Here is a 72,089-nt window from a genome sequence, read left to right as displayed (position 1 = left end):
TATTTTCACTTGATCTTGAAATTAATAGAACCTATCAAAGAAGAAGAAATATGCAAAGACAACAAGAAGAACATGCATCATCTAAAATGGCAAACAAACCTCTTAAGGATTACGCAACTCCTTATGATCGTGAGTTTCGATTTAGCATCATCAGGTCATCCATTGAAGCAAATAATTTTGAGATAAAGCCTTCGGTGATTCACATGGTGCAACAGCATCAGTTTGGGGGTGAACCACATGAAGACCCAAACCAGCACTTAGAGGTATTTTATGAGATATGTGGGATAATAAAAATAAACAGAGTCCCGGCCGAAGCAGTGATATTATTATTTAATTTTCTTTGAGGGATAGAGCCAAGTTGTGGCTCACTTCTATGCTGACAAATACTATCACATCATGGGAGTAATGCGAACAATTATTCCTTGACAAATTCTTTCTTCCAAGCAAAACTATACACATGCAGAATTTAATTGTTAGTTTTAGACAAGTTGACACAGAGTCTCTATACGAAGCTAGGGATAGATTCAAGAATATGCTCGGACTTTGCCCTCACCATGGACTAGAAAAATGGTTAATCATCCACACATTTTATAATGACATCAACTACCGCACCAAAGTGTCCCTCGACTCTGCTACTGGATGGGCATTAATGAACAAAGGTCTAGATGAAGCTGAAGAAATTATTGAGAGTGTGGCTCTTAATCATCATTAATGGGTGTCTGAAAGAAGTGGAAGCTCCTTTTCTGGAAACCAACTAAAATATTAGGGAAATTTGATGTTGACATAGTAACACTTATATCAGCAAGGATTGATGCCTTAACGAAGAAGTTAGAATCAATGGGAATAAACACGGTGAACTCCATTGTAGGAGTGTATGATACATGTGGAAGTACGGAGCATGTGCAAGAAGCTTACCCACTTGGGGGCATATCTTCTCAACTTGAGAATACCAAGCAATGCGATGCCATAGCAAACTTCAATACCAAGCAAGAAAATTTGTACTACAACACTTACAATCTGGGATGGAGGAACCACCCGAATTTTCCTACAAGAACAACCAGGACCAAGGCCCACCCATTAGTCAAAGGCAAAGCTATCAATCGTAGCAATCACAATGCTATTTTCAACAATAACAACAATATCTGTCACAAGGCCATCAAAATTCAAGAATCGAAAAGTTACTTGAAGAGGTCCACGTAGCTCAAATAGAAATGAAGAATGATCTCAAGTAACTTAAACAAAGAATGAAAAATTCTAAAAAGCATTATAAAAATCTAGATAGCCAAATAGCCCAAATGACTTCTTCATCTACAAGAGCACCTAGGGGGTTTTCAGGCAAAATAGATGTGAATCCGGTTGAATATTATAATAGGATTGAGCTTCGGAGAGGACGAACCTTGGGAGATCCCCAAGTGACTACTCCTGAAGAGATTGATACTCTAGGAGAGCTCTCTCTTCCCTCACCCAACTTAGGAGAAATACAAATGAGGAGGAGAATATCAAGAAGGTTAAAGAGACTCCTCCACCATCCACCCAAAGTCAAATAGTCTCTTTCCCTCAAAGATTGGCCATGATAAAGAAGGATGAAGAATTCAACAAATTTTTGAAGAAAATTATAGAGCTTTACATCGAGGTTCCATTGATAGATGTAATTCATCAAATGTCAAAGTTTACTAATTTTTTGAAAGAGATCACAACAACCCAAGGAAAGAAAGAAGGACATGAGACTGTAACATTAACCGAGGAATGTAGCACATTGATTTTAAATATGGTACCACTCAAGCTATAAGATCCCGGAAGCTTCTCTATCCCTTGCAAGATAGGGACTACTACTTTTAATTAAGCTTTCTGTGATTTGGGAGCAAGTATTAGCCTCATTTCCTATTTTATTTGTAATAAGTTAGGTTTGAAAAACTTTAAACTCACAGCTATGATATTACCATTAGTTGATCATTCATGCAGGTATCATATGAGTATATGAAGACGTGCCAATAGAGGTGAGCGGTTGCATTATACCCATTGATTTAGCGGTGCTTGATATGGAGGAAGATCCAAAAATCTTAATCAGATCGGGACAATCATTCCTTGCCACTGCTGGAGCTTTAATTGATGTTAAAAATCACATACTGTCTTTAGTGATAAGCAAGGAAATGTTAGAATTTGAATTGTCTATATCTTCTGACCATATCGAAAATAAGATAGATGCACACCAACTTGAGGAATAAAATTTCCATTCTCATGGGTGACCGTTAGATGTCGTTCCTAGTCTGACAATGGAGGAATGGAGGCCCCCAAATAAAAATCAAAAATATGTCTGCCCGCCAAGGGTGAGGAAGAAGGAAGATTTTGAAGTACCAACCCTAGGAGGGGAAGTTGCCCCTCCATGAGTATATTCTGTAATGAACGGAAGCGGGGTCGAGCTAAAGATCTAAAACAAGTACTTCTTGGGAGGCAACCCGAGAGTTTTATTCTGCTTAGTTTGCAATCTTTTTTCTTTATTAGTTGTTTTATTCATTTTTTAATTTAATTTTTAGGTTTTACACAGCTTACATGAACTGGCCATGATCCTCTCATGGGTGTGGAGGTGCTAGTGAAGTTAAAGAGGAGAAAAGTCATAGAAGAACTCAGCCCTCACACACCTCAAGGAGCCGACCATGTGACCTCATGCGACTGTGTGACCTCATGCGGCCGTGTGAAGCAGCTGAGAAAAAGAGGACCAAGGTCGTGTGGAATCCACATGTCTGTGTAACTTTAGCCGAGAAGAAGAAGAGGTCGGTCGATCGTGTCAAATGACACAACCATGTGACTTAACCCAAGAGGAAGCCGAGTGAGACTGTGTCATTTGGTACCACCATGTGACTTCAGCCAAGGCAAAGAAGACTCAGGCCATGTCAAATGACATGGTCGTGTGACTTAACCTGAGAGGAAGTCGGGTGAGGTCGTGTCATTTGACACTGTCGTGTGACCCCAACCGAGGCAAAGAAGATCCAAGTCGTGTTAATTGACACGACTATGTGAAGATCCGCTCGACCCAACTGTGTCTTTAAGACATGGTCATGCCTTGCTCGTGTCTGCCACCACACCACCCCAAACACCCCTTTTTCTGCCTCTTTTTCTCCACAATTATTTTCCTCTACAATTCTATTCACCTCCTTCTTCATTCACCTCTCAAATTCTTCACCAAGGATTCTTAGATCTCATCTCTTTAAGATCTAGATCTAAATCTAGGTTTAGATCTAAACTTAAATCTAAGAATTCTTTTTCTTCTTCTTCAACCTCAAGCTTCCTCATCTCTCAAGATCTACCTCTTCTTACAAAATTCTCTCTTCTTTCTTCCTCAATAATGACCTTCTCCAACCAAACATTCAATCATGTTCGACCTTTTGAAGAGGATCAGTTGAAGAAGTGGAGGTTCAAGTGGAGGAAAGGATCCGGGGAGGGACAAAGACAAAAAGAAAGCAACTTTAAAGGGCAAAGGGAAGAGGAGTGCACGCGACGAATGTAACAATAATGAGTATCATATTATTTTTAGAAATGATGAGCAAAAATCTAGATATGATTTTCTTATTACTAGAAAAACTATTTGCACTAGACACTTACATCCTTCCACCATACATATTTTAGGAATCAAGGAAGATGTTGATTGGTTGATTAGTATTTTTGATTGAATAATATCATGTATACATTTCACCCAACATTTTCCCACCTTGTCCTTGAATTTTTAAACTCAATTAATCAAGGAAAAGGGATTTCAGCGCGGAGCAGAACGTGATCATCCAAGAGGAGATAGAGAAGCTACTGGAAGTCGGCCATATCATGGAAGTCCAATTCCTGAGCTGGCTAGCTAATGTTGTGCTAGTCTCCAAACCGTGCGACAAATGGCGAGTCTGTATTGACTTCCACGATCTTAATAAGGTCTGCCCAAAAGACTCCTATCCCCTGCCTAGGGCTGGAATTTTTTACAAAATTCCCGACCATTCTCGACTCCCAACCCATTCCCGTCCTGAATTTTTTCCGACCTGAATCTTTCCCGACCAGAGTGATCAGGATTTTTCCCGACCCGACCAAAATCGGGAAAAGGATTGGGGACACAAGTTCTACCCGACAGGATTTCTAACCCGACCCGAATATATTAATAATAATTTGTAATTCGACTTTTAAAAAAAACTAATATAGAAAACTAGGTTTAAAAATTAAAATATCTAAAAACTGAAGTATGATTTTAAAAAACACAAAAGAAACATAGAAAAGTAAGGTAACAGTAAACTAGGGTACTTACGTCGTTCACTTGATCACTTCACGCCCCACGCGAATCACACCGACGTCGTTCGCCTTTCGCCCTTCGTCATTCACCGTTCGTCGTTCACCGTTCACCCTTCGCCCTCGCGATCTCGCCCTCGCCCTTCACCCTTCATCATTCGCTGACTTATTCCACTGTAACCCTAGCCCACGCCCACACGGCCACACCTCCTTTTCGATCTGCTGCTTCCGCCTGTCCATTCGGGAGCTCTCTTATCTCTCTTCCATTTCTCTGCGTGTTCGGCTACAGCATCCCTAACAACAGTCGAAGTCGCGTTGCCTCCTCCGTTCCCGTATTGAGTCTTCACGGCCGACGTTTCCCTCCGGACCCTCCCTCCCTTAGTCCGTGCTCTACTGGCCAAGCAGCCAAGGCAGCAAAGAGCTACATTGATCTATAAAGGTATTTTCCAAAACTCATGATGGTTATGTATCTGAACCCCTTTTTGGTTATGTATCTGGAATTAGAAATGTTTAAGCTAAAGTCAAGGTAGGCATAAAAGTGGATGTTATTGTAGAAGATATTATGCATCAATAGAGTTATACCAAACTTTTGCAGCTACGGAGTCAACAACGACGCATAAGAAAAAAATATTTTGATACAAATTGGGCATTCAATTAACTGATCACAGTGCATCATAAGAGATGACTGATGCTCCTAGAGGAGTCATTTTTGATGGAACCCGTCTTCCCTATGTTAGGATCGTTCGTACTCGGCTAGAGAGGGGGGGGTGTGAATAGCCGACCCCAAACTTTCGCGTTTCTTCCTACGATTAGGTTAGTGCAGCGGAAATACAACGTAGAAAGAAAACAGGAGAAGAAAGACAAACCATATAACGAGGTTCGGAGATGATACTCCTACTCCTCGGCGGTCCGTAAGGTGGACGAGCCCTGTCAATCCGTCGGTGGATGAATCCCCGGAAACCCGGCTAAAATATACTCCTTCTGGGTGGAGAAACCTCGCCACAAAATCTTGCAACAGCAAGCAAAGAGTACACGAGATACAACAAGAAATACAAGACAATATGAATGCAACAACACTAGCTTGCCTTCTCGTTGTCGACTGAAGTCCCAGATGAAGCAACAACTTCACGGACGGATGCCAACAAGCAACTCAGCAGCAGCTGATCCAGTCGTGGAATGAAGCTCACGCGAAGCTTGCGAAGAAGAGCTCAACAAAGCTCAAGCACCAGAACAGCAGCTCTGTAGCAGAAAAGAAGAGGAAGAAGTTCTCGCGCAGCAGCAGCCCTCGACCCCTTTATACCTGCGAAGAAGACAGCGAAGAAACTAGCCGCTATGCGTCAGCAAGCTACTGATCGGCCTATGGACCGATCAGGGCCGATCGGTCCCCGCATCGATCGGTTAGTGCACGTAACCTTCAGCATTCGATGCGTGGACCGATCAGCACCGGATCGGTCCACAAACCGATCCCAGCTCTGGCTGTGCTTCCGCGACGGTCCCGATCGATCAGACATGGCCTGATCGGCGTGGACCGATCACCGCTTTCTTTCGCCTCTGTCGATCACCACCGATCGATCAAGAATCGAACAGAGTTTCGATCTCGATCGGTCACCGATCGAGCAAACAGATCACCGGATCGGTCTAGTGACCGATCCGAGCTTGGTTTTTGCCCAAACCAAGTCCCAAGACTTCAAACCAATATCCGGTCAACCTTGACCTATTGGTACTTCATCCCTAGCATCCGGTCACCCTCGACTGCTAGAACTCCTCGCCAAGTGTCCGGTCAATCCTTTGACCTACTTGACTTTCCAACACCGTAAGTCCGATCATCCCCGATCCATCTGGATTTTCCTTGCCCGGCTTTACTCACGGGATCACCCGGCTTCACTCACCAGATTTCCACACCTACCCAGCTTAGGACTTTCCCACTACAGCTTCACTCACCGTGATTTTCCAACCGCCTACATCACCAGGACTTTCCCACCGCCTCGCTTCACTCACCAGACTTTCCCTGCCAAGTCTCCATACTTGGACTTTTCCAAAGTCTCCATACTTGGACTTTTCCAGCCAAGTCTCCATACTTGGACTTTTCGCGTGCCAAGCTCCTCGCTTGGACTTTTCCGCCAAGTCTCCATACTTGGACTTTTCCAGTGCCAAGCTCCCTACTTGGACTTTTCCGTGCCAAGTCTCCATACTTGGACTTTTCCCGAATCAGGTCAACCAGGTCAACCCTGACCTACGGTTGCACCAATAATCTCCCAAACATCTATTCTTGTCCCACATCAAGAATAGAACTCTCTCACGAGTGTCAAACATCAACATGCAACACAACTAGGTCAACCTTGACCTAAGGTTGCACCGACAATCTTCCCAAGTCAAACATCAAAATACAACTCGAGTCACGTCAACTCGAGTCGGGTCAACCAGGTCAACCTTGACCTAAGGTTGCACCAACAATCTCCCCCTTTTGGATGTTTGACAAAACCATAATCAAGTTAGGTTAACCCGATAACCTAACTTAGGTTTTCAATCATCTTCCAATGTCCAATGTTCTTTCTTTGAACATTCTCTGGACATTCTCCCCTTATGTTAACCCAAAAACCTAACTTGGGCTCTCCAATAATTCTCCCCCTTTTTGACACACATCAAAAAGAATTCCAATGTTCTTCCTTGAACATTCCTTGACATTCTTTCCCTAGCTTAGGTTAACCCGATAACCTAACTTGGGTTCTCCAATAATTCTCCAATGAATACTCTCCCCTTTTTGACACACATCAAAAAGACAAAGGAGAGTATCAAGGTCAAGAGTTTCTTCCTAATGAAAGTCCCATACCTTTCATTGAAACTCTTAATTTCCCCCCTTGATACTAAACTCAACAATCAACTTAGTGATAATCCCATATCACTAATCGTCAAGAATCTTAAGGAGTACAAACTCCCCTAAAAGTCAACTCCTCTTGACAATTAGGTAAGACTCCCCCTAGAGGTCAACTCCCCCTTGACCATTGCACCAACAATGTCTTTGAGAGTTCCAAACCTTAGAAATCCACAAAACCCAACTTCCAGCTGAAATTTCAGACCAACAGCTGAGAAATCAGAAACTGACATGCACTGATCGGTCCCCAGACCGATCAGAATCCCCCTGGATCGGTCCCCAGACCGATCCACGCTTCACTGATCGCACTGGATCGGTCACTAGACCGATCAGAACTTCCCTGGATCGGTCCGGTGACCGATCCACACTCTGAAATCAGAGATTTTTGATTTCCCTTCCCGGAAATTCAGAAACTCCTAAAAAATTCCAGAAAATTCGAAAAAATGTGAAATTTTGAGGATACATTCCTCATAACATATACTATCATGGAAAAATAGTTTTCTATGAGAATAACTTCCATTTTCAAATCTTGATACAAAATTCAAAAACTTTGAAATAATTCAAAGTTAAGTCAACTTTGTATCACAATGTTCGATGATGAATGCTATCACTAGGAAAGCTTCATCAAGGTTTTTCAAAACAATTTTGAAATGATTTCAAACCCTTTAATTTGGGACCACAATCTTAGGGCTATATGTACATGACTTGTACACAAGCTTTCCCTATGATCCTCCTTTTCTTGAATTAGTCTCATCTAGGTACAAAAACTATGCACCTTGATCCTAACTCATGATCCTAATATCTCACACACATCTAAGGTGTATCAAACCACATTCAAGTCAATTTGATGTGAGATATGGGTTAAGGTCAACTTAGGCTAAGTTCTCATGCATTTTCTAAACTACACTTTTGATCTCAATACCAAAATGTGTTTTTATCCTTAAATCAATTTCATTGATTCTTAATGCAAGAGATGATGACATGACATAAATTAATAACATAAATGAAAACATGTGCCAATGTCATGATGTCATGGCATAAAGTTTGAAACGAAACTAACACATGACATATAGATAACCTAAGCATTATCATTACATTTCAAATGATAATAAAATAAGTATGATGTCATGGCATGGCATATGGCAACCAATCATGGGAAGTTAGCACAAATAAAATGCCTAAATTCCCTATCTAAGTATCCTTAGCCTTAGCTAACTTAGAATCTAACCCTAGATTGCCCATATATCCCTTAGAGAAAACCAAAATCCCAATTATGGTATTTCTCTAGGTTTTCTTAAATTGTGCCAAATAAGATTGAAATCGATATTTTTCAAATATGGCACAATTTACTCTTTAAGGAGTAAATAATAATTCTTTTTCATTTTCAAAGGTTATCAAAACCTTGAAAATGCTCCTTGAGTGTCAATTTCCTCAAAGTTGGGTTAACTACCCTTCTTATTGGAGTTGACACTCTCTAACCCATCTATGGGGTAGAGAAAATGCTCCTAGGAACCCAATACCTACTTGAGCTCATTGGGTTCACTAAATATTCACTAGGGATAACTTCCCTAGCAACCCTCCTAATGACCCTCTTAGGCTTTAAAGCCTTGGCCATTTGGGACTCATCAAGATCAACTCTAGGGGTGACTCCCCTTGTGACCTTGGTGTTGGTCTTCCTAGCCCTAGGTTTTGTTCCATAATCGAATGGAACATCATGATATGTGGGCTTGACCATTTGGGACTTAGGTTTGTGACTCAAACCTTTCTTGTCCTTGGACTTTTGACCCTTAGGCCCTAGAGTTGACTTCTCTAAACTTTTAAGGGCCTTTTCTAGGGTATCAAGCCTTGACCTCAAGACTTGATTCTCCTTTTCTAATACCTCAATTTTTGATTTATCACTCTTCCTTGAGGTATTCCTAGGCATATGTCTAGTTGATTTAGGGTTTCTACCTAGGTTTTTCTTAACCTTAGAAGTGTTAATCCTAGGGTTAGCATTTCTAGTGTTATCCTTACCTAGGCTAACATGTTTAGCTCCTAAGCACATGTATTGATTCCTAAGGTTATCATGCTTGTTATTATCGACAAGTGCAATAAAATTCCTAGCATGCATTTTATTAGAATTGCAAAAATGAACCTTAGAGGTTACCTTAGGGTTTGCCTTAGCTCCCCCTATCGATGTGCCCGGTCTCTTGCCCTTGTGAGGTTGCCTCCCCCTCGGACAATGGCTCCTATAGTGTCCCCTTTGCTTGCATTGGAAGCACACGATGTGCTCCTTGCCCTTGCGTTTCGGGACTCCGGCTTCCTTGACCTTTGGCGCCGGTGGAGTCTTTCTTACCCTCTTCGGACACTTACTCTTGTAATGTCCATGTTCCCTACACTCAAAGCACATGATGTGTAATTTAATTGAACTTAAATTGCTTGAGTTACCTAGGGTTGAGGGTGGATGCGAGCTCTCTTCTTCATCCCTTTCGGAGGTAGAAGCTACTTCTTTCTCCGATCTTGAACAAGAGGAACTCTCCTCCTCTTCTTCCTTGGATGTTGAGTAGCCCTCAACTCCCAATTCGCTCTCTCCATGATATGAGCTACTTGGCGCACTAGGCTCCTCTTCATGGCTTGAAGTGGAGTTCTCCTCATGGTACTTGGCCAAGTTATCCCATAATTCCTTGGCATTGTTGTAACCTATCTTACACAAGATGTTAGTATGCAATGAAAATTCAATTATTCTCATTACCTCTTCGTTGATTTCGGATTTGTGAATTTGTTCTCTTGTCCACTCCTTCTTCTCAAGTGGTTTTCCTTCTTCATCCACCGGAGGAGTAAAACCTTCTTGTACACAAAACCAATTCATTATGTTAGTCATAAGAAAATACTTCATCCTTACCTTCCAATACGTGAAGTCGCCGCATTCGTAGAAAGGTGGAATGGTGACATCTTCTCCATAGAGATCCATTCTCTAGCTTTGCTCCCACGGGTGTTGATCCGTCGAAGAGCGGCCTCGCTCTGATACCACTTGTTAGGATCGTTCGTACTCGGCTAGAGAGGGGGGGTGTGAATAGCCGACCCTAAACTTTCGCGTTTCTTCCTACGATTAGGTTAGTGCAGCGGAAATACAACGTAGAAAGAAAACAGGAGAAGAAAGACAAACCATATAACGAGGTTCGGAGATGATACTCCTACTCCTCGGCGTGTCCGTAAGGTGGACGAGCCCTGTCAATCCGTCGGTGGATGAATCCCCGGAAACCCGGCTAAAATATACTCCTTCTGGGTGGAGAAACCTCGCCACAAAATCTTGCAACAGCAAGCAAAGAGTACACGAGATACAACAAGAAATACAAGACAATATGAATGCAACAACACTAGCTTGCCTTCTCGTTGTCGACTGAAGTCCCAGATGAAGCAACAACTTCACGGACGGATGCCAACAAGCAACTCAGCAGCAGCTGATCCAGTCGTGGAATGAAGCTCACGCGAAGCTTGCGGAGAAGAGCTCAACAAAGCTCAAGCACCAGAACAGCAGCTCTGTAGCAGAAAAGAAGAGCAAGAAGTTGTCGCGCAGCCCTCGACCCCTTTATACCGGCGAAGAAGACAGTTGCGTCGCAACGCTAGAACCCTGATCGGTCTATGGACCGATCAGGGCCGATCGGTCCCGCATCGATCGGTTAGTGCACGTAACCTTCGTGCGTACTCGATCGATGCTGGACCGATCAGGATCGGTCCACGATCGATCCCTCTGGCTGTGCTTCCGCGACATCGTCTCTCGATCGGTCCCTCGCATCGATCAGATGGCCCGTGGACCGATCACCGCTTCTTTCGCCGATCGGTCACCGATCGATCAAGAATCGAACAGAGTTTCGATATCGATCGGTCACCGCACCGATCGAGCAAACATATCACTGGATCGGTCTAGTGACCGATCCGAGCTTGGTTTTGCCCAAACCAAGTCCCAAGACTTCAAACCAATATCCGGTCAACCTTGACCTATTGGTACTTCATCCCTAGCATCCGGTCACTCCCTTGACTGCTAGAACTCCTCGCCAAGTGTCCGGTCAATCCTTTGACCTACTTGGACTTTCCAACACCGGAAGTCCGATCATCCCCGATCCATCCGGATTTTCCTTGCCCGCTTTACTCACGGGACTTTCCACCGGCTTCACTCACCAGATTTCCACACCGCCTAACATCCCAGCTAGGACTTTCCCACCACCGGCTTCACTCACCAGGATTTTCCAACCGCCTAACATCCCAGTTAGGACTTTCCCACTGCCTTCCTCACTCAGGACTTTCCCGTGCCAAGTCTCCATACTTGGACTTTTCCAAGTCTCCATACTTGGACTTTTCCAGTGCCAAGTCTCCATACTTGGACTTTTCGCGTGCCAAGCTCCCTGCTTGGACTTTTCCGTGCCAAGTCTCCATACTTGGACTTTTCCAGTGCCAAGCTCCCTACTTGGACTTTTCCGTGCCAAGTCTCCATACTTGGACTTTTCCCGAATCAGGTCAACCAGGTCAACCCTGACCTACGGTTGCACCAATAATCTCCCAAACATCTATTCTTGTCCCACATCAAGAATAGAACTCTCTCACGAGTGTCAAACATCAACATGCAACACAACTAGGTCAACCTTGACCTAAGGTTGCACCGACAATCTTCCCAAGTCAAACATCAAAATACAACTCGAGTCACGTCAACTCGAGTCGGGTCAATCAGGTCAACCTTGACCTAAGGTTGCACCAACACCCTAGACCATGGACATCTTTGGAATAATTTTACTAGCTATCACAGTTCCTTGTTGTCTGAAAAATGTTCAAATACTACCTGCCATTTTAGTTCCTTTTCATCTGTTTTTTTTTGTCCATTTTGTTTCCCATATGAAGATCATAAATGGACAAATTTTGGATTATCTAGTTTCTTCTTATATTGGAGTCTAATCATTTTAATGTTTTTAGTTAGATGTGGTTAAAATGTATTCTTGGTAACCTTTCTTCCTTTAAAATGAATCCAAGATATAGTGAATAGGGATGTAATTTCTAATTGTTCATTGTGATATGTCCAATAAGTATAAATGGATCCTGGGGCAATTTTTTCTTATAGTTATCAGATTGCATGTGGATTTTGGTCCTAGATCATATTGAATTTTGTATGATTATGGTAGTTTATGGAAATATCCAGGTCAATTTTTTTTTTTTTTATTGTATGACTAGTGTTCAAGTTACTAGCATGAGTATTACATGGTTACAATCATAGCTTATGTTTGATGTTGTTGCTTTCATATGGATTTCAATCAATTTGTTCACCATGATGGTATGTGTATTATGTTTTTGGTGAACTGAATTTCTTATAATGTTCTCTACGTGTTATATAGGTTTTATATTTTTCTTAAATCTTGCTCCCTAATTACTTGAGTATCGTGAACATGGATTTGTATGCTATTTTGTCTGGTACAACTATCTAAATATTGTGTTCTACCTTGTGATAAGTTCCTTGGGGGCTCAGTAAAGTGTTTATTCAAAAGTGTTCTGTCTTATGATATATGTCTATATACATTTTTAACATGATGTCAAATTGTCAATCTCTATTTTTCTTAAATCTTGCTCACCTAGCATTCTCTTTTTAGTAATATTTGAATGTTTCTAATTGTGCAACTATCTGATTCTTAACGATATTCATATTATTGTAGTCGTTCATAAGTTCATTCATGGATGCATCTAGCAGAAGTGGTAGCTGTCCTTCCGTCACTCAACCTCACACAGTATCTCCATCTGAAACATCAATCATTCATGAGGAAGTAGTAGATATTGGAGGCAAAAGGAAAAAAGTTGCTGATGTATGGTCACACACCAAGAAAATTATAAGGAGAAATGACAAAAATGAGGTCACTGCTGTTGTTGCTATTTGCAATTATTGCAAAACTGAAGTTCCTGCCCATAGCAAAACACATGGGAATAATGGCATTGATGGACATGTGAAGAAATGCAAAAACAATCCTCATAATGCGGTGAAGTCAGGTTCTTCTCAACCAATCTTAACACAGTCATCCATGAATAATGCTTTGACACCCCACATCTTTTGCTAAAAAAAGCTTGAAGATAAGGTTGTTGCATTTGTTGTTAAAGATGAGATGTCATTTAGGGTAGTGGAAGCAGCAGGGTTTGTAGAGATGATGAAGGAAGCTCAACCTCGATTCAAGATTCTCAATAGAAAGAAAATTGCATCTCTTGTATGAGATTTATATGCACTGGAGATGGTTAAGATAAAGAGTGTCATTGGTGATCAAAGGGCAAGTATCACGACCGATACTTGGATCTCAATTCAGAATATCAATTACATGGTAATCACAACTCATTTCTTGGAAAATGATTGGAAGTTGCATAAGTGAATAATAAATTTCACTAAGATCATTACCTCTCACAAAGGAGATGACATTGGCAAAGTTTTAGAAACGTGCTTGAGCAATTGGGGGATAGATAAAGTTTTCACTATCACAGTTGATAATGCTAGCACGAATGATAAATCGGTGGAGTACATGGGAAAGAGGCTAAAGGAAATGGACACTCTCTTATTTGATGGTAAATACTTGCATTTGAGATGTTGTTGTCATATTATAAATTTAATTGTCAAGAGTGGGTTGAAGTTTCTTAATGAGTCAGTTGAATCCATTAGAAATTGTGTGAAATATATTCACTCTTCTGGGGAACGGTTGGACCAATTTAGGCAGTGTGCTATCCTATTGAAGATGGATAAAATGTCAACCGTTCCAATGGATGTGCCTACGAGAAGGAATTCCACCTATACAATGTTTTTTGTTGCATACAAGTTTAAAAAAGTGTTTGGTAGGATGGCAGAGAATGTTCAATTTGTTGAATACTTTGAAGATGTAGATGGTTCGGAGAAGAAAAAGCGAGTGGGGCCTCCTATGAAAAAAGATTGAGAGAAAGCACAAGTCTTTGTGAATTTTCTCAAGAGGTTTCATGATACTACATTGCAACTTAGTGCTACCAAGAAAACTACATCACCCTTGATTTAGGAGGAAATAGTTGCAATGAGGATGATCATTGATGAGATAATACTTGACACTACTAATCCTTCATTACAAGAAGTTGCTAAGAGAATGGAGAGTAAGTTCAATAAGTATTGGGGTAATCTTGAGAAGGTGAACAAGCTTGTTTTCCTAGGTCACATTCTAGATCCTTGTTATAAACTTCAAATGATTGGGATCCATTTGGGAGATATGAAATTGGATGCTAGTAAAATACAATCCTTTGTTGACGGTTTAAAGAATTGTCTAATGGAGTTGTATCATGCATATAAAGGGAATTCACCTTTGGATCATATTAATGGGATTGATGATGGCGATGTAGATAAAGATTTGATGGAAATGTATAAGAATGATCCCATTAAACTAAACTATCATCTGAAAATGGCTCAACTAAGAAAAGCTCAAAAGTAAGCAGAAATAACCAATGATGTGGACAAGTACTTCTCGGATCTTTTTGTGAAATGGAGCTCAAACTTTGATATTTTGGAATGGTGGAAAAGAAATACAATGACATTTCCAGTTTTGCCTAAGATTGCCAAGGATATTTTTTCAATCCCTTCATCTACTGTTGCTAGTGAGAATGCTTTTAGCCTTGGGAGGAGGGTTGTAGATCCATTTAGGGCATCATTGCATCCTAAAATGGTGGAGGCACTAGTGTGCACTAGTGACTGGCTTAGAGGTGAATAAATTAACTTATACAAAGAGCTGACAGAAGATGAATTCAACTTTTATAAGGATTGTGAAGAAGTGGTCACAAGTAAGTCAATATTTAACTTATTTATCTTGGTATAGACTATAGAATATAGATTATGCTTATATGATATTTGTTGTTTGTAGATACCCTCATTGCTTAATTGTGGATGCTCCTGCTTACCAGATAAAGGCAGATATTGAAGAATATGAATATCATCAACACTAGTGTTTTGTGAATGATGATCTTTAAGACATCTACTTAGTTATCCGCTGACATTTTCATATTCAAGTTACTAGTCATTTATGAACATTTGTATCTTTTTATTTCTGACTATTGCAGTGTTGCTATCTCCATCAATGTGTATCTTTTCATTTACCTGAAAATCCTAAGTTTTATATTAGTTTCTGCATGAAAATGTCTAGTATTATGTCTTGGGACACAAGTTATTTGTTCGTGGTTTGTCTTGGGACACTACATCAGAAACTCTGTGCGCTGTGAGTCTGTGAGTGCTTTTTTGCTTGCTTGTTAAAAATACATGATGCATTTCCATTATGTGATTCTAAATATTTCATTGTTCTTGTAGCTCATCTTGCCTAAATGTGTAAAAATCTTCTTCTTTGTTTTTTTTTACAATCTTTACATGATATGCTTAAAGATAGCTTTTATTCAGGTTTTTAGTGTGCATGGAGAAATTGAGGAAGGGGTTGTTATTGTAGACAAGGCAACTGGGAAATCCAAAGAATATGACTCCATTACTTACAAGCATATGGCATCCACTATAAGGGTATTGCAGGAACCAAGTAAGTTGATTGATGTAAGAAGTTTTCTCCAAACATGTAAATGTAGTATCACCGTTGTTGTGTCTCTTATTCACTATTATAGAATTTAAATGTCTCTTGTGTTGAATAACCATAGTTGGTTATCACTAACAGACTAATTTTACAGTCCACAAATTCTTTATCTTTATCTCCATCTACAATCATATTGATATTGAATAATGTATGCTAATTCAAAAACATCCATTTCTAAACATCCTACATATTCTTTAGTTTGAATTTTCTTTTGCATACTTGATTTTTTTTTTCACTCCATTGATCCCTTATGTTGAACATATGCTTATGGCTTAAATGGTTGAATAATGAATTAATGGTACCTAAGCTTGAAATGCTACAAACCCTTCTAGATGTCCTATATTTCTTTAGTTTGAACTTTCTTCTACATAATTTGTTTATTTTTAGTTCGTCTCTGAGATAATTTATGTTATGCAACTTGACACCTAAGAAATACTTTATCGATCCCTTATTTTCAACATATGCTCATGACTTAAATGGATGAACTAATGGTGCTTGAGCTTGGACTTATGTTGACATTAGTTTCACGATTTCGTCTTGTAATCTTTGGAGACTCCACTTATGACAGAATTTGCCATGTGTAGGAATTATAAGCCAAATTGAAAAGTTCAGTTGTGATAACTGAGATCTATTCTGGAATTGGAACAACAAATTGGGAAATCAATGACAATGACATCAATATTTAAGTTTCTATGCTCTCCTAGGGGCTTCAGTTGTAAATAATTAGAGATTTCTTGTAAATCTATCAAACCAAAGGGTGTAAATTTAATGAATGATCCTAATAATTTTCCTCTTAATATGGTAACTGAACTAGAATTCCTTTCCATCTTTTCTGTTCTTCCTCATTTTTGCGTGAGAATCTGATTACATTATGCTATTTAGAATCCTTGCTCATAATTCATTTGTTTCTTCATCTGTACAAAGCCTCAACTATGTCATCCTCCATAGTGCTACTTTTCGTGGAACCACAAGATTTGCAATCTTACCGAAAGCCTCCAAAATGATGCAAAGCCTCACTGCTTGCATCGCTCAGGTGAATTTTCATCCCATTCCAGCAGCTTATCCTCTTTGCTTGTTTTATTTTTATTATCTCTTCATTTCCAAAAGCCATTGACGATTCTAGTTTCTTCTACTCTTTGTCCTGCCTGCTCCAGATTGCTATTTATGTTTTCTTTCAGTTCTAGATTTGATTTAAACATATTTCTTCTTCATCATGGATTTCCTCTGCTTCCTGCAGTATAAGAGCAGGATCCTCTTCTCCCAAAATAGTTCCCACTCCCCTCTCTCACTTCTTCCTATTCCACTTCTCATTGGATTCCAGCAGTAATATATTTTGTAATTGCATATTTATCTATTTTTTTTATCATCGGAACTGTTTTTTCTTTTTTTGGAAGTTGATTTGGTTCATCACAACTGTTTCTGTTTCTACATACGTTTTTCTATTTCTCAGAACTTTTTCTGTCTCATTAGATTGATCTGGATATGGTGTAATGTCAACAAAATTCCAATGTTGGTCTTCTTGGTTGTAAGCCTCTTGTGTTAGGAACATCATTGATATATCAGACAATTCCTGCTGGTCTGCTTACACTTCTTTTGGTTTATTTCTGGTATATTTATAGTATTTCTGGTAGTTTGATAATATCTCAATAGTAGTACTAATATAGACTCAAAATGTTGCTGTATAATGAAAATATTTGAACATTCGAGATATCATCTCCTTACCCGACGGGATCCCGAATATTCGGGATCCCGAACATTCGAGTCCTGACACTTGTCGGGTACGAGATCGGGAGAGAAATTGATTCACAATTTTTATCAGGACGGGAATTGGGTAAGATGGTTACAGGACGGGTCCCTACCCGATTCCACCCCTAGATCAGATGGTTGATTCAACGGTGGGCTGCGAGCTCATCTGCATGCTCGACGCATACCAAGGCTACCACCAAGTGTCACTCGCCCGCGAGGACCAGGAGAAGATCAGCTTCATTACGATCGATGGGACATACTGCTATAATATCATATCGTTCGGACTGAAGAACGCTAGAGCTACTTACCAGAGGTTGATGAACAAAGTATTCTGATGGTAGATCGGTCGTAATATGGACGTATACGTCGACGACATACTAATTAAATCTCTCTAAGTTGCTGACCTATGCGCAGATATCAACGAGACTTGTTGGACGCTAAGAACTTATGGGATAAAGCTGAATCTCGACAAGTGTCTATTCGGTGCGAGGAGTGGCCGCTTCCTGGGCTACATCGTCACCGAGCGGGGCATTGAAGCCAACCCAAGCAAGGTCAAAGCTTTGCAAGATATGTCGCCGTTTCGGAACTTGAGGGAAGCCCAAAGGCTGACCGGTCGGATCACGGCACTATCCAGGTTCATATCTAAGTCGTCTGATCGGAGCGTGCCATTCTTCAAGATACTGCACCAAGCTTTAAAATTATAATAGGGCGTCAAGTGCGACCGAACGCTAAAGGAGCTAAAGGAGTATCTGAACTCACTACATGTGTTAGCCATGCCGGTTGTGGGTGAGCCACTCTGGATCTACTTGTCATCCAATGAGCATGCGGTCGAGTCAGCTCTAGTTAGGTAGAATGACCAAGAGCAGCAGCCTGTGTATTTTTTGAGCCGTGTATTAAAAGATGTTGAGTCCCGCTACACTGGTCTCGTAAAAAGTTGGCTTATGCGTTAGTACTCACTGCACGAAGACTCCGCCCGTACTTCCTGGCGTCCTCGATAATTGTGATGACTAACAGTGCTTTGGGAAGAGTCCTCAATCCAGAGGCGTCCGGACGGCTGATTAAGTGGACGACAGAACTTAGCAAGTTCGACATTCAGTATCAACCCCGAGCGGTGATCAAAGCTCAAGCCTTCAGATTTCGTCACAGAAGTCTAGAGTGACGAGCTGGCAGCAACATGGAAGATATACGTAGATGGCTCGTCCACTCAACAAGGTAGCGAGATTGACATATTGCTTATCTCACCACGAAAGGACCGAATATAGCTGTCCGTTTGGCTGGACTACCGAGCCACTAACAACGAAGCAGAGTATGAGGTGCTAATAGTCGGCCTATAGGCAACTCGACATATTGGAGCGGTTAAAGTCCTCATCCACTCGGACTCCCAGCTCGCCGCCCAACAACTATCTGGGACCTTCGAAATAAGCAACACATTGTTGAGGCTCTATGCAGAGGCTTTCGAGAAGTTAAAGACCAACTTCCAGGAGGTTTCCATACAAAAGATCCCCCGATCAGAGAACCAGACGACAAATGAGTTAGCGAAACTAGCTAGTTTGTTGACGTCGATTGTCATAGGTCAGTTGATCGAGCAAGTCTCACTTGTGGTGCACATCGATTGAATGGAGAGAATAACATTCTTGAACTACTGGAGGATGACCTTGACGGAGTTTTTATAGTCGGGGGCAGCACCTGCTGATTTGGAAGAAGCTCGCCTGCTGAAGAAGAGGGTCAGACGATCCACCTTGATCAGGGACCAGCTTTATAAGAAAGCTTTCTCCAGGCCCCTCCTCAAGTGCGTCGGATCGGAAGATGTCGAGTACATCCTGAAAGAAGTGTACCAATGCTCTTGCGGAGGTTATCCGGGCGGCCGAGCATTAGCCTGAAAGATACTCCTAGATGGATATTTTTGGTCGACCCTCCAGGAGGATGCTGCTCAGACGGTGGCCACCTATTTGTCTTGCCAAAAATATCACAACATGTCATACCGACCGACCAAGGAAATGAAAGCATCTATGGTATCATGCTCGTTCGACTAGTGGGGCATGGGCATCGTCGGGCCTTCCTCCATGGCGACCGATCAGTGGAAGTTTATGCTCGTTGCGGTGGACTACTTCTCAAAGTGGGTAGAGGTCGAGCCGCTTGCAAGAATCACTGAGCAGATGATCACCAAATTTATCTGGCAAAATATTATTTTCCGGTTCAGAATCTCATGCCAACTCGTGTCCGATAATGGAAGACAATTTGTCGGTCGGGAGCTTAGAGAATGGTGTGAAGGTTATTGGTGTCAGCCTTTTTACATGTCACGTGGCACTCCAAATTAATAAAGATTGGAACTCATTTATGCTAAAGAAAATACGTGTAGTAAGGAGTCCCAAGTCGTATTTTTCCAAGGATTAACTAGTAAATGTATGCTAATTCTAGAATTGCTTCAAAATGAATTTTCGTCAAATGAATTTCAACTGAACTTGATTCCTTATGCAACATTAAATCAATTCAGTCAACTACTATCTCTTTAATTCTCAAATACAGTAACCATCAAATTCAATACCTCATCACAATTGCAAGAACCAGAAATAACCTTACATTCACCATCATAATCTGATTCAACAATTCAGCTTTAATACTCAAACAACATAGTGTTGAATAGAAATAACAATCAACAACTGAAGGTAAACAATTAACACTTAACCAATTTCACAATCACAACACATTTAATGTATAGATCAAGGAATTGCCAACTAAGAATCGGAACTAACAATATAGCTTAAACAGAATTGCAAGTTCAAAATAAACATATATTGCAAACACTTTAAATGAAATTCATATTGTAGAACTTTAACAAAAACTGAATTGCAAAAGAATTTCAGTAACAGAATTTCAGAAATAGCTCACACAGAAATCGAAATGAAAAGAAAATAATCAGATCATCAGATCTGAGCAGGAACATCAACAATTCAATAACAAAGATAAAGAAATCTAAACCCTAAACATTCCACAATCCAGATCTCGAACTCAAACTCCTCTAATCTGCTGTAAAACAGTGTGTCATTGGAAACCTCCCCTCAAACACCCAACTACAAACAACCAAGCTTCCAACTATCACCAGAGAATGTTCACAGCTCTTGGAAACCTCCCCTCGAGCTCACACCCGTTGATAATCTCACCAGCCGAAAAACAGAGCTTAGGTTCTGTGAATTGCATACCAAATCGAACGGCCAATTCGACACAGCCTTGCTGCAGAATGGAGAGCAGAAAAGGTTTAGAAGCTCCAAGAAACCTCCCTCGAAGCTCTGGTGGATGCGGAGATCGCTGATTGGAAACCTCCCCGATCAGGAATGTGGCGGTGGAACAGAATCCAAGTCGCGTACAAGAAACCTCCCTTGATCGCTCTCTGATCATCGGAAGATGAACGTCGGAGGCTTGAGATTGTCGTCGTTGAAGAAGAAGAAGAACTGGATCTGGAATCGGGAATGGGACCTTGGTGTCGCGGAGAAGAAGAGAAGAAGACACTGTAGTCGCGAAAATGCCGAGCCCAGCTTCACTGTAGCTTCTCGCGGCTATTTAAATCCTCCCAAATCTGATCGGACGGGTGTGATTTCTCGGATCTTGATCAACGGTGGAAAATAGCCTAAAATCCTATCTAACAGTACTGATCTTCATCTATAGTCCAGATCTACTCCCCATTAGGTCGGATGGACCAAATGCTTGACGGATGGCTCGGATCTCTCCAATCTTCAATAGGTGGTCCAAATCGATCCAAAGCTTGATCGCCTCGTTTAGCTCTAGATTTGAGCCCAAATGTGGCCTGATTGATCGGGTCCATGACCCTTTTGATGCCTACAAAATAATAAACAAATATTAGATTCAAATACCATGAAAATAGACTAATTTGTAATTCAGTCCAAGATCACATGCAATTATGAAATACAATGTAAAATGTGAGATTAGGCTATGAAAAGACTATTAAAGTTATGCATTATGAATCAAAATAATGTAGCAAAATCATGGTTATCAGTTATGGCATCTAATAGGCCTTCACCTCGGTGGCCTACCCTCAAGGCAACGAGCAAGCCGAAGTTGCCAACCGGAAGATCCTCAAAATCTTAAGCGCTCGGCTCAACCACATGAGAGGCACCTGGGTTGACGAGCTCTCCAGTGTGATGTGGACTCTCCGCACGACTCTGAAGGAGGTGACCGGTGTAACCCCATTCCAGTTGGTCTACCACGCAAAACAGTGGTCCTCGTAGAGGTCGGAGTGGAGTCCAATCGGGTGCGACTCTACGATGAAGGGAACGTCGAACGGAGGCATATGGAGCTCGACTTGGTGGACTAAGCGCGGGCAAAAGTCGCAGTTTGACTAACGGCGTACTGGCAACGAATGAAACAGAACTACAACCAGAGAGTGATCCCAAGGTCCTTTCAGGTCAGCGATTTCGTTTGGAAGAAAGTAAAGCCAGTCGGCGACGTCGCCAAGCTCGAGGCACCGTGGTTGGACCGTTCAAGGTTGTGTAAAAGCTTCGTTCGGGCGCCTACTATCTGGAGGACGAAGAGGGAAGACAGTGTTTGGATATATACTAAAAGCCTAGCTTTTTGTATGAACATTTATTTTGTAATAAGAATCACATTGGTCAAATGTCTGCATTTAGTAAAATGCAGTTGTCCATTTAATTTATATTGTAGATAACATGGTGTCTGATGTCACACAGAAGATCATGTTATCAGTTCCTTATAAATTATAAATAGTAGCTCACAACCAAGATGGATTGAGACAAACCATTAGAATGGTTGTAGTGTAATTTGGTACTAGTTTATCTTGACTATAAAATTACACTAATACACTATGTGTGTATTGAGCATGACCATTTGAGGTTGTTCTTTTTATACTGACTGCATAAAAGAACATAACATCTATTATTATGGATGTGCGTACTCTTAATCCCGATATAATAACAAGCACATATACTTAGTATTTATTTCTTTAATTTATCAATGGATAAGATTTATTCGTTAAATTAATTGGGCCGATAAGTTGGGAAATAATATTATTTATATGGTGTGTTGTTGATTATAGAAGTAAACTATGTCCCAGTTATCTAGGTTGATGATGTCCCCTTAAGGAGCTCATAAGGATTGTCATGTAAACCCTGCAGGTGGACTTAGTTCCGGCATGACAATGAAGTTGAGTGATATTACTCTTGGAGCTAGATATTAATTAAGTAAGTTGTCAATAACTCATTTAATTAATGGACATTCGATATCTTAAACATAAGGAGACTAATGCACTCATGATAAGAAGGAGCTCATAATGTAATATGACATTGGTGCGGTAGTTCAATAATGACTCTTTAGTGGTATGAGTTATTATTGATGAACTTGAGTTGGGTGTTCGGGTCGAACACAGGAAGCTCAAGTCCATCAGGAGGCCAAAATCAATTCCTCCTCTAGGTCCCTGTTGTAGCCTCTTATTAAAAGCTTTTTTATCCACCCAAAGCCCAGCTTCTTACCCAAACTAGGGGTCGACCACATCCTTGCTTGGTGCCCAAGTAAGGGGCCGACCACTAAAGTAATAAAAAGGGAGGTTTTAATTTTTGTACAAATCTTTCCTTTTATAGCAATTTACAAAGGATTAAAAGAGAGATTTTAATTTTAAAATCTTTCCTTTTTTGAAGCCATCCTCATGATTTCAAAAGAGAGTTTTAAATTTTAAAATCTTTCCTTTTTGTTACCATCTATATTGATTTAAAAAGAGAGATTTTAATTTTGATAAAACTTTCCTTTTTGTAACCATGAATTAAAAGAGAAGTTTAATTTTTAAACTTTCCTTTTGTAGCCATCACAATAGGAAATTTAAAAGAGAGAGATTTTAATTATTATTAAAATTTCCTTTTTTGCCATGATTGGAATTAAAAGGAAGTTTTAATTATGTTTAAAACTTTCCCTTTTTGCATTCACCAAGGATTATAAAGAGAGGTAGATGGTGCCTTATGGAACAATAACACAACCCAAAGTTTCCTCTTATTTTTTCCTTGGTGGCCGGCCCTTCTCTTTCTCTTCTCCCTTTGTTTTCTTCTCTTGAGGCCGGCGGCACATCAAGCTCCATCTTCTTGTGGTTGGTTTGCTTGGATGGGAAGAAGAAGAGAAGGAAGTTTCCTATTTTGACATTCCTTGGGTGGCCGAAACTTGTAGGCAAAGAAGAAAGGCTCGGGTGGATTTCATCTTGGTAGATCGTCACCCACACGACGTCCAAGAGGAGGAGAGGAATACAGTAGAAGATCAAGAGATTTTTAAGATACAAAGAAAGGTATAACTAATTATTTATTTTCGCTACATAATTAGTTTGTGTTCTTTGTATGGATCCTAAAATACCAACACAAGAGGCTATCGATTTTATGTTTCGATTATGGTCTCTATAGTTAAACCTAAGGTTACTGTAAGAAGTTTAAATATTCAATTTCTTTGAAAGACTTTGTCTAGGAAGTGGTGGATGATCCCATACCCAAGAAAGTCGAGTGTCTCGCCATGTTTAACCTAGAAGTTAATCTTTGAAATAGATATTTAATCAACTTCTGTAATATGGTTTAACTTCTGAAGAACACATGGGTTGAACTTGGAGTAAAAATGTTAAGTTTCGTTTCCAATCCAAGTTTAACTTCTGAAGAACAGCTTGGATTAATAATGTTAAGTTTCGTTTGCAATCCAAGTTTAACTTCTGTAGAGCACATGAGCTGCTAGGAAAAGTTTTGTTCTTGTACAAATTTTTGAACAAGGGAAACAGAATGGAATTTCAAGTAGCACCCAACAATTGGTATCAGAGCCAGTTTTCTGCCTCTGTGTTTGGTTTTCAGTTAAATTATACACTTTTCGTATATAAATTTAGAAAGGATAATAGTAGGATGTGCAAATAGATTAACTCTATGGTTGCAGACATCCTAGTTCCAACTATTATGGCCCTATTGTGTTTGTGTGTGATTGGACCCGTGGGCATGTCGAGGGCAGTTTATGTGTGTGAATGATTGTAATTATTAAATACAGCGGGAGCTGTATTAGTTTTAGGATTTCACATTTTGTTCGATCTAGATTACATGTACATTCCCTTGTGGAATATAGGCTCGATAAATGTAAAATTTTATTTTTATCACGGATCGTATCCTTGCGAGGCGTGGTGCTATTGGAGGACCAGAGGCGCAGCGGAAAAGGAAGTAAGATAGACGCGACAACATGACCCGTTGGCGGAGGCTAGGGTTGGTGGCACACGGAGGACAGCTATGGATGAGGTCATAATAGTTGGAAAATTATTTTTCATATTTATTGCCTTTTATGCTGTCTATATGTGTTGCGTGTGTGTGCATGTTAAAATTCCTTGTTTTAAATAACTAAGTAGGAGATGAATTATTTAAATTCCATGATCTCCATTACTGGTTTGTAAGTAATGCATTCAAATTTGTACATTGGCTCTGAGTGCCTTCCTCCATATCGGATGAGTTTGTTTGCGGATCACTAGATCAAACTTCCTTTATGGATGATTATAGGAAATTATTTAGGTTTGTGTGATCTTCTTCATCTGAAGGGGCACAATCCTATTTAATGGACTAAGTATCAAGTAATGGTATACACTTAGGCGCATTTAATAGTATACTCCCCATCGGAGTCACTGCTATTATTTGTGTGACTGAAGAAAAACCAACTATTAATTTTATTTGTCATAAAGTTAAGTTGACAAGATAATAAAATTAATGGGCAAAACCTCCTCTTACAAATGTTTGAATTTGTATACGTCCACACTATCGTGGCATACAAAATTCACGGTGTTTTGAGGTATTGGTGAATTTAAATGATATTGTTTGAGGAATCAATATTATTTTAAATTCTTAAGTTTTGACCAAATATTTTGTGATTCTTAGGATTTCAAATAACCATCAATCCTCTTGTTGTTATATTGAAAGAGAACAAATTTACTGGACCCAATTATATTGATTGGAAGAGAAACTTGGACATTGTCTTAACTGCTGAAGGCTACAAGTTCGTACTTTTTGAGATCTGTCCAAGCTTGTCTAATAGTGATTCTAGATTGAGTGTCATAAGAAATGGATCAGGGCAGATGAGATGGCGCGGTGTTACATTTTGGCTTCTATGTCAAATGTACTGCAACATCAACATCAGGTCATGCCTACTACTTATGACATGATGCGCAATCTCAAGGAACTCTTCGGACATCAGAATCAAGCTGCTAGGCAAGAGGCTATGAGAAACTTGATGACGACCACCATGACTGAGGGGACACCCGTAAGGGATCATATCCTCAAAATGATGGCTCATTTAAATGAGATAGAAATCCTTGGGCCGAAATCGATGGGGAAACTCAGGTCGATATCATTCTCCAAACACTGCCTAAAAGTTTTGAGCAGTTTCACTTGAACTACAACATGAACAAAAGGGTTTATTCATTCACGGAACTTCTAATAGAACTTCAAGCAGCAGAAGAGTTATTTCGTCAAAGCTCTTAAATTCACATTGCTGAAAATGTTTTTGCTTCTAAACCGAAAGGTAGAAAGAAGAAAAAGAAACAAGTTAGTTCAGCAAAGAAAGTGAATCGATCTCTAAGGACTGGACTGAAAGCAGGTGTGAAGAAGTCGAAGGGCAAGCGCTTCACATGCAAGTAGTCTGTACATTGGAAAGTGGGTTGTCCTCGTAGAAAGGAGAACAATAAAGGAATATCTTATTCTCTAGTAGTTGAAACATGTTTAGTGGTGTTATCTACCGGTACCTGGTGTGTAGATACGAGAGCCACTGATCATATCTGCAATTCATTGCAGGGGTTCCAGGAAACTCAACGACTACATGAAGGGGAGAATATCGTCTACATGGGCAATGCTATAAAAGTGACGGTTGTTGCAGTGGGAGTTGTTTATTTGTCTTTTGATAAGAATAAAACATCGATTTTGAGAAATTATTTTTATGTATCAAGTTTTAGAAAGAACTTGATTTCAATTTCTAAACTTTTTATGGATGGATATTCTGTTTCTTTTGATGACAAAGTAGTTGTCAAGAAAAATAGGGAAATTATCTGTTCTGGTACATTGGTTGGAAATTTGTATACTCTAAATCCAATAACTCTCATGATGCAACAAATGGAAATTAATAACACATCTTCTAATTCTAATAAGAGAAAGCAACTTTCGGAAATGAACCAAACATATCTTTGGCATCTAAGACTAGGTTATATTAACTTAAGTAGGATTCAAAGGTTAATAGCTGATGGACCTTTGGGTTCATTGGTGGTGGAAAATTTTTCAACCTGCGAATCTTGCTTGAAAGGGAAAATAACCAAGAGATCTTTTAAGGCCAAGGGGTATAGAGCCAAAGATGTGTTGTAATTGATTCATTCTGATTTGTGTGGACCCTACAGGGTTGGATAAGAGGTGTGCAAATAATACTATGTACTGTGTTGGGGTTCAATCAAAGTCCCACATTGGAAAGGTTTGGTAAAGATCATGAGTTTAAAAGGATGTCCACATATCTCCACAATGACATGATATTGTCCACTTTGAGCCTAGGCCCTCATGGCTTTGCTCTTGGGCTCTTCCCAAAAGGTCTCATACCAATGAAGATATCATGCATCCTTTTAACCCCATGATCTTTACCAAATCTTTTCAATGTGGGACTTTGATTGAACCCCAACAATCCTTCCTTCAAACAAAGACCACAATTACTCTCATGGTCCAGGCCTCCCCGCGAGCATCTAGTCACACTGACCTGCTCTGGGCTTCCCCGCAAGCATCCACACCCGGTCACCTTGACCTATTTCGGACCTCCTTGCAAGTATTCGGTCACCTTGACCTGCTTCGGGGCTCCCTGTGAGCATCTGGTCACCTTGACCTACTCGCCTCCCTGCGAGCATCTGATCACCCTGATCTGCTCCAGACCTCCCCACAAGTATCCAGTCATCCTGACCTGCTCCGGGCCTCCCCGCGAGTATTCGGTCACCTGACTTACTTCGGGACCTTTCTCACAAGCATACGGTCATCCTGACCTGTTCCGGGACTCCCCATAAGTAGCTTAATCCGGTCAATCTTGACCTACTTCGGGGCTATCCGTGAACATCCGGTCACCTTGACCTGCTCCAGGCCTCCCCGCAAGCATCCAGTCATCCTGACTTGCTCCGAACCCACCCTCAACTTCGTTCAAGGCCACCCCATATAGCATCTGGTCTGGACCATGGCTCTGATACCATTTGTTACGACCGAAACGATGTCCACATATCTCCAGAATAGTATGATATTGTCCACTTTGAGCCTAGGCTCTCATGGCTTTGCTCTTGCGCTCTCCCCAAAAGGTCTCATACCAATAGAAATATCATGCATCCTTTTAACCCCATGATTTTTACCAAATTTTTCCAATGTGAGACTTTGATTGAGCCCCAACAATTGGTATCATAGTCATGGTCTAGACCAGATGCCATGTGGGGTGGCCTTGAACGAAGTTGAGGGTGAACCTGGAGTAGGTCAAGGTGATCGGATACTTGCGAGGAGGCCCAGAGCAGGTTAGGATGACCGGATGTTCGCGAGGAGCTCAGAGTAGATCAAGGTGACCAGATGCTTGCGGGGAGGCCTGGAGCAGATCAAGGTGATCAGATACTTGCAGGAAGGCAAATAAGTTAGGGTGACCGGATGTAACGTCACGGCCCCTCGGCCCCTTAGGCGGCCACACTAGCAGCCCAACTGGCGGCCCCTGATGGTCCCTTGGGCGACCACAATAGCGGCCCAACTGGCGACCCCTTATATCATCATCCAACAACCCTCGGTCGTGCCGTTACTCACAATGACTTCTCACCCCTGGCCAGTGGATTTTTGCCTTCCCCAGGATTCAAACTCTAGACCTCCAGGTTAAATACTAGAGTTTATGAATCCTGGTAGCCAAGTGAGTGGCTAAATAAATTGTCACGCCCCGGGGGAGTCTCTGTCCAAAGAAATTTCGACAGCATCTCCCATGTATGGCTGACAATCTGAACCATTTCTACAGATATAATATACCTCAGCCATAGAGGGCTGGAATATACACATAACCACGCAGTTTATATGCCGCCTTCTCGACTGATACAATAAAATACACAACCACACAATTATATGTAAATCTAACAGCCCGCTCGGCTGTACCAAAACCAAACACAACGGAAATACAATGGACAATATATACAAACTAAAAACGAAGACTACTAGCCGGCTAGGCTTACACCACACAACAAAATAACACTCCAGAAACAAACCGGAACACAAAGCTAAATACACAAATTTCATATACCAAAATAAAAATAAACAAAATGCGGAGATAGGTCTTCTGATGTGACATGGGGACCAACAGATAGGATACTCCAAGCGACTCCATAAACAACCTGGTACCTGAAAAAGATAGTGTCCACGGGGGTGAGTTCAGCAACTCAGCAGATACCTAGTTAACATGTATAGTAAACTATAACAAATAGTAATAACTATGGAGTACAGTCTCCTGGACAAAAGCTGAAAATGCACAATAGAAAAGGCTGAAGAGAACTGTACTCACCAGGGCCTCCTATCAGAATAGTCAGGTCGTCAGACCGAGAGTATCATAAATCCTGTATACATGTTAAACATATACATCCATCCAAATGCAACATATAAGTGCAACAAACACAATCAGTAAATGCATCAATGCATATGATGCCAATGTCATGGTCACCCCTGACTCCAGTCAGCCATCTCATATACGATGGTGAGGCTGAGTGGGTAGGGCTGTGACAACCGTGCACTCTGCCGTCACTGCAACTGATGAGTGACCGAGTGGACAGGATGCTGTCGGAGTACACCTATCCTCCTACCCCAAATCATAAGTGAGGGAGTGCAATGCTCTCATCTTCCGGTACACGATGACGGGGAGGGATCCCGGCGTGCTACCACGCTGCAGTCACACTACCCATGGGCGTCCCAGCGGAGCACCACCGAGCAAAACTGACGTGCTACCACGCTGCGTCACGCTACCCATGAGCGGACCAGCGGAGCACCGACAGAGATGAAACTGACGATGTGCTCAACAATAATGGAGCAGACTATCGTGCAGCATACAATCATGTGAATAGTGCATGACACTAAGCATAGCAAAATCCTAAACAGCATAGCAATATCTATATATATATAAAATGTGTACCATAGGACAATGAACCAAATCAAAGGTACACAAATCAGATAAGGTATAAAAACCTAGATCCTGAACATAATAAACACATGGTTGTGTTACTACCCTTATAAGCATGTATAATCAGGTAGGTACTAACATGAAGTGCATAATAAGTAAACAAAACAAGCATGTAACAGGTATCGGGTAGTGACCAACTGAAGCAAAGACGAACATAATCATTACTAAAGGTTATAACCTACTAAACATATCAACATGACATTATCAAAGATAAGTCAAGGTACCCGCCTCAAATAGTAGGTCCAATCCAATCAAATCCAACATCGAGATGCTCGTCTCGAATCAGAGTTCTGTAATACATGGTATTCAGATTTAGCTAATTACATATAAATAAATTAGCTAAATCAAATTCTCGAGAAGTTAACATAAATCCAGATCCAATTATAAACCCTAATTGGATCATCTAACTCCTCAATCGATTCTAACTAATCCAGTCGAATTAGGACTTGCAATAAGCAAAATCAATCATAGCTTCTTACCCAATTTAGCTAATTCAATACATATATCAAATCCTTATGTCTTACCTCAAATCACAGCCTTGTTCTAGTTGCTGGAACAATAGAAGCTATTGGTTGGAGTTGCTGCCGGAATAAGGGGTTGCCGGCTGCTGCAACGAGTGGCTGTCGGAATAGGGTAGCCGCTAGAACCCAAGAAGTACCTTGCGTTTCACTGTCCAGATCAAAGAGATCAAGAAACCAACCAAGAAATCTTTCCACCACTACAATCCAACAACAAAAATATAATTTCCCTTACCTCTTCGATCACAGCTAGGGCACAGTAACAACAAAAACGGAACCACAGTGAAGAAAAGTGTGCAGGCAGTAGCGCGAGGGGAGAAAAATCTCGCCACTGAACGGCTAGTGAATCGATGCTAGGGCTGAGGAGGAACGACGTCAGTGTGTTCCCGATCTCAACAGCGAAGACAAACAGAGAAGGCGTCTGTGGGTTGCGGCGCCGTCGGGGAAGAGAAAATAGTGGCCGGAGAGGGCAGTGGCGTCGGTGCTGCTCCGTGCGGTGACGACGACGGAGCGACGCGATGGAAAAAGGTGATGGCTCGGGTGGAAGAAGAGGAAATCGGGAAGGGCGAAGGAAGAGGTGAAGCCCTTGGCCGAGGGATTTTGTATGCCCGGGGAGGAGAAACCGTCGCGGCGGCGACGGTTGAGGAAGGAGCGGTTAGGGCAGATGTGTTCGGCGGGGGAAGAAGAGGGGCGCGGGCGAGGCTCGGGTGAAGGCACAGGGGAGAAGAAAAATAAGAAAAAAGAAATAGGAAAAGAAATAAAGCTTTTCCTCGCTCAGTGGGGTAGCCTAAACAGGCTTTCCCGGGGCCCAGATTTTATCCCCGTAACCTACATCATACGGTCTCCGAAAAATTTTCAGAAAATTTTCAAAAATTTTGAAAAATTCCCTTATGGTGATTTACCCATTTTCGGTTTTTTACACCGGATGCTCGCAGGGAGGTCCGAAGCAGGTCAAGATTGATCTGATCCAGCTGCTTACGGGGGGCCCAAAACAGGTCAGGATGACTGGATGCTTGTGGGAAAGACCCTTAAGTAAGTCAGGGTGATCGAATACTCGCGGGGAGGCCTGGAGCAGGTCAGGATGACTGGATACTTGCGAGGAGGTTTGGAGCAGGTCAGGGTGACCAAATGCTCACGGGGAGGCGAGTAGGTTAGGGTGTCCGGATGCTCGCAGGGAGCCCCGAAGCAGGTCAAGGTGACTGAATGCTCGCGGGGAGGCCCGGAATAGGTCAAGGTGACCGGTGTTGATGTTTGCGGGGAGGCCCAGAGCAGGTCAGTGTGACCAGATGCTCGCAGGGAGGCCCAGACCATGAGAGTGATTGTGATCATTCGTTTAAGGTGAGGATTATTGGGGTTCATTCAAAGTCCCACATTGGAAAGATTTGGTAAAGATCGTGGGTTTAAAAGGATGTAGAATATCTCCATTAGTATGAGACCTTTTGGGGAGAACCCAAGAGCAAAGTCATGAGGCCCTAGACTCAAAGTGGGTAATATCATGCCATTGTGGAGATATGTGGACATCCTTTTGGGCACAACATACTGCATTTTTTGTATATCTCTTGAGCGTAGGCAAAATTTATATAAAAAAAATAGAAGCCTCTTGAAGTACATCTTTTTCAACGGTCGAGCAACGACCTTAAAACCGGGTGCGTCAAGTTCATATCAGCGATCGAGCGACGACCTTAAACCCGAGATCACATCAAACCGTCGAGCGGCGATGTTAAACTCTTGTCTCCACCAGCGGTCAAGCGGCGACCTTAAACGCGTGTCTCCATCAGCGGTCGAGCAGCAACCTTAAAACCGAGTCTAAATCAAATCGTCGAGCGACGACGTTAAACGTGGGTCCACATCAAATCGTCGAGCGCACGACGTTAAACGCGGGTCTACATCAAATCATCGAGCGACGACGTTAAACGCGGGTCAACATCAAATTGTTGAGAGACAACGTTAAATGCGGGTCCACATCAAATCATCGAGCGACAACATTAAATGCGGGTCTACATCAAATTGTCAAGCGGTGACGTTAAACGCGAGTCTACATAAAATCGTCGAGTGATGACGTTAAACGCGGGTCTATATCAAACCGTCGAGCGGCGACATTAAACGCGGGTCTACATCAACAGTCGAACAGTGACCTTAAACCCAACTCTTACGAATTTTTTAACATCGGTTGAGTGACGACCTTAAACCCAGGTCTTTATCAACAGTCGAGCAATGACTATAAACACTTGTGTCAGAAACTCTCGCGTCGATCGACAGGGTTTGAGTTACAATTGAGCAACGGGCTCAGCGTTAGAAACTCTCGAGCTTACTAGTTGAGATCAAGTGGTACAGGTACGATCGTCATGGCTACTCAAAAGTTGAAGTCTGCATAATATAGCTTCAGCACTATTCTTTAAAACGCGCCCAGGGTCAAGTGGGAGATCGCGAAATCATGGACTCTGAATACCAGAGGGTCGATCAGCCGATAGAATAATCATGAACGAGGCCGGGAGCTTTTGCAAAAAAAAAAAAAAAAGGAAAGAAGAAGCAGCATGCAAGGAAACAGAGCTCGTCCGAACGGACGAGCATTCATTAGAACTTTGGGATTACAATCTACAGGGCTCTACCTCACTTAAGATAATCTAAGGCGTCATCGAGCAGTACAGTTGTAAGCTTGTCCCAGCTGATGACGTTGCCGGTCAGAGCAACGGGTAAATGACCTCCTTCTTCGAGCTAGCTGATTGTCCCGTCGATCGCCAGGTCGAACAGCCGAAGTGCTCGGTTGGCGACTTTGTCACAGAAGACATCCGAGCGGATGTAGGCTTGCTTCCTGACCTCAAACCTACTCGACTTGGCCTCCTAATAGGTCTTCAAAGCCGTTTGGGAGGCCTCTAGCTCATCCTTGGCGGTGGTAATTTGGCTGCGAAGGGTCGTCTCTTCGGCCGAGCGGCTGTGCCGCTCGGCAAACAAGAAGTCTTCAGCTTCTGGGTAAGGGCCTGAGCCTCTTTATTCTTCTTGTCGAGGTCAGCGATGGCCCAGTTCTTCTGCACGTTCACTGACTCGATCTTATTGTCGAAAGTGGTAACTTGTTTATTGAACCGCTCCAGCATGGTAGCCTATCCGGCGCTCTTGGCCCGTTCGGCCTCAAGCAATTTATCGCTCTTTTCCAGAGCGGCTTGAAATCTGGCCACCTCGGTGGCCATTTGTTCTTGAGCGGCGCAAGGTTGGCCGCTCGACACCTGCAGCTGCTTCATCTCCTCTTTCTAGAAGGCAAGCCTCTGGCACATAACCAGGCTCTCCACCCAGTACTGTGGACAACAGACAAACATCAGCACCGATCGAGAGCGAATTATGCAAATGTAAGGTGAAGCTTACCCAGTGGACATCTAGGTGTGGCTGTCCGCGAGCGCCACTGGGGGCATCATCGTCGCGCGAGCTCGAGCATCTTCTCAGATCTTCGCGAGCGGCCCTTGGATATGAATTTGGTGCTCAAGGGCCCGAGACTCAACGCTCGACTCGTGATACTCTTCGATCGGCAGATAGAGGATCGCCATGATATGTCGCTGCCCGCTCGGGGTCGATTGCACCGATGTCGCTCAGCCGGACGGGCGAGATGCGGAAGTCGGTCGGATGCCTTTACTTCTTAACCTTTAAGGGCTTCGAGGGTGGCGACATGAAAGCCACCGGAGGTGCGACAAGGGTTCCCTGCGGCAACTCAGCTAATGATGGAGTCCAGACGGATGATGTAGTGGCCGTAGTCTTTGGAATATATGTCGATGTCTCGACCCACTCGACAGTCCTCACCCCCGATGAAGCAAAATGTGACGAGGGCTCCGAGCGGCACCTTTTTCAACGAATCAGTGACTCCCCTGAGGAAGCCGAGCTGGACGCTCCCGCAACTTGGACGGATTTTAACCGCTCAGGAGGTTGTTGCGAGCCCTCAGTCGCCCCCACACTGGGAGTCCGGCTGGTCGTCACTTCGCCCACCACAATAGGTGTCCCGTCGCTCTCGCCGAGCGGATCTTCATGAGAGACGACCGGCTGTAGGCTGCGACTCGCTAGTTCTTCAACGGCCACCGCATCGCGGCATCCTTGAGCTTCACCCTGCCGGCCATACGTGCTCGCATCATGATTTCGGTTACAAAGGAGAAAAAGAAATTAATTAGCATCAAAGGAAAAGTTAAAAAGAAGTTTCATACCTAGGCTGGTCGGCAGCCAGGTGCGGATCGGACTTAGGCCGAAGACATACAAGACGCCCTCCAGCAGCAGCTTATGAATGTCGTATTTCTGACCGGCTAGCATGGAGGCTGCGTTCAGGTAGTCTGATCGACTCTTATAGCTTTTCAGAGGAGACTGAGGCGCCACTTCAAGCTGCCAGCTGGTCGGAAAGTCCGACCGCTCGAAAAGACACATAAAGAAAAAAATACTCTTTCCAGTACTTGTTGGAGGTTAGCATCTTGTCAAAGAATACCAACCCGACTTGCGACTAGAAGAGGAAGGCCCCCAGATCAGACAGCTTAGGGTAATAAAAATAATGAAAGATCCGGGGGATGAGAGGAATGTCGTGTAGATGAAATAAGATGATGACTCCGCATAGCAGCCGAAAGGAGTTCAGCACAAGTTGAGGAAGGGAAATGAGAAAATATTTACAAATTGCTGGAATAAAAGGATGTAGGGGAAACCATAGACCGGCGATAAATTGATCTCAGAAGAAACAAAGGCAGTCGGTCGGTGGGGAGTTGGGTTGATCGGACGAAAAAGGTAAAATGATCTGATGATCAGAAGGAATTTCAAAAGCATCGTGCAAGCTCTCAGCGTCGCCCCCATCAAACCTAGACTCCATGAATGTGTACCAGAGTCTAAGGATAGGAGCAAGTGACTGAGAAGAGCTGGCCATCACAAAACACAGACGAAACAGAGAAGAAGTACGATCGAAGGAAGAAAAAGGTCGCTAGAGTATCGTCGGAGTACAAGAAGGACGAAAAGCCTCAAGATGAAGTATGATAGAGAGAAAGCTTACGGGAGAAGGGTTGCCGGAGAAGAGGCGCGGAAGATCGCCAGAGAATGGATCGCACAAGAACGCAGACGGTGGCCATAACTCGAAGCGCAGAGTGTGCAAATGAAGTAGCGCAGCGGGCTTATAAAAATCGGGCTCGGCCGACCGGAACTGTCAGATCTAGGTTGCGATAACCCAAGCCAAGATCTCATCGTTGAATTCAAACCGTCAAATGTCACATCACGCATGTCATGTCAAGCGTGCGACGGCAGCAGGCATGCCACGTGGTGCATCACCACGGGTCGACAATTAATGAAAGTGTGGGAACATGTTCAACCTTAATGAGTGGGGATTTGCATGATTTCCAAGAAATCTGGGTGATGTCAGTCTAACCCGCGCTCGCCCGAGATAGCTCGAGATGAATTTTCATAAGCGTAAACCTTCGTCGGGCTGATCGGATCGCGGTATCACACTTATGCCCAAGCAACAAGCTCCGATAGGGCGATCGGCGAGGATCAGTCTTATCCCGCTCGGAGACCACACAAGGTCGGAAGTTGATCGGGAGGAAATCTGCTCACACAATTGTCCAGTCAGTCAGACTTATAGCCTCCTTCGACTAGACTTGAGGGAGAGGCTTGTGATGCGGTAATGATGAGGGGTCCCACCCCGCTGCCACGATGGGAGTCAAAGGAAGTCAAAGTTAAGACGGTCAACGAGTGGATGACATCAGCCGATCGAGAGAAACACTCCCCGGTCGGAGAAAGCCTCGATCCGTCATCAACTTTGACACAGCATTCAAACACCCAACGCTCAAGGGAGAACGATGTACAGAGGCCGAGACGAGCGGCTACCCCGCTTGGCCAAGCTGCATACTCAACATCAGCCGAGCATGCAGATAGTGAGCTTGCAGCCGAGCGAGGTAGCTGCTCGGCCCAACGACAATACACGGGCAGTGGAATTCCGCCGAGCGGCCAGTCCGCTCGGCTCGACAACAGACATCATGTGGATAGCCGAATTTCGATCGAGCAGTTGTTCCGCTCGACCAAACAATAAACACAGCGGGATATCTTTGGACATCCTTTTGAGAGCTAGTGTCATTGATAGACAACATGGTCTGATAGAGGATGTACGACAGAATCTTCCACTGTCACTTTAGATATATGCTCGATCCGTTAAGGTGTTGTGTCAAGGATAATTTATTGACATGTCTTTTCAGGAAAAGTTTTGGGATGTGTGCCCATCTTGGGAAGTGTGCACACGCGCTGTTGAAACTCTATATAAAGGGGGTCCAAGCATCGACGGAGGTATGCTTAGATACGATATTTGCTGTTGCGCTATAGTTCTTGCTTCTTCTTTCTTCTTACTTCGCCAGAGACTGACTTAAGCGTCGGAGAGCCATCGCCGAGGACCCGATTAACACTAACACTACTTGTGTTGCAAGACCGAAGCAAAGTTTGTAGAAGGTCAACAAAAGCACCACATTCTCAGTATTCATCCCATCGACTTTTGGACGGGATCATTATGTTATTTCAAGAAAAATGCAAGTATAAATCAAATTGTAGAAAATTTGAAGATATACTGCATCATATAAAACTACATCATATGCAATAATTGGCAAAGGTACATCACAGTTCACATTAAGAACATCAAAAAATTAATTATTTTCCCAGTGGTGGTTCTTATAAGGTTGTAATACTAATTATGGTTTGAACAACTATATTCCTATAAGCTTTATATCTCTTACTAGCAAAAGTTAACTAATGATTTTTTTTTTTTGTTGAATGCTATTGCTTTCTAGTTATAACTAGTGATTTTTTTAGTTGAATTTTTTTATCTTGTGTATACGTATTGGCGAATTTTAAACTCATAGAACTTCTAACGTTAATATTTGTGGCAACAAATTATGACATAAAATTTTGATCCGTTCATTGCTTAATTGCATTCATTGAATCCTTATTTTAAATCTATGTCTGGGTCATTTGTACTAATGGCTAGTAGTCACCTGTGATTTACCTCCTCCATGTTAGCCTAGGGACGGATTGACGGGGGCGCTGAGGACGGGCGAATCGCCTTTTTTTTACCACATAGAAGGATGCATGTGAAATATGCAGCTTGAAAACGAAGAATACAAAGTATTAGCGATATAAAATTGAGTTATGATATTATTGGTGGTAAAAGGTGAATACACTCGCCCCTAGCGCCCCCGTCAACCCGTCCCACGGCCAACACGGAGAAGGTAAATCACGGGCGGCTATTAGTCTTTGGAATAGTGACTAGCACATAAGGGAGGTATTTATCTCGGTTTTACCGAGATTCGAATCTCAGATCTCATTGATGACAATACCTTATGTGCTAGTCACTAGACATCATGGTTAAAGAAGTATTTGACATTTAGCTCCTTATTCCTAAAGAATTATAGGATGGCAAAGATGAATTGATAAAATCGTATTAATAATGGTTTCATATGCTTAAAAGGAAATTTTGATGCTGAAACAAATGACAACCATGTCTTTAAGCTTTATTAAAGGAAAAACTGACAAATGTTTTTCTAATTATCATTCAGTTATAGAATAATTAGCTGCTACCTTGTTGCATGAATTCATTAATGAAAAGCTTCCAAGGTTCTTCTGGTTCCAAGAGACGGTACATAGGCCTTTTCTGCACAAGTATACTTGGGAGAGAGATGAAAGTCAATATGAGAATCTTTTGGACAAATTCTGAAACCAAATTTCTTTCATGGGAGTTTGCCTTCCCCGAATAACAAAACGTAAAACCATTACATGCCCTCTTTCTTCTCTTTCTATGTACTTAGAGCATTCGTAACGCTAATGTGTTATAATATTCATCATCTCATCAAAAGATATAAGGCTCACTGTCATATATTCATTATAACAACATATCTCTTTTACTCACATCCTCTTTAACATTAATATGGACCCCACCATCCACTTATTCATCCCTTTTATTAATTTTTTAAATAATATTAAAAATTTTATAATTTAAAAAAGAAAAAGAAAATATTAAAAAATTAATAGAGAGAGTGTTCAAACCTTTGAACACCCTCTCGCCTCTCTCTTGTGAGTGATGGAGAGGGGGTGTTAAATGAGTGTTATAACACCCATTTAACACCCCATTGTGGGTGCTCTTACATTGACTATCTCGACCATCTTCCCATAAAAATCAGGTGAAGTTTAGAAGATTTTGAGTTTCAATTCATACTCATTCCTTCTGCAAAATTAACATTATCTTCTTCTATCTACTACGTACTTTTGAAGCAAATCAAAGACTAAAGGAAGAAGAAGTAGAATAGTGAATGTGGTTTGAATGAAAAAGAGAAATTAAAGCTTTAACACAGAGAGGTATGAGTATAATAAATACTACATTACAAACCTGTTTCATGGAAGAAAGAACTGATGTGAAGCTCGTTCAAGAGGAAGAACACAAATTTACAGCAATAACAAACAGGGCAACAATCGCTAGAGCAGGGAAGAGGGAAGAGTCATCTCGCCGGAAGAAGGGAAGAGTCGGGACGTTCGGTGCAACATCGGGGGATCTCGCCGGAGGAGGGAGGGTGCCGAAATGAGGGAAGAGTCACTGGAAAGGAAGAGTCACGAAGGAGAGTGCATTGGGAGAAGAAAGGCACAGCATCAGGAGGGGCCAGGTTAGGGTTAATAAAGGGTATTAGCGACAAAGTATATATTTTTCATCGCCAATCTGAGTTTCGCGACAAAATCTGGGTATTTTGTCATTAATTATTTGCGATGTATTATAATTTTTTTTTCTCTAAACAAAGGTTTAGCGACGAAATAAATACTTTTTGTCGCAAAAATGTTAATGACGAATTAATTCCCCGCTAGATTCGTTGTTAATATACATACACACACATATATAAAATTGCGACCATACAATATTTAGCTATGAAATTTTATTTCATCGCTATTTTCCTCATTTTTTTTTTTGTAGTGTTAGTTGTACAAGTTTCATGTATATTTCATGTGTACAATTAAGGATGAATGACATCTTTTGGCATCGCAGGTTAGAACCTTGATTATATCTTACAAGAATCATAAGGTTAATTTGTTTATGTACACATAGCTATAAGTGATATGTTAAGATGTTGACTTAAGTTTTGTTTGTTATAAATATTAGACACATATACAATTAATATGTTACGATGATGGATTAAGTTTTGTTTATTGACACATATATGCAATTGATAAGTTAGATATAAATGTCATTTTTAATTTGTTTGTTTTCTGACGTAGGAGACGAAGAATAATGAAAGAAGGAGAAGAAAGTGTCTGCTAAGGTAGAAGAGGGCGATGATTTCTGTTTGTATCTTTCCATCCTTTTGATATCATTTGGTATGAGACTTGTTGAACTATGATATCTGTATATTTATGAATATGATGGGTTGTTGTATGCATATGACTTGTATGAATATATTTGTTTTGATTTATTTTTATATGATTTTATTTTGGAAATTTGAACTTGTATGAATATGATTTATTTGGATGAATTGTGTACATGAGATATGTTGTATTATTTAATTGTTGTATAGGATGTGTTAGAATGTTTATTGTTGTGTTTATAAAATGCATGTTTGAATATGATTTGTATACGATAAATAAAATGCACAAATGGGCAGGTTATGTGAAAAAAATTTACGTTTTGCCACAAATTTTGCAAAGAAACTTTTCTTCGCAAACTTATCATAATGTTATACTATGTATCGCAAATTTGTTATGAAATCCCTTTTTTGTCACAGATTTATAACAAAAATAAGTTTTTAGCACAAATTTGTAACAAAAAGGTTATTCGTTGCAAATTTGTAATGAAAATCTATTTTCGTCGTAAATCTGCGATGAAAAATGGATTCGTCGCAGATTTGCAACGAATAACCATTATTTCATATATTTGATACTTTTTCACGCAAATTTGCAACGACTATGACAATAAAAAATAATAATTTCGTCACATATTTTCTGAATCTACGACAAACCCTAAATCATGGTAGATATGCAACGAATCTTTATTCTTCGCAACTTTGCGACAACGAGTTTTCTTGTCACATATTCATGACGAATATCTCTTTTAGTTGCATATTTGAGATCATAAAATTCTACGACGAATTCTTTTTTATCGCAAATTTGCAACGATTTTTGCGTTGAAAAGAAATTTTGTCACATATTTTGAAACAAATATACATTATTTCGTCGTAAAATTTGGCGACGACTTATTTGTGACGAAAAGTTTTTGGTCGCAAATTCATTTTGCGATGATTTTTTTTAAAAAAAAAATCATCGCAAAATTCATTGCAAAATGTCCATTTTTTTTAGTGCTTGGAGTTTAGAGACTTTGTCAACATAAAAGACAGTCCGTCGATGATCCATCCGTCCAAGGGCGGAGCCAGGTTCAAGGCCACCCGGACTGTAGCCCATGTGGCAATAGCTGATTTACTGTAGCTTTAATGTGGTTTAATGTAGGAGAAATGAAAAAAAAGGGAGAGAAAAACATAAGCAACCCGGGGGACGGCATCGACATCGTCGCTCGTAGCCCACCATCCATGATCAGCCCGGATAGATCACCTTAGCTGGCTCTGTCATTGCATCCGTCGATGATCTTAAATAGGAACCTTGTTCATTCTTGGTGTATTCATTTTTGTTGACGCGCTAAACATGCAGGGAAAACAAGGTCTCTGGTTGAGTCAACTCCGAATTTCTTTGGTGAGACATTATAAGTGATTTTCAGGGTGTCATCTTAATTTATTCTCATTGTCCACTAAAGCACAACTTCAATAAGACAGATCAGTTGCATGTTTGGCTCCAGGACACTTGGCCACTTATTGCTTGCTTTAGCCTTTAGGTTACAAAACTCCAATGGCCCTTCTTTTTCTAAAGCCTACGTGGGAGCTGTTGTTCCACCTAGCGTTAGCATCTCAGTGACTAAGCACTCATTAGTACTGATGATGTGGTGGGAATGACAAACGCCATGTGGCAGGCTAGGACTTGAGCCAAGACTTAGTCAACGCATATCTAAGTCAACCCATATCCCGATCAGCCCAAGCGAGCTCAGGTCAAGACGTCCAACTCATAGTAAAACTCATGTCAAACAAGCCAGCACCGGTTGAGGTCAAAGGGAGGCGCAGACATCTTCTCAAGAAACACAAACAGCTGTTGTTAACAAAACAACAGCCTACAAAACTCCAATATATAGCCCTTCTTTTTTTAAAGCCTACGTGTGGGAGCTGTTGTTAACATCTGATCAGCTGATTAATCACTCATTAGTGAATATATAACCCCCTCGTTTAGCTCCTAACTTGGCTACTTCTACTGTTCCTGGTGGATGATCATGTCACGATGAAAACTTTAAGTGGACGATAATATATGGTGTTGAATTCCATGACACATTGATGCATGCTATATTCAGTGATCATTGGACTCATCGATCAAAACATCTTTGTCGAACGAGAATAAGAGGTTCCAAGGGGGTGCAAAACTTATCTTTTGTAGTTGATTCTAATTAATTACATTGAGGCAGCGACATTGCATGTACATAAAGTATGAAATCGTCCGATCGGTCTCCTAAAGATAACCGAACCAATTGGCTTCTAATTCCGACCATCCATGGTGACATGAGAAGCATGAAAATGGAGAAAAGTGGAGTTGGTCGGCATTATAGTGCATGTGTGGGTTTAATTCTAAGGTGGATGGAGATGATGCTGCCCCCCTCAAATCCTTTGAAACTAGGGCGTGCATGGCATCATCTAAAAGTCAAATAGGGGTTGATGGATGCATACAAAATCATGACTACTAATTAGAGGCCAATGCCAATGTAAATAAATGTGGTTACACTAGAAATAAAGTATTATTTTAATCAAGATTCGCCAACATAATAACCTTCAATATAATAATTTAGGGTCTAAAATATGGAATCAATTTCTTTGTCTTTAATTCTTTAATTCTATATTGGAGAAGGATTGCCAAAATACTAGGAAACACTTGAAACAAATAGAAATCTTAGTAGGAGATTGCTTGTGGAACTCATCGACATTCAGAAGAAAAAAAAAACGCATTTTACTTGATTGTGTGAGAAAGTTTCAATATTATTCATTTCATATACTTATTTTTCATAATTCTAAAAATATGTATTACATTTTTATTATATCTTTTTTTTCATATTTAAATTTTTGTTCTACCCATCTACAAATTTATTATTCTCACTTTATGGTTATGGAATTTATATATGTGGACATGAATATAATTAGAAGGCTTATGAGAATATATTAATTTTAGAATTTAGTGTTTATAGAGGGATATAATGGAAATGTGATATATAGTTACCAAATTATAAAAATTGAGTATATGAAAGGGGTAATACTCAAACTTTCTCACAAAAAAATTATGTTAAATTCTACTGTGGATTTTACACAATCCGACGGCGTCCATTGTGATCTCGATACTGAAGTCAAACGATCTGAGTCGTCCATGTTTCTCCCTTATCCACACTGGAATTTCGATGCACACGGATGGGACCCGTGAAATCTAGTAATTGACCAAAAATCTTGTGCGGAGTGGGCTGCCGCCTCTGGTTGACTTTTTGCCCGCATTTTGACGGCGGGGCCCGACTATTTTGCATGGCTAATCCATTTCCGTCGGCAGCACGTGCCTTGGAGAAGGCTCTTCCATCCACATTATTTTAGATCCATTTTTTTTTGTTGAAAAGATAATTTGTCACTTAAAAATATATTTTTGGTCATTATATGACATATGCTGAATTATATAGCAGTAAAAATAATAATCCTCGTTCCGGAGGCTCTTTCAAAACGACTCTATGTGATTTAGAACGGAGATAAATTATGAAAGATTTCTAATCTCGTCTCAAGATTTAGAACGAAGATAAATTATGACAGTCCATGACACACAGTTGTATATATTGTACGCATGTACATATCAAGATTTTGTCTGGAAAAAAAAAGTGTTTTTTGTCTGAAAGAATTAACAACTTTTTGCCCCCCGAAAACTTACACCACACGATGTTTAATTCCGTAGAACTAAATGACCAAGTAAGTCATTTCCAAGCAATTCCATGGCAGACCAGTTTTTGATGCTCTCCCCACTCTGCTCGCCCTAAAAGCTCAGCACAAGGACAAATCCAATTCCAACATTCAACCCCACTCACCAGTGTGTTTCCAATAGTCCATAACTCCCACGAACCACCACACTTCACCAACCATTAACTCTTCTTCTCCATAATCAATCAATCCACTTCCCATGCGCTATAAATAACTCACCAAATCGCCTTAAAATTCATCACCAACGATTGGCCCTGTTTGTGAGCTCTGAAAGAGATTTCATGGACATTGAAAGAAGGCAAAGTTTCACCGTGCTGAATGATGTCTCCCTTGATTGGAGAGGCAGACCCTGCAAGCCCAACAAGCACGGAGGCATGAGAGCTGCTGTCTTTGTTTTAGGTATCTAATTTCTTTCTATATTTATAGATCATTTTTCTGATTCAACAATCACTGCGATATCTGCTTGTGGTTATTGCTTATGCAGGGATTCAAGCGTTTGAGATCATGGCGATTGCAGCCGTCGGCAACAACCTCATAACTTATGTGTTCAACGACATGCATTATCCTCTCTCAAAGTCAGCAAACATAGTCACCAACTTCGTTGGGACTATCTTTATCCTGTCTCTGCTCGGAGGATTCCTCTCGGACTCTTATCTAGGGAGCTTCTTCACCATGCTGATATTCGGATTTATCGAACTCTCCGTGAGTTCTACTTTCTCCAAATTAAAGAGTGAAACTAATCTTTGAAACACAAACAGGTTTAAGTAATAAGTAAGCTCGCTCTGTACGTGTACGGTGATGTTTCAGGGATTCATACTGCTGTCGCTTCAAGCACATCTGCCGCAGCTGAGGCCGCCGCCGTGCGACATGCTGCAAAGAGAGCATTGCGCGGAGGCAGAAGGCTTGAAGGCCACCATCTTCTTTGTGGCTCTCTATTTAGTGGCGCTGGGGAGTGGATGCATGAAGCCTAACATGATAGCTCATGGAGCTGACCAGTTCAGCAGAGACGATCCGAACCAGTCCAAGAAGCTCTCCACATACTTCAACACTGCCTACTTCAGCTTCTGTGTGGGAGAACTGGTTGCGCTCACGGTTCTTGTTTGGGTCCAGACTCGGTCGGGCATGGACGTCGGGTTCGGTGTCTCAGCAGCTGCCATGGCCATGGCCCTCATGAGCTTGATCTCCGGTGTGTTGTTCTTCAGGAACAGGCCTTCACAGGGCAGCATCTTTACCCCTATAGCAAGAGTAAGATTCGCATTAATTTATTGTTTGGTACTAGATGGACCTCACTTCATAAATGAGAAATAAATGCATGTTTAATTTCTACAGGTCTTTGTGGCAGCATTTACAAAGAGAAAGCAGATTTGCCCTTCCAATTCTGAAGTGTATCAGTATCACCTTGGTGTCGCTGGAACTTCTCCAAATGTTCACAACCTCAGACACGCAGATAAATTCAGGTTGTAAAAACCATGCATGCATCCAATTAAACGATCTTCAATTCTTTGTTTTAATCTTTACATGATTTTAGGTTCTTGGAAAATGCCTGCATCAAATCTCAAGACGGGTCCAACAAAGTAGAGAGCCCATGGAGACTGTGCACCATGGCAGAAGTAGAGCAAGTGAAGGTGATTCTCTCAGTGATTCCGATCTTTGCCTGCACCATCATCTTCAACACCATCCTCGCCCAGCTCCAGACGTTCTCGGTCCAACAGGGAAGCTCCATGAACACTCAACTGGTCACCTTCAAGATCCCCCCAGCCTCACTGCAGGCCATCCCCTACATCATCCTCATCATCCTGGTTCCTCTCTACGAGACCTTCTTCGTCCCGATTTCCCGGAAACTCACCCGCGATCACGTAGGAATCACCCCCCTGCAGCGGATCGGCACCGGCCTCTTCACGGCCACCTTCTCCATGGTGGCGGCCGCCTTGGTCGAGAAGAAGAGGAGGGAATCAGAGGCGCCGACGCCCATCCTTTGGATCGCTCCGCAGTTCATAATTTTCGGGGTTTCGGAGATGTTTACGGCGGTGGGGCTGATCGAATTCTTCTACAAGCAGTCACTGGGAGGCATGCAAGCCTTTCTGACAGCCATGACCTACTGTTCGTACTCGTTTGGGTTTTTCCTAAGCTCGCTGCTCGTGTCGCTCGTGAACAAGATCACGTCGAGCTCAGGGAATGGAGGATGGCTGGGCGACAACGATCTCGACAAGGACAGATTGGATCTGTTCTACTGGCTGCTGGCTGTGCTTAGCTTGATCAATTTCTTCAACTATCTTTTTTGAGCCAGATGGCATTCGAAACCTTCATCAGGTGTTCCTGCGAGGGATGGCAACAGCAGTTGCTTGAAGCATAAGCATGGTGGAGCTGATCTGAACGTATTATGATTCAGCTTTGAAGTTTAGGTAGAATTAAGAACGAAGGATTCTTAGAGTATATATATATATATAACCTTTGTTCTGCTGCAAGGATGCTCGTCCGTTTCCCGATTATATGAAAAAAAAAGTTAAATTAACCGTGATTAAAACATAGAGGGAGTTTTTTTTTTATAGACATGAGCCCATCAAATTTTGATCTCTCCTATTGATTATAATAAATCTATCGTCCTTCTTTAATCAATTAAGACAACTAATCAATAATTTTAAGTTTTGAATTTCAATTATGAGGTATTATATAAAAATTTTTCTTTAATAAAAAGCGAGTCATGGAACTCTAGCAATTTAAATAAATAGTCCTTCATGAATATTTCTTAATTTATATTGATGGCTGAAATTTTTTTTTTTTATAAGATCGAACATCTTAATCAGTTAAAAAATTAAATATCCGATATTAACTAATAATAATAATAATTTACTTACCTTTTTATATATATATATATATATATATAAAAGGGGAGTATGACGTAATGATAAAATTGTTATCATGAATCCTGAAAATAATCTTATAAAAAAAAAAAAAGACGGTGTATAACGGGATCCACATGACGAAACTTATCTTAAAAATAATCCACGTCAACTGCTACGCTAGTCTTGGACGGACTACGTAGACAACTACACAAGCGGAGCGCTGCCATCAACCGACCACACGAGTAGGCCTTCCCACTGGAAATGACAGTTGTTGATTCATAACGTTGATTTTGTGATTGTTCGTCTGAATGGTTGGAAGTCAACACTTTGTAGAGCTAACTCAACCAAGTTCCTCTAGCTCATCTGGTTCTGATAGGCCGCGACCTGGCCGGATTTACTCGAGCGACATCCACGATAGTTGTATTTTCACATTAAAAAATCTTTCATAATTTATTTTATGGACAAAGTTGCTCCAAAATTAATTGGCAATCCACGGATATAATATAATGTAAAGCACGAATAATAAAGGAGTAGTGATTTAAATTTATCATGGAATGAATATATGTTAGGAATTTCTGACTGTATATAAGTTAGGGTTTGAATTTATCCAGAAAAAAATCATCTATCTTCAAATTAATTTACCAAGTATACACCTGAATTATTAAAAAAAAATAGAGTAATTCGGACTTCTCTAATTAATTTTAGTTAAAACTTCAATTATAAAGTGCTTAAATTTTTTATTAAAATTATGGTTCAACGATAAAATATTCAGGTTCTTATTCAGATATTCATGATTCAATCCTTAACTATATTAAATTTGTAAAAAAATATTCTCTAAATAAGACACACAATCAAAATATAATGGATTTTATGACCGCTCGCCACGAACACTTTCTAATTTATTCTGATAGTTAGTGAAAAAATTTTATAGGATCGGATCGGTCATCCAAGACTAGTCAACTAACTGGATTTATTATTTTTATTTTTTTAATTAAAATTACTCTAATAATATTTAGCTAATTCTAACTAAATTAAATTATTTTAAATAAAATTGAAATAATTTTAATTATTTGATTGTACGTGGAACAACTTATTGAAAGCTGTGCGACGGCCTTCCACTGATTTTGTGAGTATTGTTTTGAATATTTTTTTATTTCGTGCCAATTAGGTTTAATAGCAAATTTAGTTCCTTAATTTTCTTGTAAAAAAATTAGACTTTTTAAGAAAATAACATCAGAAGTCATAAGACGATCAATTACTTTTGTTTGCTCAAACTTTAACCAGAAAACTACATAATTTTTCATAAATAAATAATCTCCCTGTCTCGCACTCTTCTTAGCATCAAGTTTGTGCTCGCTGCATCTCGCCCCCGATTCGTGCTCTTTCCGCAATCCCAGTCTCGGATCGGAACCGTATTTCGCTGGCAAAAACCCTATGCCTTCAGGCGAGGAATTCATGTCCTCCCGATCTAGCCCTTCGAGGATTCCCGAGCGGGGATGGCGATCTTGAAGCGAGGGTGTCAATTTTCGGTCAAATTGTAAGGGGTTTCGAGAGTGGATTACATGAAAGATCTCTTTGGTCGGACGAAGGTTTCGGTGAGGCGCTTGCCGCCGTCTATGGTGCAGGCGGCGCTGGTGGATCAGATCGACAGCAAGTTCGCCGGCCGCTACGATTGGTTCTGCTTTCGCTCCGGGAAGAATAGGCAAGGGTTCTTCGTTTTCCCTTCTTTTTCTTTGATGTGCAGTGAATACATTTCGATTGTATGATGGTTAGATAGGGTCGTGCTTGGCACCATTTATCGCCCTAATAAAACTTGGCGATCTTGGTTACGTTGCACGCTGCGTGTGATTGGATTATGTGGCAATTAGAGGGCATTCGCTCTAACCTTGTGACCTTTCTCCTTAATTATGTTAGCTTATATGCATATAAATCTAATTACATTGGCTTGGAATTTATGATAATCCCTGTATCCATTCTTTGTAAAGAAGATAACTCACATTTAAGTGGGTTTTTACTGCTTGAAGTTGCAAAAGCACTGTATTATACAGTTCTCTTTTCTTCATTCGTCTGGGTATAGCTAAGACACCAAATTCTCAATTCTTATTTTCTTTTATTAGAGAATTTTATAGTTATAAACTTGTTTCTGTTGCATGACTATATTTTGGATGGTTATTTAAGTGCATCACCTGATTGACGCTACTTTTAAACATCCAAATACAAAATAGAAAACAATCATTATTATAATCTACTGCAGCTAAACTAATGATACATCAAGATTTGACACTTAAATACTTAATATATTCTAGTGTAATTGCATTTTGGTATATAAGTTGGTTCTTCTTCTCCTTCTCTCTCTCTCTCTCTCTCTCTCTCTCTCTCTGCCTATATATATATATATATATCTAACATGTTAGTGATAGTCCTAGTGGCTTATTTGGTGTTTGTCTTATGATATGCAATGTATTTTGCAGCCAAAAAGACCAGAGACATTCACGGGCATACATCAACTTTAAGAGACCGGAAGATGTAGTTGAGTTTGCTGAGTTCTTTGATGGACACATATTTGTCAATGAGAAGGGTAGTTTACTTCATTTCATGCTTGTTAATTCCTCTGTTTGACTTTTTTTTCCCTGTCACATAATCCCTTAAGCAAACTTGAAGTATTACTCCATGTTGGAGTTCCGATCTTCAGTCGGAACGATATAGTTTTGGTACTATGCAATGTTTATGAAGTGTGTAGAGATTGACTCGAAGTAGTTTTTGTCCTATGGTGATCTTCTACTTAACTTGTGTACCTTAAAATAAATATAAGCTAATAGCTAGAAAGCAAATCAAATAAAATTTTAGAGCGATAATTTACAAAATATTATAAACATCTCAACTAGTGATCACACTTTACTAATTCCAAAATGACTTTCATCCATTAAATGAGAACATTGATTCTTATAGTATCCTAGTGAGGTCAATCCTATATTTTTTTTTCCTAAAAAAAAAATCAAATAATGCTACTAAGATATCTCACTCATATTAAAATTGATTTTTCTACTTCTCTATCAATATATTTCAGTTACCCACAGAAAGTTGGACTTGAACTGAGGTACAATTGGAACTAGAACAGGCACGCATATACATGAATTGAGGTACAATTGGAACTAGAGCAGTCATGCATATAGGGTACAATATATTTTGGGTTTTCTATTTCTTTTCTGTTATTGTTGGTGCTTCCCCTTTTCCCTTTTCTCTCTTTTGATCTTAGTTTGGGATGGTATTGGATAGGACAAACTTTGTCTTGATTGGTAATACCAAAATTTGTCAATGTGGTACATTTGGAACTAGAACAGGCACACCTATAGGGTATAATGTATTTTGGATTTTCTATCTTCTCTTTTTTTTTTTTTTTTTTTTGTTATTGTTGGTGCTTCTTCTATTCCCTTCTCTCTCTTTTGACCTTAGTTTCTGATGGTATTGGATGAAACAAACTTTATCTTGATTGTTAATATTGAAATTGTGTCAACATGGTCCGCCTCAACTAGTAGTATTGAAATTGTGTCAGCATGGGTGACACTATGATATTTATTTGTGCTGACATATTAATGGTATTGATTAACAGCCAAAACTATCGACTACTGACTGGTACACTTGAAATCACCCATAAAATTAACTTGCAACATAACAATTATGTTTATAGTAGCATTGTGGATAACACCCTTGCTAGAAATAATAGGGACCCTAAGTTTGTAGTTGACAGACAATAAAAAGGAAGATCAAATGTTTGATATAAAACATGCTTTATTCCATTATTTTTAAACATTACATGTATACCTAACTCACATAACTTGGTATATAAGATGTTATGGATTGTGGGCAAGCCCATGCAACAAAGGAGAATCTGGAGCCCATCAAATACAAGAGATACATGTACGACATATTTAGAAAGAATGATGCATATCAAGAGAATTGATTCAGCCATAGTAATTGATGTTTATTTAAGTCGACTAGCTTTTATTTTCACTAGGGTTGAGTCTAGTATCTTTATTTTTAGTAAGAATAAAACCTTTCTTATTCTTCCTTTGTCGGGGAAGGAACGTCGATAGTTGTATTTAAATGAGTGGAATAATGCAATATAGATTACGACTGAGTTTACAAAAAAAGAAATCAACCCCCCTAGATCGAGAGGTTCTCTAATCCCAACGAGTCTCAAATTATCCCTATCACGATAGGCCGTCAATGTCGTAAAACCAAGAAACAAAGATTGATTCCATCGATTAGCCGATAAACTGTCCTATTACACGATCCATATCCAAGGGCTATAACATAAGACTCTTAAACTCATTACTGTTTATAGATAAACTCATTCTAATACGTTAGTCCACAATTTAAAATGCCAAGATGGTGGGCATGAGTGTAGTTTACCTCGCTCACCAATTAGCACGTGGAACATTCATATATCGTAGTATTGCAATTGATGGGCAAACATTACGACAATAGAAAAAGATCATGCCGGTGAGGTCACGCAAGTATATCGCATGCATGTTCTGACTTCCACGAAGCTAATTATGCTTGAGGTTTCTTCTGTTTGATAGGTTCACTTCCTAACACATTGATAATTTGTTTAATTATTATGCAGCTTTGTTATTTGAACATTCATGTTGGGCAGTTAGGAAAGTAAAGTTAATGAAAGAAAATTGAAAATGTTAAGAGGAATGTGTGGAGATTCTGGGGAAAAATAAACAAAATATTACTATCCTATAGCCTTTAGGTATAGCTCCATGAGATGATACAATTAGACAATTAGAGAGTATGTGAAGATGGTATAAGTTGTTCATGGACGACCATTATCTTTAGCGAGAAGAATTGAATTGATTAGAGTTGAAGCAGGAAAAGATAGAGACTTGAAGCCTGAAATGATAGAGGGAGACAAAAAGAAAACTAGTTATTGTAATTAAAAATGTGCTTTAAGAGATTGAATGGTTGTATTGAGGCCTTTTTTTATAGATATTTTTTTTGAAATTCTTATGAAAATTCTTTTCATTTTTTTGAAAATACAATTTAGATGTCGAAAATAAAAATACAATAAATTTTCATAATTGAATTTTTTTGATGCATTTAAAGTTATTAGAGGTGAATGATTGTGATATTTTCTTTTCAATTTTTAATGACTATTTTTTTCTGAGAAAAAATAATTTTCAATTGTTTAACAAGATCCTAAGGTCTTAGAGTTCATTTAGGAAATAACATCCATATATATAGACAACACCAAATAGTTGGGACTAAGCTTGATTTTGATGGTAATAGTGGTGACATCAATGCACTGCAGTGCACAACAGATACAGAAGTTCCAGATGTTATATGAACTTGAAGTTGAGCATATCCTCATGAAGCCATTTTTATCTCAACTATTTATTGAATCAGCATGGAGCTCAATGCAAGATTGTAGTGCATAATGTGCATTCAGTACAAGCAAATCCAATGACAAAATTGAACTATAGTTATTATATAGCTTTTTGTATGATGTATATTCATGGCAACGAACCACTTAAAATTTTAATTATTGTTTTTCACATTCTTTGTGATTAGGTTTTTGATTTTTGAATGATTTTTCTTGTGAAATATTTATGCCAGGAGTTCAGTTCAAGGTTCTTGTAGAGTATGCACCATCTCAACGAGTTCCGAAACCATGGTTAAAGAAAGATGGCTGTGAAGGAACTATATTGAAGGGTACATCTATTTCCAATTTTGTGAATAATGTCATTCTATACATGTTAGTATTATGTCAGCGCTTGTCAGCATTCTGTTACCATTAAGTAGCAGTTATTTGATGAACTCCTAGATCTCGAATACATGGAGTTTCTTGAGCTTATATCAAAGCCCGTGGAACGTCTTCCTAGTGCTGAAATTCAGCTGGAGAGGAAAGAGGCTGAAAGAGCTGGTCAGTGCTTAAATGTAGATGCAAATCAATACCACCCTAGTTAGATAGTGCTAAAAAGTGGATTATTGGTAAACATAATGGTGCTAAATTGAGAGAAATCATCATAACATGTTCCTTTTTTTCCCACTGCATAGGAGCTACTAAGGAAGTACCCATAGTAACACCATTGATGGATTTTGTTCGACGAAAAAGAGCAGCTAAACATGGTGTTCAGGTATCATATTATCTTATAATAATACTAATTTCTGTTGCTTATGGTGTTTAACATAGATCTTTGTCATTGTTGTTGGGAGTTTCAAATCAACAAGGGAACTCTTGAACTGTGTCATAGGCAAACTATGGACCCTTGGGCCGCTTGTCACCACCTATAGAGGTCGACTGGGAGTTTTTTTTTGGTTTTAGGTTGATTGGCCATTCAAACATTTATTAGGGTGCCATCTCACTTGATTGTTAGCCTGGTCTTGTTGACTTTTATGGATATTGGTTATGAGTGTGATTGTATTTGAGCTACATTGATTTGCTAACATGAGACATATACATCAGAACTATTTATTATGCTTGTTCGTCAATATAAAATGATTTGGTAAGTGATTTTTTCCTTGATACAATAAATTGTCTACTTCTTTCAGTGACCAATTATTTAGTTATTGTTGTTTACTGGCTTTTAGAAAAAATTAATCTGTTGCCATATCTGCCTTCTCTTAGACTCTATTTACCCACAGGATGGAATCATGAAGGATATGAGAGAAGGGAAAGGGGAGTAGGGAAAGGAGAAAAATATGAATGCTTGGGTAAGAGGAAGAGAGGGAAATGTGTTAGGAACATTTATTAGCGTGCCATCTCACTTGATTGTTAGCTGGGTTCTTGTTGACTTTTATGGATGTTGGTTATGAGTGTGATTGTATTTGAGCTACATTGATTTGCTAACATGAGACATATACATCGGAACTATTTATTATGCTTGTTCGTCAATATAAAATGATTTGGTAAGTGATTTTTTCCTTGATACAATAAATTGTGTTACTTTTTTCAGTGACCAATTATTTAGTTATTGTTGTCTACTGGCTTTTAGAAAAAAATAATCTGTTGCCATATCTGCCTTCTCTTAGACTCTATTCACCCACAGGATGGAATCATGAAGGATACGAGAGAAGGGAAAGGGGAGTAGGGAAAGGAGAAAAATATGATTGCTTGGGTAAGAGGAAGAGAGGGAAAAGTATTAGGAGCAGAAAAATTGAGGAAATCATCCTCTCTCCTTCCCTACTCTATGCCACATCTCATTTTCTTCTGCTGCCCTGACCTCCCGTGTGACCACTGCCCAACTTCTTCTGTCCTTAGACATGTGGATGGAGCTTGGATTCAATCTCCAGCCCACCTGTTGTTACATTCGCCTGATCTCTGCGGCCACTTCCACCCAATCTATGCCCCTACCTCAGATGCACTGGATGCAACTTGCGCTTGCATTGAACTCTTAGTTGACCTCCTTTGCTGCATCTACTCAGCTTTTGTTGTCACTGTCGCTTCCACTCTGTAGTAGTTGGTGAAAGAAGAATAACTATTGCATTATAATAAAAATCATCTTTACTTAAATAAGTATATATAGACTTATGCTAAAATCGTAAACGGATAAGGATTATGTGGAACTAAACCCACTACACTTAATACCTAATAAACCATTGTACCTTCAATACACTTGACCTTGCACACATCAGATGGATCTTGCATCAACATGGCACTGAGTTTGTAGGGTGTTGCAAGAGGAGCAGGAGGAGAGTAAGCATGTGAGCTCACTGTTAGAGAACCACAAGGAGAGCGTGCTTGAGTAAGATTATTTTGAGTATTTTTTTCCTCTTCAATTTTCTCCCACCTAATTAGGTGGAAGCAAAATTGGGCAATTGTTCTTCCTTGGAATAACTAAGGATCCCCTTCTCCCATGCTGTCTGCACAGTGAACAGAGGAGAAGGAACCTGGGCAGCCTCAGAGCCTGTGCCTTTTCATAGGAGTATACAGGTCGTTGGGACTTTTTGCTTGATTTTAGGTGTCAATATAGGCACTAGCATCCTAACTTCATTTTTTATGCGTAAATTTTATATAGTCATCTGCCTGAGCTCATCAAGGTCACAAAAGAAGAGTTGCTATAAATAATCAATTTCTCCACCTTAATCCACCTTCTTCAAGCTTTATGGCTGTCCAAAATTCCTTCTTAGAGTAGCATCGCCCAACCAATAATTGATTTGTTAGCTGAACAGTGTTGGTTCTCAATGCTTGTTATTGTACTAAAAGATACAAAAAACGTAGTTTATGTGAAGGCCATGACTTTCTTTTGCTAATCAACAATGCTGTTGACATTTATCTGAGTTTTTTATCAGAAGATGGATTTGATCAATGACAATATAATAAGATTAGTTGGTTTACATATGAATTAGTGTAACAACATTTTGATTCATATATGGAACAATTGTTATTTTCAAGTTGCCCTTTATAGTTATGGATTGATCATTGACATACATCTACCAAACTTCATTTGTCTTGCGCTATTCTATTACTTTGGTTTACCGCTCATTTTAAGAAGTCTTCCAATACATGATGAACTTGGGTAAGATTGTCTACATACACTCTTTCGGTCTCTAATTATTATTGAATAATGGATATGCCCATGTTATTCCATTGGTTTGCTTGAATTTTTTAAATTACCTGACAGTTTCTCTTTGTTGAATGTTGATGATGTCTAATTTTTTATTTTATTATTCCATTGGTTTACATATGAATTAGTGTAACAACATTTTGATTCATATATGGAACAATTGTTATTTTCAAGTTGCCCTTTATAGTTATGGATTGATCATTGACATACATCTACCAAACTTCATTTGTCTTGCGCTATTCTATTACTTTGGTTTACCGCTCATTTTAAGAAGTCTTCCAATACATGATGAACTTGGGTAAGATTGTCTACATACACTCTTTCGGTCTCTAATTATTATTGAATAATGGATATGCCCATGTTATTCCATTGGTTTGCTTGAATTTTTTAAATTACCTGACAGTTTCTCTTTGTTGAATGTTGATGATGTCTAATTTTTTATTTTATTATTGTTATAACAAGTTTAATGGTTCATATTTTTTGCAGAGATTATCTGGCAGCAGTAAAGTTCGTAAACGAACTCCAGGAGTTTCTTCTAGCTCTTCAAGACCTTCAGCTAAAAGAGGTTCTGAGAAGCGTAGAGTTGCGACTTCAACTGTAAGCGTTTGTATTTATAAATACTCAGTTTGAATACTTTTGCAGTTTCTTAATTTTTTGGACATGAATCTTCAATATCATTCTTTGAGATGCTTCTCTATTTCACTTTGTTTAATTGAAAAACTTTTGGTTGAATTTTTAGATGTTTCAGTTAATGTATTCTATATTTTTCAGATGTACACTGTTAATGAAATTATCAAATGTCTTAGGTTGTGTTTACTCGGAGGATAGGAAGTGATTGAGGAAGAGAAAAGCAATATAGTCCATGATGTTTTTTGGATAGAGATAGAAAAAGGTTGGACAATTGGGAAGTTTTCAATCTAACTTCACCTTTTCTTCTATGTTCACCTGATTTGATCAAAAAAAGGTGCAAGCTTTAAAAAGCTTATGGAAATGGTTTGTGATTGACTCATTACATATCACATCTATGTTATGTGGGGTATAAACATATAAAAGTTATTAACAATAACTAGCACACATATATAAAGTATATTTAGTACGCATCAAATTCATACTTGCATGAAGGAAAAAATATATATTAAACATCTAATTCAAAATGTTTGAAAAATAATAGTCAATATTAATTAGCAATGCAACATAGCTCATATATAGTAGTATGCATGTAATAAATACCTAAAGTGTTCATAACTTGCAAGATAAATGACTAAGGTAGCGCCTACAAATTAGAACCAAACAGTGTAGCTTAAAGTTTTGAGTCGATTTGGTTTTAATTGGTTCAAACGATCAGATGAGATTTTTTTTTTTTAACTGCACATGCATATTGCAGATGCCATATGCAGCTGTTATGTGAACCTCTTCAAATCCACTTAGTTGCATATACTGATTTTTTAGCAAGGACTTTTAGAACCATGATAATGCGAGGGCATCTCTCTTCATGCATATGTTTTTTCTCCCATTTTCTTCTATCCAACACCGCATTAGTATGTTTGGTGATGACCTATTGAAACACCTTGTGAAAGGGCCAATAATTATTAAAGAACTTCTAATGTGTCACCAGTTACCTGAAAATTGATGTAACATTCAACTGTTACTCGAACTCAGCGGATACTTCTCTTGTACTTGTGTTGACACGACATGACACGGGTATGAATATGAAAAAGGGTTTGGCTAGTCGGGTTTGTTTACGAGTGCAAGAGGAAGAAGAGGAGGCTTACCTACCTCATGGTGGCTTACGTCAACGAAGGAGGGGATCTCATTACGGTGGCATCGCATGTAGGAAAGGATGGGAGTTTGGATTAGGCAGTGTCATGCGGGGAGGTTGAATTGCTTGCTGGCATTGCTTGGAAAGGAAGAGGAAGACAACCACATCTTGGAAGGGGAGGTGACTTGTGCTGGGGTGAAGGCGGTGATCAGATGGTGAATTAGAGTCATAATAGTATGATAGTTATTATAACTTGTACCGTAGGTTATATAAGTTATATAATTTAGGGTGAATGACTAGCATAGCATATTTTATACCATAAGTTAGGGTTATATAAATTATATTAACGGTCTATGGACCATATATACACAGTTTAAGAAATCTTATTTGTTTCATGTGGAGCAACTGCTTTAGGCTGAATCTGAATTGAAATACTAAGACAGTTTATTTGGTAGCTTGTAATTTGTAAGCATCAATTTAAACACCCTCAATTATCTCGCAAGAGATGCACTTGAGAGACTGCATGGGCCTTCACATACCACATATTCCTTAGTGGATTGTCTGCATATCATCTGTGTACACTTTTCAAATTCTTGATTTTACATAATTATGGGTTGCCAACATTATGATCGAACGCTTAGGACTTATAATTGTGTAGCTTAAATTAACTTAGAGGATCCAAATCCTAGTTAGGATTGGAATTAGGCTGGGATCCTTCGAACTTGCTTTGTGATTTTAACCCCTTGTTCCTAGACAGAATGCCAATCTCGGAAAATTTTCATTAACATAGACAATTTGGAGGATTGTGTTCACTGTAAGCATATTATTGTATTCACACTAATAAGTAAAATTCTTTTTAATTTTATTAGTATCATCATCTTAAAACTCCGCCCACGGATAAAGGAGGGTTGCGTTAGGTTGCCAGCCAGCCTTAAAACTATAACAAATGTTCAATGAATAGATCCATTAAACTATTGTGCTAATGCTAGGTCCTTCCTGGAAGGAACATGTTGCAGGATCCGACTGTAACGTCTCAGCAAGAACTGCTACATCTTAAAAACTCGGGTGTAGTGCTAAATATATAAGAGTTTGCGTTGCAAGGTCCATCTATAACGTATTGACAAGGATCACTACATTTCTATGAGAACTTGGGCCTAGTGTTAAATAGGCAAGAGTTCTCATACCATAGGTTGGATAAGAATAAATATGATAGGAAAACTAATAGTTTAAGATTTAGAACATGGAACATAGGAACCTTCACCAGTAAATCAATGGAGGTAGTAGATATGATGATTAGGAGAAAAATTAATATTTTTTGTGTACAAGAGACAAAATGAGTAGGTGAGAAGGCAAAGATGATAGAAAATTCGGGTTTAAGTTATGGTATACAAGAAAGAGTAAAACAAGAAATGGAATGAGTATTGTTATAAATAATTCGTTAAAAGATGAAGTTGCAGGAATAGTTGGAAAAGGGGATTGAATTATAACCCTTAAGGTAATAGTAGAGAAAAAAACTATGAACATAATTAGCGTATATGCACCGCAAGTTGGATTAGATAAAGCTACCAAATCAAGGTTTTGGGACGACTTAGATGAAGTATTATAAAATATTCTGCCAAATGAAATGATTTTAATAGGAGGTGATCTAAATGCGTATGTCGGAGTGAAAAATGAGAGATATGAGAGAGTACATGGGGGTTATGAGTTTGGAACGAGAAATGAAGAAGGGAAAACTATATTCGATTGTGCCATAGCATATGACCTTATATTAGCTAATACATATTTTTTAAGAAAAGAGAAGAATACTTGGTTACATTCAAAAGTGGGAATAATAAATCGCAAATTGACTTTCTTATGATTAAGAAGAAGGATAAAAAAATCTATAAAAATTGCAAGGTCATCCCTGGAGAAAGCTTAACTACCCAACATAGATTAGTAGTGTTGGATATACAGCTTAAGCATAATATCAATAGAAAGAAAATATATACGATTCCTAGAATTAAGTGGTGGAAGTTAAAGGATGGGAAATAAAATATATTTAAGGAGAAGGTCCGAGTACAAGTATCAGGTGAAATATATGATGACTCTAATACGATAGATAAGATGGTATCAAAGTTGAAAATAGTAGCTAAGAGTGTACTCGGTAAGTCAAAGGTACATGCACTACTAAATAAGGAATCTTGGTGGTGGAATAAGAAAGTACAAGAGAAAGTGAAGAAAAAATGAACAGCTTATAAGGAATTATATATTTATAATAACGAGAAAAATTTTAAAAAATATACAATAGTCCAGAAAGAGACTAAGAAAATAGTGAATAAAGCAAAGAATGAACTTTTGAACAATTATATCAAAACTTGGATACAAAAGAAAGGGAAAGAGACATTTATACAATAACTAAATGAGAGAAATGAAGACGAGATTTTATTAAAATAAATTGTATCAAAGATGAATGTAATAGGGTACTAGTAAACGATTGAGAAATAAAAGGCGGTGGTAGAGGTATTTTCATCAATTTTTTAATGAAGGTTTTGATGACCAACTTAACTTAGGTAATTTAAGTAGGTCAATTGAGTATAGAAATTTAAATTTTTGTTGTATAATTCAAACTTCAGAAGTAGGACAAACTTTAAATAGGATGTACAATAGAAAAGTCGTTGGACCAGATAATATTCCGATAGAGATATGGAAGTGCCTAGGAAAACAATGTATTGAATAATTTACAAAATTATTTAACATGATATTGAAAATGAAAAAAAATGCCCAATCAATGGAGGGTAAATACTCTAGTTCCCTTATATAAGAATAAGGGAGACATACAAAATTATGCAAATTATGGGGGTATTAAACTATTAAATCATACCATGGAACTTTGGAGAAAAATAACAGAAAAAAGATTAAGGAAGGAGACAACGATGACCGAAAATCAATTTAGGTTCATGCTTGGAAGGTCGACAATAGAAGCTATATATCTTATTAGACAACTAATTGAAAAATATCGGGAGAAAAAAATAAGATCTACACATGATATTCATTATTGACTTAAAAAAAGTTCCAAGTGAAATTATATGAACATTCTAGAAAAGAGATTTGTTAGCATAACATATATTGAACTAATTAAGGATATGCACGAGGATATAACGACCAGAGTAAAGATTTCAGGCGAAATAATTGAAGCATTTCCAACAAATATAGGGTCACATCAAGGATCAACTCTAAGTTCCTATCTTTTTATACTAATTATGTACGAACTCACTAGACACATTCAAGACACGGTACGTGTATGCTGTTTGTAGATGATATTATTTTGGTAGATGAAGCACGTGAAAGAGTAAATGCTAAAGCAGGAAACACTATAAGAGAAAGGTTTGTGGCTTAATAAAATAAAAATAGAATATATGAAATTTAAGTTTAACAATATTAAACGTAATGAGACAATTGTTAAGATAGGAGATGATGAATTATCTGGAACCAAGAGCTTTAAATATTTATGATCATTGTTGCAAAACGATAGGGGGATTGAGAGAGATGTCTTATATAAAATACAAGGAAGATGGTTGAAATGAAGAAGAGCGTTGGGTCTTTTATATGACCGTAAAGTATCTCTAAAACTTAAAAGAAAAGTTTTACAAAATTATAGTTAAACCTGCTATGTTATATAAAGCTAAATATTGAGCTCTGACTCGAGCACATGAGCAAAAGATGAGAGTTGCAGAGATGAGGATGTTAAGGTGGATGTGTAGACATACGAGGACGGACAAAATAAGAAATGAGAGTATTAGAGAAAAAGTTGGAGTTGCATTTATTGAGAAAAAATTTTGAGAGACATGTTTAAGATAGTACAGGCATGCACGATCAATAAATGCTTCAGTTAGATGATATGAAATTATGACAAACACAAATATCAAACGACAAAAAGGAAGATCAAGAAAAAAAATACTTGGTTAGCAACAATAAAACAAGATAAAATTTATTTCAGTATAAATGATGATATAGTTGGAGATGGAGATCAATGACGTAAAAGGATCCATATAACCGATCCCATCTAGTGGGATAAGACTTGGTTGTTGTTATATCAACCATCTTAATCTTATAAAAGTTAATACTTGCAATATGAAAATTCTACGCCTTAACAATTATATTTTAATGTAAGAGAAGAGAAATAATGGAAAGAATTAAAAATGATAAAATTATCCTCTTCTTCCTAAATTGTTCTACCAAATAGACCTCCGCAGATGGTCATCAAAAATACAGTTACATTCTCCAGTGAAGCCTCTTCTGCCCCTCCCATCTTCTCCCAAACTGAACTAGAACAGAGTTCTCTGATGATGACAAATTCAACCGTGGTGGGTTCTGAAGCATATGTCTGAGGAGAAAATGATGTTCTGGACATGAAAATGGTGTTGACGGCTGCAAAAATATTAGCAGCGAAGTCAATCTTTCTCACCTCTGCTTGATTCATGCTCCCCATGGTACTTGATCATTATCTGCCGATAAGAGAGGAAGACATAGGCACTGGATCAACCTTTTCTGTCATCGATTGAGAGAGGGAGACAAGGGCTGACCCACCCAATTTGGTTGATTGTGAAGATGAAGGCACTCGATTGTCGACACCATTAAGAGCAGAAGGACAAAGGTGTTCAATCCCGCTTGATCGATGGGCACCCTGGTGATGCCTTCATTGATGTTTGAGATTTGACACTGTCAAGAGAGGATGACAAGTGCAACAAGGACATTTTACATCCTATATTTGGAAACACCCAGCTACACCCAGTTTTAGGCAGAAGGTTTTTCAGCCAAAACTCCATTCACATAAATTGTTTTGATTCCTTTCCTCCCCGATTTCTTGCAAGTAACCAAAGGAAAAGTAATAAAATTTGCATTGGTTCTTGTATCTTTCTGTGGAAGTAAACAGACAATAAATAAAAACTGTGATCTGTTGAAAGATAGTATTAGACAACAAGCCATTTTTTTTCTTCAATTTAAGCTAGGTTGTCCTTTTTGAGAAAAAGTCCTTAAATGGAAAACGTGCTCTGTTGAAAGATAGTGTTAGATTACAAGACAAATATCATTGATGGGCTTTTAAACATATTTGTACTTGATCCATAAGGAACCGTGTTACTTCATAATTTCACAGACAATAATGCTATCATATACTGTGCTGTCATATTGGTCAAAAAGTTACTTCTTCAATTATAGGTATTTCACTCAATAGGTGCATGCTTCGTACCAGTGTGTTTTCTTCTTGATACTACCACCTGTAACATAAGTATGTCTTCTGCTTGATGGGTTGCCATCTTTTCTGTTTATTGCATGTATTTTGTTTGAGTATTACCTTTATCTTTTACTCAAGGATTTTCTGGATATCCATCAGTATCCTTAATCATCCAACTTGTTCCATTCCTCATTATGAATTTTTTCATACTTCCATTTAGGTTGTGCTTAGGGATGGCATGAAAAAGAGGGCTTCTAAAGACAAACCAACCTACTTATTAATGTCGAGGAAGGAAGACAATCAGTCTGCTGTGGGCAAATCTATTTCTGTGCTTTCTACAATGGAAAAGGAAACACAAGAAATTGAATTTGGTATGCTTCCTTGAACATCTTGTTTTATGGGGTTTTGGTTGCTGGCTACAGATCTGCGATTAATTGGATCAGACATATCCCTCATTCTATTATCCAGTTATTAGCTCTACTAGTTGGCCCCAAATAGTCAGTACATCAGAGCTTGTCGTGACTGATCTCTTTTCATTACACTAGACATGCACCTGCACATGCCATGCACACATGCTGACATGCACAAACGCAGATGCATGTTCCCATGCCCATGCACACGCACATCCATGCACACAAACACACACACACCCACATGCACACACACACTTGCATGCATGTTTTCATGCACATAGACATTCACACGTGTGTGTAAACATACACATGCATGCGTGAATACACGCATTCACATGTCAGTTCCTCATAAAGGATTTAGTTGATTGATTATTTCTAGCTCTAGCTTTAACTGATTTTCTGTTGAGATTTGAAATGTATGTTTTATTGTTAGTTAATATTTGGCTGCTTGTACTTTTCGAACTTCTATGTGGTAAATCTCTTGTAATGGATGCTTGATGGACTCCTAAGGTGGTTGCCAAACACATGTTTTATGGTTAAGTTCATGTCCATTACAGTGCATTTGCTGCCAGTTTTGTGAAATATTATAGGATTTCAAGTATATAGTTTAGGAATGACATATTTCATGTTTGGTTCAAAATTGATGGAAATCTATGTAGGAAATAGCTTTACTATGAGAATAATTCTAATCCTTGTATGATGATAATGATTAAATGATGTTTCAGTTGAAACACCTTCAACAATAATGGAATTAGTATATTCTTTGTAGAAAGGGTAAATTACTAGGTACATTTTGTAATACTAAAATTTTAGGTCGTGAAGAAAATAGTAAACTTTCTGGATAAAATGAAGTTTTCCTTGCTAAATTTTCTATCAGCACCTAATATTACTAGCGATGTAAGCCTTGTGTTGAATTGTCAAATATGGATTATGAAGACGAGTGAATTATTCTCTCTCTTTTTTTTTTTAATGTTTTGGGCTTTCTTTTTAATTGTCATGAATTACTAAGCACTATAATGTAGATATTTTTTTTCATAAAACGGATTGCATGCTCATCAACTATCACAGTACTATTAAGCTCGGGGGAGAATTCATGAACATCTTTTGGTTGATCTACTAGATCAACCCATTAAATATGTGGCTTATATCACTCTCTATATATGTGCATGTGTAGCAACATAGTATGAGTTGGCTTTGTTTTGTTACTCGGCAATTAAATTGTTGGATTTGCTGTAGATCCAGGAGTTGTTGGATCTGAAAATGACAGACTTGTGCTTCTGAAAGTGAAGGAGAAAGAATCTTCTGATGTATGCTTGATGATGATGAATTTTTGTAATTTTAATCTTTATTTTTTATGACAGTTGATTTGTACATTGGTCAGGCTTCTAAAGTTTTGTCATCACACCAGATTGTGACATCTTCAGTAAGAAGTTCACCAATTTCAACATCTAGGAAGAACCATGCAAGTGGAAAGATCATTAGAAGCATACTCAGAAAGGAAGGTCGCATGGATCAATCATATATAAGTACAACCCACACTGAGCAGCTAAAGGATATGGCAAAAGTGGAGTACAAGCATCCACCACGATCTCCTAGTGCAGACTTGAACTCAAAAGATCTCACACACTATAGTTTTTCATTCACATCTTTTTCTGATGGCGATGATAATAAATATACAGATGATGTGTCTGTCATAGACAATAAACATGGTTCTGTATCAATTAGCAAAAAGCATGACAGGCGAACTAGGAATAAGGAAATGCCTGATCATGGTGTTTGGGCTCCTCTTCATCATCCAGTCAGATCTCAATCCAATGATGGAATTCCTTCATCTTCTGAAGATGCTCAGGGTTTAGCAAATTCTTTCAAAAGCTTCTTTTCTCAACGGGCATCAAGGAAAATTGAAGAGATAGCCATTCAAAATGCTTGCATTGGACAAAGCAACAATTTGGCTTTCTATGAAACATCACTTGGTCATGGAGAAAGAAAAACTAATGTGTCTTCTGCAAGAAGTGAAGGTATGAAGGTCCATGGAGGTGGACGAGTTGACTATTCCTCAGCGGAAAATGGTGAACCCTTGCTATACATGTAGGCCAATTGTATATCTGTTTTCTTTCGTTATGTGATGGATGATTGTCTGTTGATTTAATCAGGTTCTCATAGGCATGCTGGTCATCGTGGATCAGTATGTCGTCAAAAGGATGTGATTACCTCTCTGAATCTTTCAAAAGGCAAGAGTTCCAAGAGAGGTTCTACTGTCTATAGTTCCCATGAGGTAAGATTACTGAAACAATGATAATGTACTCAGCGTCCTCAATGTTATACTTATTCCCAAATAACACGCAGAGACAAGTATGGGTTCAGAAGTCAGGCTTCGGCTCCTGAATTTTGTACTGACCGGTAAGCTTTCTCCAGAAGTTTGTAATTTCTTTTTTTCATTTGTGTTTGTACTGCTTCAGTATCAAGTGATTATTGCAATTCAACTCCAGCTGAAATTTGACTAATCAGAGAGACATGTCACTAATAGGAAATACACAGCCATCCTTTATGATCATATGTTCCAAGCACCATATTCCTATAATGAAACTTTGAACTCGTGCAGTCAACCATTGCCTTCTTCAACACTTCATGCTCGCTTTCTCAAGATCTCACCTCTACCTTTATGATCATATGTTTGTAGATTTGTCCAATTGTGGAAGTGTTTGGCTTGGAGCCATTTTTTGAGTTCTTGGTTACGTGAAGTGCATAGTGCAATGCCTCTCTGGGTAAATTCTACTCGAATTATGCTATTACTGAATTGCTCCCCAAGTACAGCTATAACTCCAGTTGAATGAAGAAAGCACAGACTAAACTAGTTAACAGGTGAAATAAATTTGCTTTTCTGCAAGTTGCTGTGAAGCATGATCTACTTGAATGGAAGCTTAAGTTTGTCAAGGATGGTGATTGTAGTTGGCCTGGAAGGTGAGGCCATTCTCCCACAGCATCAAACAATGTTTGGCTAAGATATTTTTGACGTATTATAGCACAGTATCCCCTCGAGTAGCTTATGTAGAAGAGCTAAGAGCCTTTTTGGAGCTAGTCTCTTAGTAGAAAGGTGTAAATAATACTGTGCCCATTGTTTATAGGTTTATATATGACCGTGATGCTTCTCTGAACTGCTTTTGGTTTTGCCATTAGTAGCTTTAGTGAGGAGATTGCAGGTTGAGAAAGTCAAGCCAAGTGAAAAGTCTTCTGTGCAATTAACCCCTTGTTTTATTTTGAATCTTTTAGCTCTATAATTTAAACTATTTTAGGGTCTTATTCTAAATCTGGTGTAATAAGTTGTAGGTTGTTTAAAAGAATAGCTAAGAGAAGCCTAAACAACCATTTAGAAATAATCACAATTGATTAAAGCTTATCATTGACATTTTTTTTTTAAAAAAAGGTATTTTTGGTTCCTAAGGCAGTTCAAGTCATATGGATATGGAACTTGTCATGCATGCAATTTTACAACAACATTCACCATAAATATCTATTTTTAAAATTTTAAAATTAGAAAATAGAATTTTTTGCGAACCAAAATCTGTCTCACTTGCTCTCTAATTCAACAGCTAAAAAAAACTATAGAAATGGACAACATATAATTGAGGTCCAAAAACTACAAATAAAATGACTGGAAAATCACCCATTACTTCTTATCTTGACAGATAATATCGTCAAGCTTTATCTGATTATTTTTTTTAAACAAAAAAATTTAAAACTGGACACCACTTATTCAAATAAAATTTCTTTCTTTTCCCTTTCAAGGAACGAGAAGAATATGTAACCTACTTGATATTAATATTAATAAATATGAGTTGACCTACTTTAGATTTTTTTTTTTAAAGAGTTGACTTACTTCCGAAAAAAATAATCCTAATTAGTCTCATTGAGTATCTCTAAGGGTGACTAGTCGAGTTCCACGAAAGTTTTCCATCGGCCATCAAATAAATTGAGAAGCGCACATGGCGGCCAACTCAGAAGCCCAGCACCCTTTGGTTACGCCTCCTCCCTATTTGGAGGAAAAATTCTTACAAATACACCGTAGTTGAGGTTCGAATCGCGGATGTCTGGGTGATGAGTTGACCAACTTCTGAGTTTGTATAAGAGGAAGACTATTATGCATTGATAATACATGCCTTCCTCTCATATGTCTTAGGCAACCTCTATAGAAATAAGAAGATTACCACTTAACGAATGAGTCTCTACTAAAGTTGATTATCCACAATAAATGTTAATATAAGTAAATTTACTAATAAATGGTAAATTGTGATTAACTTTTAGTAACTATTATAATTTTGTGATACTACAGGAATGACTGTGGCTTCTTTGTTATGCAATATATCAGACATCTCTAGGTTCATTGACCACTTTTGGATGAAATCGACAGATGGACCTTCGCCATTCAAAATATAAAAAAATTAATATTTTCTAAAATAAATGAGTCCAAGGAACTTATTTGTGGTATCGGGTAGTGAGTATCATCGTTGTAGCCCTTATAATTCCACCTTTAACATCATTTCTTATGTCTGAATCGAGTTAAAAAAATTATTGCTCTTAATATAGTATATGACATTGATATTTGAGGGCATGAATATATTGAGGAGCATTAGACGAGTATATAGGTCTTGGTTTGAAGTTCATCCAAATTCTCTATGTCCATCAACCACTTTTAGACTAAACTGACTAATGGATCTTCGTCATTCACAAAATAAAAAATTTGATATTTTGAATAGAAATAAGTCTATGGAACTCATTTGTGGTGTCGAATAGTGAGTATTATCATCATAGCCCTTATAACTCTGCCTTTGACATGATTTCTCATGCTTGAATCAAGTTGAAAAAAATCACTTCTCGAAATGGGTCAAATTAGAGTTGGCTAAGTCTATCAATGAGTTTTGACCGAAACTCATTGATGGATCTAGGAGACTTAGATTTTTGAAAAATTACCATGAGATGGAAGAGGCGAGTGTGTAGAAGGTATATATTATTATATTTGAGAGATGTCCTAAGATAATTACTTATGGAATGTACTATTTATTAGATAAATGAAGATTCACTATTTGAGTGTACATCTTTATGTATGATTGGATCTTAAACTCATTTACTGAATGTCCTCAATACAATTCATTGTATTAGAGAACTTGTGATTGAATCACAACTAGTGAGCATATCTACATGTGTAATTATGAATGTATTGAAATATTCCCTAGTTGACGAATTGATAAGTTTGGACATCATTGATTTTGAGAGACTAACACGTGTTATACTCCTTGGTTTATCCAAGTAGTTGCTCCTGTTGGTGCGGCTAGCACTAACGATTTAACCTAGGTTTTGATGAATGACAAATAGGTTAAGTTAGTCTTGTTGTTGTCTGACACTTTGATCGAGTGTGCAGGAGAAGTCCAGCTAGGTCGACGGGCTGACCGGATAGCTGGCGAGAAGTCCAAGCAGGTCGACGGGCTGACCGGACGCTTGGCGAGAAGTCCAGTTAGGTCGACGGGCTGACCGGATAGCTGGCGAGAAGTCCAAGCGGGTCGACGGGCTGACCGGAGGTCTGGCAGGTAAGTAAGGCCGGACGTCTGGCAGGTAAGTGAGGTAACTCACTGGAGGGGAGTGACTGTGAGGACGCGTTCCCGGGAAGGGGACATTAGGCGTCGATCCGGCTTAGATCCATTTCGGATGTCTAAGTCGAGATCGTGACTAGATTCCAGTCTCGGAAAGACGGAATCTAAGTCATACTCTCTTTATCCATCTGTTGAACTTTAACTGTGCTAACAATTTGTTTTACAGGATGTATATTTGCCTCGGACTAACTTTGTTTTGCAGGAAAAAGGAGTCTTTCTGGAACAAGGTGGTCCGGGCGCCCGGAAGACGAATTCTATCCAGCCGAGTCGTCGCCACGTGGAGCATCATGGTTTGTGCAGTTACGTCACATTCCAGGCGCCCGGAAGGGATCCAGGCGCCTGGAACAGCATATAAAAGAAGCCCCAGGCAGGAGCTTCAGTATCAATCAATTAAGCTGAGAATTCTTCTACTGCTGGTCTTGCTGCTCAACGTTCAGTGCGACGCCAACAAAGCTCCGACACTACGCTCCATTCTTTTCCCTTCTTGTCGGTATTTTGTTTTTAGTTTTCATTAGCATTCACTGTACGGTTCTTTTGTAATCATTATTTCGAATTGCTAGTGATTGCCCAACGAAAGTGGTCAAGGACCACGGGCCTTCGAGTAGGAGTCGTCACAGGCTCCGAACGAAGTAAAACAACTGTGTCTATTTTACTTTTCCGCTGCATTTTATACTCATCTTTTTCGAATCGATATTCACCCCCCCCCTCTATCGAATCTAACGGTCCTACAGCTCCTTACTAGCGAAGATATTGGAATGTCGAGAGTTTAACGTGAATGCTATTTAAGGATAACTAGTTCATTAAGGTGACTTGCCATTAGACTCCATATGGTTCTATATATATATATATGAATATTTCAATGAATATCTCATTACAACTTAAGTGCAAGTTTCCTTAAACTTAAGGTATTCAAGTCACCTTGGTTATGGAAACTTATACTTTGACATCTTAGTCGATATATCTCTGTGAAGGTGTGGGACAAGATGATTAGGTATAAGTCAAAGTGTATAAAGGTGTTTGAATGACCCATAGAGGATTCACCACTCCTTGCATAAGGAGACGTATACTCTGTGACTACTTGTCAGGATTATTACTTAAAGTCTTTGGACAAAGTATTACATGCCAAGAGTATGATACTCTTGGACATATGTCTGTATAATTTGAATCCACGGGACGAGAATGTATAATATGGAATAGGCATGATATAGTCAACCTAGTGAACATTGACACATAAACCATGTCTTGAACCAAGTAAGTACTAGACAAGAGGAAGGAACGAGACACAACTCACTGTATCTAATGAAGGGTTTAGAAGTGGTTCTGAGATCAATCGTTGATTTTTCGATTAATTGAGAATCATGATTTATTACTAGGTGTCACTCATGATTGATGTACTTAAATTATATATATTTTTAAGTATTCTTTAGCGCACATCTACTTGTGTTTCATGCATATAATCTATATTTATTGTATCCTATTTCCTTATTATGTCATGTTGGGGATCGGTGGTTGGCTAGAAGGGGGGTTGAATAGTCGGTACCCCCAATTTGCGGTTCTCTCTTCCTACATGTGTTAGTTGTGCAGTGGAAATATAAATAAACAAAGGAAAAGAATAAGGAAGAACACCAAACCGCTAACACATTGATTTACGTAGTTCAGAGATAAAGCTCCTACTCCACGACTGTTCGTAAGGTGGCTGATCCTGATCCGTAGGTGGAAAACTCCCCGAAAACCTTCGACTAGCTCACGTAGCTCTTTGTGGGTGGAGAAACCTCGCCACAACTCTTATAAGAATACTTGAGACGTTAGGGCACTGGTAGACTACTAATAGGGGTTCTCCACCTCTATTTCGTTAACAATCTTAACTAAGCTCCCAAGTCTTTGGTTATATAGGCCACAGTTTGAAAAACCTCACCTACCAGTCGATTGATTAAAGTGCCAGTCGACTACCATATGTGGAAATTTGACCGTTACATCCCAACGTCTTGATACCAGTCGACTGGTGAAAGTATCAATCGACTGCTCCACTATAGCCGAGCGAACAGAAGCATTCTGTTCGCTCCCAGTCAATTGCCCAGTCGATTGAATCAGTCGACTGATAAAAGTATCAGTCGATTGGTACCTCGAATACAGTCTCTCAACACTCGGACTCTCACCCTTATGACTCACTCGACTCTTCCTTGCAACTTTGACCTCTTGCCTTCAAGCCTACTTCCTTTGGCTCACGTCGCTCGAATGCATTCAAGCCTGCGACTTGTCCCAATATCCATCCTTCGTGAATGCCTCGAAGTGTGCTTCCCTCGGCTCTTATCCTTACTACCTTGTCCATGGTCCCTTGGATGTTCCATCCTTCACCGGACCCGAAATTACTAAGTTGAGTCATATGTGTATCCTGTAAATCTGCACAACTCAAATACACATATCAAATACAAAGGTAAATCTAACTTAAACCTTTTGCTCAAATATCAAAACATATGGTCACACCGGACCTCAAGATTGCCTCCAACAATCTCCCCCTTTTTAATTTTTGACAATAAATTTAAGTTAGGAAAAACATAATAGCAAAATAACATGCTAATAATATTTTTGGACTTACTTTGCCAATGCAACACACTTGGACTTACACAACCAAGAAAATATGCAACATGCATTAGAACCTATCACAAGATTTCCCCTACACCTAAGCTCCCCATTGAGCTAGAAATTTCTCACAATGACATTTAAGAACCTATCACAAAACTCCCCCTACACCTAAGCTTCCGAGTTAGGATTTTCTCACCGCAAAGGTATTTACGGTTTTCTTGACTAAACCTTACTTCTCCCTCTTTACCTAATATAAAAAAGCTTCCAACAATATCTTAATTGTTGGAATTTATTATCCAAACTGACCCTAAACTCGTATATTTATCCCCTAAGAATCTCATACACTTATACGAGTTGTCCCTGTCAAATACAATGCTAAAAAATAGTTTTCAGAAAATATCAGTCGACTGCCATAAATCTCAGTTGACTGTCCTTATTGAAACAAACTCACAGAACCTTTCTGTGTTCGATAAATACTGTTACCAATCGATTGATAATTGCATCAGTCGACTGGCATGCCTTTTTCAGCCTTAACAGCATTTCTGACCCAACTTTAGAAATACACCAATAATTCCATAGATATCCAAAAATATCCAAATTTTATGGAGAGGTCTATTATACTCGTGTATATTTTAAAATGTACATATCTCGGATCCCAAGATTGACACAAAATACAAAACTAGCTAAATTGTTCAATTGAACCTTGACCTAAAGTCCTAGTTTTAGCTTTCCCTTGATGTATTTGTCCATACTAAACCCCAACGCATCCCTAGCATTTGTTTATATGACATCTATACATCTAAAATCAATTTTCATGCAAAATGACCCCAATGTCATATTTCCTTGCATGAAATTCAATCCAATTATGCCAATTCCCTAGATTTTAAACTCAAGTTCATCTCCAAACTATTTTGGCACATTCCATGGCTTTTCTAGACTCTCAAGTAATACCCATTTGAGATCCATTAGCCATGGGTCCCAAATTGACTCTTTGAGCTCCCCCTAGAGCTCTTAACCTTATCCATCTTCTTAGATGCTTTCTCCACTATGGCTAAACCACAATGGTGCACCTTGAACACATTGTCCTTAGTTAATTTTTCTTTACCTTTAAATGACTTTCCCTTGTCATTTCTTGACTTCTTCTTACTATAGTCACGTGCAGCCCTAGCATAAGATTTTCTGTTAGCCTTGGAAATATTAGATTGGTATCACAAACCCGATCTATCTTTGTTGGGTCTTTGACTACCCAACGCCATACTTAAACGCTTAGATCCAACATTAAATATATTTAGGGTTTTCTATAAATGATCAAGTTTTGCCTTTAAAGCTTGATTTTTTCCTTTCTAGGTTCCTGATCCTAGAGTCAATATGTCCACTTTGGACATTCCTAGATTTATTCTTCCTAGGCATGTGTCTCCCCTTCTTGGAATTAATGCATTGGTTCTCCATTATCTTCTTCGTCTTAGGCAATGAGAATTTAACATGTCTAAGTTTATCATGCATAGATACCTTAGAGATATGATTTACATTGACCCTATTTCTATCATGATATTTAAAACTAAAATTTTGCATGGGTAAATAATAAAAGTTATTCCAAACATGCATGGAAAGCAATAATTTAAATTACATTTCAAATTAGAGTATACCTCCCTTACTCTTGAAGCTCCCCCTTGACTTGAACTCTTCTTCTTTTCTCATTTCTTCAAATGCTCCAACTTCTTGAGCTCTCCCTTCCTAGAGCATATGGTATGGTAGTGACCCATTTCACTACACGTGAAGCATCTAATGTGTTTCTTCTCTTTCTTCTTTGTA

At 39.3% G+C, this 72,089-nt stretch overlaps 2 protein-coding genes across 5 annotated transcripts; both read left to right on the top strand.

Moving 5' to 3' along the window:
- The first annotated feature begins 43,495 nt into the window (after nucleotides 1-43,495).
- On the top strand, nucleotides 43,496-45,761 carry LOC122008240 (protein NRT1/ PTR FAMILY 4.4-like). The gene is made up of 5 exons (XM_042563901.1): nucleotides 43,496-43,648; nucleotides 43,734-43,951; nucleotides 44,057-44,494; nucleotides 44,579-44,706; nucleotides 44,778-45,761. The coding sequence occupies exons 1-5, from the start codon at nucleotides 43,531-43,533 to the stop codon at nucleotides 45,529-45,531; spliced, it is 1,656 nt and encodes a 551-aa protein (XP_042419835.1). The 5' UTR covers nucleotides 43,496-43,530; the 3' UTR covers nucleotides 45,532-45,761.
- Nucleotides 45,762-47,411: 1,650 nt separating this feature from the next.
- Nucleotides 47,412-65,356, top strand: LOC122008238 (regulator of nonsense transcripts UPF3-like). Of its 4 annotated transcripts, none has more exons than XM_042563899.1 (12): nucleotides 47,413-47,794; nucleotides 48,564-48,670; nucleotides 51,715-51,810; nucleotides 51,923-52,021; nucleotides 52,156-52,235; nucleotides 55,152-55,262; nucleotides 61,857-62,007; nucleotides 63,286-63,356; nucleotides 63,458-64,118; nucleotides 64,203-64,324; nucleotides 64,396-64,449; nucleotides 64,730-65,356. In XM_042563899.1, exons 1-11 carry the CDS (start codon nucleotides 47,655-47,657, stop codon nucleotides 64,432-64,434), a joined length of 1,677 nt encoding a protein of 558 aa, XP_042419833.1. In that variant the 5' UTR covers nucleotides 47,413-47,654; the 3' UTR covers nucleotides 64,435-64,449; nucleotides 64,730-65,356. The 4 variants fall into 4 exon arrangements, with proteins under 4 accessions (XP_042419834.1, XP_042419833.1, XP_042419831.1 ...); XM_042563897.1 differs by having other exon boundaries at nucleotides 63,431-64,118; nucleotides 64,539-65,356; XM_042563898.1 differs by having other exon boundaries at nucleotides 47,414-47,794; nucleotides 63,431-64,118.
- Nucleotides 65,357-72,089: the final 6,733 nt, after the last annotated feature.

This window comes from Zingiber officinale, chromosome 8A (genome assembly GCF_018446385.1).
Source record: "Zingiber officinale cultivar Zhangliang chromosome 8A, Zo_v1.1, whole genome shotgun sequence".
In the NCBI taxonomy this organism is placed as follows: domain Eukaryota; kingdom Viridiplantae; phylum Streptophyta; class Magnoliopsida; order Zingiberales; family Zingiberaceae; genus Zingiber; species Zingiber officinale.
Note: the sequence above shows the minus strand (reverse complement) of the source record. Positions and strands in the feature narration are given on the sequence as shown.

Coding starts and splice junctions, on each gene's coding strand:
- LOC122008240 (XM_042563901.1), top strand. CDS start 43,531: ATGGACATTGAAAGAAGGCAAAGTTTCACCGTGCTGAATGATGTCTCC. Junction 43,952..44,056: donor TCGGATTTATCGAACTCTCC/GTGAGTTCTACT, acceptor GTGATGTTTCAG/GGATTCATACTGCTGTCGCT. Junction 44,707..44,777: donor AGACACGCAGATAAATTCAG/GTTGTAAAAACC, acceptor ACATGATTTTAG/GTTCTTGGAAAATGCCTGCA.
- LOC122008238 (XM_042563897.1), top strand. CDS start 47,655: ATGAAAGATCTCTTTGGTCGGACGAAGGTTTCGGTGAGGCGCTTGCCG. Junction 48,671..51,714: donor CATATTTGTCAATGAGAAGG/GTAGTTTACTTC, acceptor TATTTATGCCAG/GAGTTCAGTTCAAGGTTCTT. Junction 64,325..64,395: donor CTGTCTATAGTTCCCATGAG/GTAAGATTACTG, acceptor AATAACACGCAG/AGACAAGTATGGGTTCAGAA.